Consider the following 72089-nt stretch of genomic DNA (forward strand, 5'->3'; position numbering starts at 1 on the left):
CTGTGAATTTGCCCAAGCTATTATATAAACATGGAAACTAGGACTGATGCTTGCAAATGGTTTCAGTACTTTAGGTAGCCTTATGTTTATGCTGTGGTAAAGCTTGAGCAAAAGGTAGCTTTTTTTTATTCCAGCCGTAGGAACCAGCATGAAGTAAACCACATTTTTCTGTTTTCTCATTGATGCTGTCTAAGATCAAATGTCGTGATATCGGTGGGAACACTTTTTGGATAAGTACCAATACCTGTTAGAAAACTCCTGATCAAAGCTTAGTAGGAATTTTAATTGGGCATGTATCTATGGATATAGATATATGCATTGGGTGAACTACCAAATGCAGTGAATACAAAAATTGACTCCAGAAGTTCCTGACACCTAATTAGAGGCAAACAATCAACGCGCCCCTCCTCCCCAAACAGATTTATGTTTCTGACTTTTATCCTGTACATTCCAATAATAAATCTTTTATTCACGTGCGAAACACAATTTTAACTTCAAAAGGGAGAGCATTTCCCTGGCCACATATCAGTGATCAATCCACTTTACTATATTGCACGCATCCACATTTTACTAGACAGAGTAATTACAGACTGAAATCTGCAGCTTTCCTAGAACTAGAAATGTAATTAAAACCTGTTAATTAAAAGAGAAAGTTAATAAAATTGCTAATTTAAAACTTATTAGTATGTTCTGTTATGTTGGTTGTGTGCTCAATATATGCTCTCCATAATGACAGTCAAAAGAGAGTACCAAATGTTCTGCTGATAAAAACTGGTCAAAACATTGAATCAATAGAAGTGTGCTCACTTGCATGACTTTTTCATTTCTTTGGTCTCACAAAAGGAAATTTCTCCCATTTGTATATGTATAGACAGAATGTTCAAAAAACCCTAGAGAAGATGGGCAACAGATTCAATTCAACACAGGAAGGAATGAGGGGCAATTTCTTAAAAAGAAATATTTACTCCAGTCCATAAAGCAAGGAGGATTCCAAATGGTCTTTGTGTTCCTGACTCTCCTGAGCTTGTTAGAAAATCCTGGTGTGTTTGTATGGTGATACAGTTCTGATGTTGCCAATGCTGTGGAGTCTAGTGAATGGACCTGTCATTTTACCTAGCAGTTTTTGGAGCCAAGTCTTGTAGGAATAACTTTAAAAGGATTAATTAGGGTTCAAGGTGACATTCTGCTCTGATGGTGTCTTTTCTCTGCTTTTAGTTAGTTTAACTGGTTGGGAGTGTTAGGGGCAAAGTGTAAAACTAATTCAGCCTACTGTCTGCCTCTTCTTCATCCAAGGAAGCAGTGGCTTTCTGGAGCTTTCTCTTTCACTTTTGCTTGGATTCACAACCTTGAGTGAACTTTAGGCATTTGGTTTCACTGTCCCCATCACAGTAGAGCCCAGGAACTTTGCATACTTGCACATCATATAGAAAGTGATAACATCCATGCATGTTTATGGGGTTTGTGCTGCAAATGAATCACACATTCTGGAAAACCATGATTAGATGTGGTTTTTTCAAAGTAGCTCTTTCATATTACTACTCAGTTTCTTTCTCTTCCATCTTCCTTCCTTAGAGGCTGTTTCTGCAGCAGTAAGAATGAAGTTGTTCGACCATGTGCAGGGAGCTCGAACAGTAGTATTGCCTTATTAGAGCCTATTTATTTTGCGTCAGAAGCTTCAAATTTGGCTATGGGCTCTAGCCAGACTGGTACAGAGTTAATGTACTCTTTCAAAGTCTGTTGGGGGTCTTGATGTAAACACAATTTTGTCAGTAACAAAACATGTTCTTCCAGGATCCAGGGCTTGCTGTGTGTATTGATTTTTTTCACTTTGAAAGTTGTCTAATCAAAAGATGGACCAGATTCAACTTTAGTGTTTATTTTTTTCTACCATCCTCCCAGTGCCACACATACAGTCTCCTTCCACATAATATCATTAACTTGAATAGTGCAGTTCAGTTTATAAAGATACTTTCTAGCAACCCAGAGATGCCTATTATCATACACAAACATAAAAGAAAAAAAGAAAGCCCTCTCCAGCACAATCAGGATTTCTGTATTAGCCATGTTGTGAGTTTTGTTGTGGATATTTGATCAATGGAGATCTCTGACAAACTGAAGAGCTTCTTTCCTTAGCTGGGCTATGTTAGAGAACCCAGGAAGCCTGGAACAGGGTGGAATGTGAACACAATAGATTGAAAGTTTGAGGGCTTAAAGAAACACTTGTTTCTTTCTCCAAAATGCTTAGACAATTTTTATTCTTTTCTTAATAAGCACTGTGGATTATTTCTGTGGAATCCAAATGGTTTCTTCAGTGTCTTGGAACACCTCAGCTCTCTTTTGTTGATCTGGACTGACTTGGCAAAATACAAGGTGGGGCTTGACATTTATTTTGTTCCTTTGGGGTTCATTCACCTCAGAGAACTGCAACTATTGAAAAGCTGTGTAGCTGGATAAAATGGTAGGTGGGTCAAATCATCTTCCTTGCAAATACCTCTAGGGTGGCTATGTGGTAGACCTCCCATCCTAATGCTTTCTAGAAAATTCCTGGTGTTTTCTAAGTAATTTTAAAGCACTTTCTTGGAGTTCCTCCACACTGAGTGAGAACCTGGTACCCTAGTGAAAGACATGTGCTCCTTTATGCTGTTTTTATTTGGGAAGTGATGCATTGTCCTGTTGTTAAGATGGACCTAAGACTTAGCTCTGCCTCTCTTGGAGCCTTACAAGTTTTTCATACTTCCTCAATGCTTCTCATTCAGAGTGATTGATAGCCAAAACCTGATTAATTCTTATGAATCACTTGTTTACATTGAAGGTTTCACCAACACATTTTTTATGAAGAACTTAATAAATGATTAAAAGGTTCTTTAAGAAGTGATTAGTCAGCCGTTATAGGTTTTCCAATGCATCAATACCATGATTCACAGCAGGAGTCTTGCTAAGGGTTTTGCATTGCTCCTGGAGGAATCAGTCTCTCTCTCCTGTTGGCTGTAGCACCATGCTAAGAGCAGCCTTCTAGTTCAGGTGACTGAGGCAGATGCTGAGAGCTTTGTAGCTGACCCAGGACTCAGCTAGGGCTTCCCCCTGTCCTGCCCCCTACTCCTGGCCCTTCAGAAGGAACTGCTTTGAAGCAAAACATTTCCGTGATCATCCTAAGTGAAAAATGAGGGGATTTTTCTCTTATGTTGCAATATAACATAAAAGCTGAATTTCTGGCACAGTGTTTTCATGTTATTGAAGCTGGACAGCTTAACAGATCCAAACAAAATAATTTGGAAATTGTATATAACAGTTTGTGATTTTTCATTCTATTTTGAAACCCAAATACTTTTTGAAATCTTGGAATTTTCTGAGGAACTGAAGGTCTGAATTTTGATGAGTTCTAATGCGAGACCAGAGAGCATCTGTGGCGAGGTATGTTCTGCGGGTGCTGCATGATTATTCCTAGAGACAGCTCTGTAGAAGAGTTGTAATGTTTATAGCTCTGGTCAGTGCTCAGGCAGCTTCTGTCTTGAGTTCCCAGGCAAATGCAGCGAGTCTATTTTCAGGTGGAGTAATCACATACAGCAGTTCATTATCATTTTAATAAAGGGAATGGAATTTTGACAAGCTAAAAAATGATTCATTTACAGTTTCCCTCGGGAAGCTTCCCAGTATTATTAGCAAAGGAAATAGTCTGGAAAATACTTATTTTTGATGGGATTACAGCTTCTCCTGAGCATCTGGGGTTAAATTCACAAAAAGAAACACCACAAGGAACTTAAATCATGAATTCTCCTTTTTTATTATTTCCAGAGAAAAATCCTCTTGCAATATTCTGTGCTCTGTACTCTAGTCTGTGTGTGAAAAATCAGCAAATTGTCAGTAAGCAATCAAAAAATGCAGTAAGATCTAGCTGATCTCTTGGCTCTCATGGTGTAGCATGCCTTTTGTCCCCTGGGGTGGGCAGGCTGCGTGATGTGAGCGGCTCACTGACAAACGGGTAGTGTGGGACATGGAGGAGGAGAGGTGCAGTGGTAATCTGTCCAAATGGAAACCAAACATCTTGGAAGCTGACATTTATCCCTGTCCTGACATGGCGGATTGCATACTGTTGCATTTCTCATATATGGTCCAGTGTTGAACTGCTGATGTAATCTGTTGCTTTTCTCAGAATCGCTTCTATTTAGGCTGGAAAACTGTGTAATTGGTCACCATGGAGGGTGCTGGCCTGCTACAACTGAACCTTTTTTTGCTGTGTCAGAAGGCATTAGTTAAAGAATTAATCATTTAGTACAAAAGATAGACTTACCCACCATGACCTCTCAAGGGCCCTGCTTGTGTTTACAGTGCTAAATGTTAACAGACCCAAAGATATCAGGCATTTACAGTGCCTTTGTAGGCATAAGAAGTCACTCTTCTAGGAGTGTGACAAAAGGAAATAACTTAGGACCGAGTTTTTCCACACTAGACAAAACAGCTGTAACTCTGATAATAAACAACCACTAAACATTGTTCTTAGAATCATAGAATCATACAGGTTGGAAAAGACCTCTAAGATCATCGTGTCCAACCGTCAACCCAACACCACCATGCCCACTACACCATGTCCCTAAGGGCCTCATCTACACGTCTTTTAAATACCTCCAGGGATGGTGACTCCACCACTTCCCTGGGCAGCCTGTTCCAAGGCCTGACCACTCTTTCAGTAAAGAAATTTTTCCTAATGTTCAATCTAAACCTCCCTTGGCACAACTTGAGGCCATTTCCTCTTGTCCTATCGCTTGTTACTTGGGAGAAGAGACCAACACCCACCTCGCTACACCCTCCTTTCAGGTAGTTGTAGAGTGCGATGAGGTCTCCCCTCAGCCTCCTCTTCTCCAGGCTAAACAACCCCAGTTCCCTCAGCCGCTCCTCATAAGACTTGTGCTCCAGGCCCTTCACCAGCTTCGTTGCCCTCCTCTGGACGCGCTCCAGCACCTCCATGTCCTTCTTGTAGTGAGGGGCCCAAAACTGAACACAGTATTCGAGGTGCGGCCTCACCAGTGCCGAGTACAGGGGCACGATCACCTCCCTATTCCTGCTGGCCACACTATTTCTGATACAGGCCAGGATGCCGTTGGCCTTCTTGGCCACCTGAGCACACTGCCGGCTCATGTTCAGCCGGCTGTCAACCAGTACCCCCAGGTCCTTTTCCTCTGGGCAGCTTTCCAGCCACTCTTCCCCAAGCCTGTAGCGTTGCCTGGGGTTGTTGTGGCCCAAGTGCAGGACCCGGCACTTGGCCTTGTTGAACCTCATACAGTTGGCCTCGGCCCATCGATCCAGCCTGTCCAGGTCCCTCTGCAGAGCATTCCTACCCTCCAGCAGATCAACACTCCCGCCCAACTTGGTGTCGTCTGCAAACTTACTGAGGGAGCACTCGATCCCCTCGTCCAGATCATTGATGAAGATATTGAACAGGACCGGCCCCAAAACTGAGCCCTGGGGAACACCGCTCGTGACCGGCCGCCAACTGGATTTAACTCCGTTCACCACAACTCTCTGGGCTCGGCCGTCCAGCCAGTTTTTTACCCAGCGAAGAGTGTACCTGTCTAGGCCGTGAGCCGCCAGCTTCTCTAGGAGAATGCTGTGGGAGACAGTGTCAAAGGCCTTACTGAAGTCCAAGTAGACCACATCCACTGCCTTTCCCTCATCCACTAGGCGGGTCACCTGGTCATAGAAGGAGATCAGGTTGGTCAAGCAGGACCTGCCTTCCATGAACCCGTGCTGGCTGGGCCTGATCCCCTGGTTGTCCCGGACATGGCTCGTGAGCACCCTCAAAACCAACCGCTCCATGATCTTCCCCGGCACCGAGGTCAGGCTGTTATTTGTTTCTTTGTATTGAGAGAAGGGAAGGTCAGTTGAGTCAGACCTGTTCAATGCACAGCAAAAAGGCCTGAGGTTTTAACTGTAAGAGTAAGGTGGTTGTATCTGCAGCCCATGTGCTTGCAGGTGCTCTCTGCAACGACAGTTTATTTCTGGTGTTTTGCCCAGGGTTTGACGTGGTATACCAAAGGGTTAAAAATGGGCAGCAGAAAACAACTCAAAAAACTCCAGACTTAAGAAATAATAAGAAATGAGATTCTATAGTAAATTCATTCTTGTACAAATAAGTTAATCAAACCCAGACTATAAACAACCCATTGAGTTTAAGAAAATAAGGAGATATTACCACTATCAGATGTTACAGGTCATAAGGAGAACAATCTTCCATCTTTACATCATGCTGACCCTCTTCCTGGAGGTTTTGAAAAATAACCAGGTTCTCAAACTCATGTTGTCTTATTCCCTGTATATTTCTGTATATAAAAACTAAGTTTTCTTACTACTTTTATGAACTTTTGAAAACTTACCAGTAATGCACCCTAGTCCAAAATGAGGAACAAAACTATTATGCTGGGTAAAAAGCTGGCCTTTGTGCAGAAATCATAGCTGTTTTCTTGGGCAATCATGAAGGGAAAAGGTGGTCCAGTCAGGATTTGCTTTGGTTTTTCCTAAGATGCCTATCCTCCGGCAACCTGAGGCCCTCTTGAGGGCAGGATGCAAACCCTCAAACAACGCTAGACCTGGCTTCCTTGAAGAGACTTTGCTTCACTCTAAAGAGAGCTGGCCAGCCAGTAGTGGCTTCTAATGTTGCCCTTTTTCTGCCCCTTGCTTTCTGATAGTGTGGACAGCCAAGTTTCCTTCTTTTCCGCCCTCCATGGTGGAGGAAATGAGGTGAAGAAAACGGGCCACACGTTTTCCTACAGTTCAACTGCAAAAAGGCAGCAACATAAATTAATTGTAAGGGATGTAAAGGCCACTGCTACTGAGCTGTTGCAGCAGTCCTTGTATTATTATTATTATTCCTGAGCATCCCAGAAATAAGTGACACGCTCCTTTTGGGAGGGGAGGAGGTCCAGAGTATTAAAATCATCAAAAAAAGATAGGGAAAAATAACAATGTGTTACCATTCTGTGCCTAAAATGTAAGCAGTAAGCAGACCCTGGTAACAGTGACCCACAAGACTGAATAAACCAGCCCATTAAGAATGGGCTATGTTTTGAACTGAAAACATGCTCAGCTGCCTGTTCTTTCTGGATCCTGACTGGCTTGCTTATAATACCAGAATCATAACCCTGTTTTGTTTGATTCTGCAGAGGGTGAAAAAGGAGAGATGATGGAAAGAGGCAGGAAGCTGTTTGTTATTTATGACCATGTGTCATTGTACTAGCTATGCAGAAACCAGAACAGTGACTTTAGAAGGAAACTCCCTGAAAAGATTTTAAATGGATTTAATTAATTCCTCCCTCCCTCTCTTTTATCTCCGTCTGGAAAGAGCTGGCCTGTGTGGCTTTTGCATGGTTCTCTGCAGGATCAGGTGCCAAACCATAGTAATTAAAATGGAGAGTGAGGAGGAGGCGGTAAGACAAAAAGCCATTTTTCTTGGCACGCACTTCTGGTACAGTATTACAAAAATAATTTGCTCACAATGTTTTCCAATTACTCAAAGCTTCAAAATCCTCTTAAAACCAGCTCCTCACAGGGGAAAAAAAAAAAGGTGACAAAATTTCACACATTAGTTACTTTCTTTGAACTTGCACATCACTTCAGAGACTATTCTTATCATAGCCAGTTTTAAGATGACCTGTCATCAAGAATACGTACATTTAGAGTTTCTGAATGGGGATTGTTGTAACTATGAGTTGTTCATATCTATAACTGGCACATACCTACTGTGCAGGGGTGTTCTAGAGATACAGAGAAAACTGTTACCGAAAAGGTAATATCAAGAAGAAGTATTTCAGGCAGATACTAATCAATATGAAATAAGTGAGGAGAATTTGTACCACTATGTCAAGTAATTTGGAAGACACCAAGATTTGTTTCTGGAAGAGAAATTCAGGCTGAACTGATAATGGAATAAATCAAAAAAGTGTAGGAGCACTTATCTGTACTCCACAATTTTTTTTAAAATGACTGTAATATGTTGTATTGTTGGTAGGATTTATAGACACTCTGAACAATGGTCACCATCGTTGATCTTGAAAGGAGAAGGAAGAAAAGCCTAGTTCTATAAAACATTAATGGTATACAAATATATCCTTTTCCACTCAGTCCCGGCATAGCCAGTTTTGATATGTTTTATCTGTGAGAACCACTCCAAACTGTTAGTGTCAGTCTGACTTAAATCCCTTTGCTACATGATACAGCTGAAGAAAGCCAGATCAAGCCATTCTATTAAGAATTTCTTATCCTAGTAAGTAACAGCCAGCTAAGTATGTGAAAGGGTAGAAACAGCAGTTCAGTCTCCCAGCCCACTATTTTACAGTCCTCCATGCAGGAATTGTAATGTAATGGCATTATATGTAGGCAGGGTATTTGTCCTCCACACATAGGGTGGTTGCTGTTTGCACAACCTATGCAAAAACTCAAATTTATTTAAGGAAGGAAGGAAGGACATTTCGGTTACAGAGTGAGGGTAAGACTAAACATAGCATCTTTGAGGTGAAACCATCATCTAGTAACTTAATCATCCCCAAATATTTTTTCCACACTCTATGCCCTTTCCTAAAAGATAGTTTGCAAGAACAGTTCTTCAGATGCTAAATATATTGTAATACTTAAATTCACATTCATATGAAATTTATCACAGCTAAGACACCATAATGAGCTATTCGGAAAGCACAATCAAGTCATGTTTAGTGTGCTTTTATTAGCACTCTGCTGTGAGTTACAAGATGCTTACAGACAGCTTTTCTTTCCTCCAAGTTGTGTACTTTTTTCTATTTAATAAACTCTGATTTGTGTCTCCAGCCGGCAGAGCTTAGTGTACTGTCGCAGCTACTGTGACAGCATCATTTTGCTTTATCTTGACGAGAAAGTGTCCTTTGCAACCAATACCAGCAATGTTCACAAAGACAGATGAGATGCAAAGAGAACAGAGGTGGAAGGCAGAACTCCAGAGCGCTGAATCCATTGCTGGTGCTGATTCACTCTAGGACTATGGGCATGCCTCATTGCTCATGAAGGGCAAGTGCTATCATTCAGTGTATTAAGTATATAAGTGGCTTTTCAGGCTTAAAGAAGTTATTTAGGCAAGTAGCAGGAGAGCCAGAATGTCACCTTGCCTTCCTCCTGGAGATGAAGGTGTATCTGTAGAAGCTGTTGTTGGAAGGATGTTGAGGTCTTCGCTGAGATGGTGTGGGTGAAGTTTATTCTAGTTAACTCTACAGAAACAGTAAATATGTCAGAGGCTACTGTAAATGACCCTTCTTGATGTCTGACAAAAAATTAGACGGGGTGATGAAAGCTCCAAGGAGATTTAGATGGGAGTAAGGTTTCACAAAGTTTCACAAAGATGTGAAAACATCCTTGGAGGCAAAAATACGCATATATATATTTCATAACTTTTGTCAGCTGAACTCACTGCATGTGCCAGCAGCTCCCCGCCATCCCATCATAACAGGCATCTCAGGATTTTGACCCATTCTGGTCACAAGGTCAAAGGCGACGGAAAAGTAGCAAAGGATCTGAAAAAAGGGTATTTTCAGAAGAAATCTTCAATGAAGTTGTCCCTATTTTTTCTTATTTATCATAGAACCATAGAATGACAATCTAGTTCCAACCCCCCTGCCATGGGCAGGAACACCTTCCACTAGACCAGGTTGCTCAAAGCCCCATCCAACCTGGCCTTGAACACTTCCAGGGATGGAGCATCCATAACTTCTCTGGGAAACCTGTCCCAGTGCCTTCTTCCTTCTTCCTTATATCTAATCTAAATCTACCCTCTTTCAGTTTAAAGCCGTTACCCCTTTTCCTATCGCTACCTGCCCTTATAAAAAATCCCTCTCCAGCTTTCTAGTAGGCCTCCTTTGGGTACTGGAAGGCTGCTATAAGGTCTCCTCACAGCCTTCTCTTCCCCAGGCTGAACAACCCCAACTCTCAGCCGGTCTTCATAGGAGAGGTGCTCCAGCCCTCTGATCATCTTCGTGGCCCTCCTCTGGACTCGCTCCAACAGGTCCACATCCTTCTTATGTTGGGGCCCCAGAGCTGAACACAGTATTCCAGTGGGGTCTCGTGAGAGCAGAGTAAAGGGGGAGAATCACCTCCCTTGTCCTGCTGGCCACGCTTCTTTTGATGCAGCCAAGGATACGGTTGGCTTTCTGGGCTGCAAGCACACATTGCTGGGTCACGTTGAGCTTCTCATCAACCAGCACCCCCAAGTCCTTCTCCTCAGGGCTGCTCTCAACCCATTCTCTGTCCAGCCTGTGTTTGTGCTTGGGATTGCCCCGACCCATATGCAGGACCTTGCGCTTGCACTTGGCCTTGTTGAACTTCATGAGGTTCGCATGGGCCCACGTCTCAAGCCTGTCAAGGTCCCTCTGGATGGCATCCCTTCCCTCCAGCGTATCAACCACACTACACAGCTTGCTGTCTTCCGCAAACTTGCTGAGGGTAGTACTCAATCCCACTGTCCATGCCGCTGACAAAGATGTTAAACAGCGCTGGTCCCAATACTGACCCCTGAGGAAAGCTGCTCGTCGCTGGTCTCCACTTGGATATTGAGCCGTTGACCACAACTCTTTGAGTGCAACCATCCAACCAATTCCTTATCCACCGAGTGGTCCATCTGTCAAATCCACATCTCTCCAATTTAGAGACAAGGATGTCATGCGGGACGGTGTCAAATGCTTTGCACAAGTCCAGATAGATGACGTCTGTAACCTCATCGTAGAAGGCCAAAATTTGTCAGGCACGATTTGCCCTTAGTAAAGCCATATTGGCTGTCACCAATCACCTCCTTATTTTCCATGTGCCTTAGCATAGTTTTCAGGAGGATCTGCTCCATGATCTTGCCAGGCGCAGAGGTGAGACTGACTGGTCTGTGGTTCCCCGGGTCTTCCTTTTTTCCCTTTTTAAAAATGGGTGTTATGTTTCTCCTTTTCCAATCAGTGGGAACTTCACCGGACTGCCACATCTTCTCAAATATGATGGATAGTGGCTTAGCAACTTCCCTCAGGACCACAAATGCATCTCATCAGGTCCATTGGACTTGTGCACCTTCAGGTTCCTTAGGTGGTCTCGAACCTGATCTTCTCCTACAGTGGGCGGTTCTTCATTCTCCCAGTCCCTGCCTTTGCTTTCTGCGACTTGGGCAGTGGCTTGAGTACTTGCCGGTGAAGACTGAGGCAAAAAAGTTGCTGAGTACCTCAGCCTTCTCCATATCCCGGGTAACCAGGTCTCCCATTTCCTTCTGGAGAGGATTTGTAGAACTCCTTGACTTCTTTAAACAGAAGGGTTTAGTTTTGTAACCAGGAATCTGTAAGTACTTTTTCATCTGATGTCTCACTCCATCTGACTGTCTTAAAGATGTAGACTCACTCAGGCTGCTGCCTAAAACGAATCACATGTAATACAACAAATTCACAGGATCAGTGGTCAGTATGTCGGTCACATGCAGGTATAAATCTCCTGGAAAGACAGATAACCTTTTCATAATGTAGGTTATTGCTGGAGTAGGCCTAAGGCTGCTATCAGTGTTCATCTATTTTTCACTGCTCAAGCAGACAGTAAGAGTGCTGGAGTAGCATAGAGCTTGATGAGTCAAAGAGCTTAGATATGTGCCTATGTAAGAAGAGTTCCCAAATCAAGGTCTAAAAAAAAAAGTAAAAATAAAAACACACTCAAAAACCTATAGGCCATTAAGCATAGTAGGAGAGCAGTTCACTGAGGAACAGTTTACCACGCAAACGCATGCACTGGGTGCGTTTGGCAGTAAATGAGAGAAAAATTGCTTCCTCTCATGCTACACCCCTCCACCTTACTTTTTGAAGCACAGCACCTATTAAGAATGCGATTGGTTTAGCAAGAAATAATTCTGATCCACAGCAAATAAAAAACTCGGCACATTCCCCATCATGTGTGGTAAAGATGGATGGAAGACTATGGATGATACACTCTTGCTTTCTCTGTCTCCTAATCTACCAAGCTGAGCATTCAATTTGAGATAAGGCAGTGATTTGTACAGAAACCTAAACACATGGCAATGCACTGTCCTGCTGAGTGACGGGCAGCCGATGAAATCCCCAGAATATGCCTTTGCAGAGAGTGGTTACTTGGTGCAATCTGACAACTTCATCAAATACCAATTTGAAATATCACTAGAGGAGATGTCATCCTTTGCCTCCTCTACATTAGCAAAAAAAATGCTTTACTTGCTTTCTACATAGTGACATCTTGCCAGTTGTAAATAGGAAATTTCCAATGTCTGTAATTCCCTGTCTTAAAAGCACTCTCTGCTTTGTGTTGTCGACTCTAGAGAGGTGTGACATGCTAGAAACAGCTGACTATCAAATGGTGCTCAAAAGACTCGCGAGTGTGAAATAGCTTTAAAGTGACTCAGATGAGGCTAGGAGTCTGATAGTTTCAGTCTTGAGTTGTCATTAGTTGATGTACCCTACACAATTATTGTCTCTTTCACCCGCAGTTACAAAACTCATAAAATTAAGAAAAAGGGTTTTTTGCAGGTTCACAAACCAGTGAGTTTCATGGGTCAAGAGATCTTTAGCCTCTTTGGGATTACCTAGTATTAATAATCCACTTTGTTTTTCAGTCCAGTGAAGCAGTGACCTTGTGAAGTAAAGAAATGTTTTGACAAAAAAACCCATTGGCCTCTTTAATACGTTAGTGATATTTTTTAGCATTTAAATCTATTAAGAATACAGTTCAGGAGTGCAAACAAGCATAGCAAGGTGTAATACTTGCTAGTAAATTGCCTGGCTTTTGACCCTTAAAATTCAGATTGTTAAATATAAGGATAGAGAGAGATTTAAAACAGGATCTCAGTTTAAAGGAACCTGTCAAGATACTTTCCCTCATCTGTAAGATATGTCCCCTCAGGCTGTTCTTTATATAACAACACCCTAAGGAGCTTGAAATTAAAATCTGTTTTGGCTTTGCTTGTCTTTTCTATTTTTTTAAATGGTTACTTTTCTCTGTTAAATGCAGACAATTTGGTTATTGTAGGGTATATAGAAAACATCACTCTTGTTTCAGTCTGAAGTATGATGAGGGAAATCTGAAGAATACTTTTGAAAGGAGAAACTGTAGAAATAAGGAATGTGAAAACCCATTTAAGAATGTCTGCTGGAAAACAGGAAAAATGGCATTTTATATAAAATATAAATTCTGATTTGAGTATGCAAACACATAAGCGAATTCATCAAAATATTTCTTTGTGCTAATGCTGAAATTAATTATACCAACACTGCCAGTATGCATTGTATGTGCCTGTACAGTTTGTGTGCTTGAGCTCACATAAAGTAGTCTAAATAATAGAACCTGAGAAAGCTGGAACAAAATGTCCTCTTCAGTCTTTGAAAATTCTCTATTAGCTTCACTGAAATTGGCAGGCTCCCCCCCAAACTCCTTCACTGCAGTCAGACCATGTTACCCGTTGGAGGGGGAAAAAAAAATCAAGCTGACCAATTTTGAATGAAGTTTTAAGGATGCTATCTGAAAAAGCTTATTTAAGTTAGACATCATCAACGTTGCTTAGAAGGGTGTGATATTATTTTCAGAATAACTTTTGGTCTGTGTTTTTGTGCATTCTTAGTTATCATAATTTCAGAAACAAAGATATTAATTTGAAATCTTGCCCAATGCATACAGATATTGATAGCTGAAATGGTTGAAGAGCTTTAATTTGGTTGGTGGCAAAGAAGAAAGTAAGTTCAGGCTGGATCATGGCAAGCTTACATGTCTGTGAGGCAAAGGATGTAGGAGCCTTAAGGGGCATTGTATTGACTTGTTTGACTGAAAGATAGAAAACAAAAGGAGTATTAGCTTTAAAATCACTTTTTAGGATCATTTGTAAGCATTGCAGGGCGGTATTTCCATCTTTCAGTGACTCCTGAAATGAATAGGGACAACTAAATTTTAATACATAAGAGACAGCAACTGCCTTTCACATGTGCAGTGATCTGTTCAGTTTCTCAAATCAGTTTTTCACTTCACTATTTAAAATATTGAATGCAAATCAGGTGTGGTGAACTCAATATTTAGCCTAAACATCAGCAAAAACAGTCAACAGTGGTTCATGTTAGACCTTACAATTTTGATCTTAAGAGAACAGAGGCAGCGAGAACCATCTCCTGCATGAATAGCGTGGGGGTAGTGGGAGCTCTGGCTTGCCTGATTTTGTCAAAGGGGAACCCCGGGAGGAAGTCAGTCTGCACAGCTCTCAGTAGTCTGTTGCACAACAACTCAAATACTGCCTTCATTTTAGTAAGTCTCCTGCAAAGCCCGCTGAATGTGAAATCTCCTACCAGTTGTAGCAGTCTTTGGATAGGCATTTTTTTTATGTGCAAATGGAAATGGGAGTTACGGTAACCACACTTTTTCAACACCCATGAAAAGGAACCATGTCCCTCATTACTTTACATTAGAAGTATCTTGCTAGCTTAAATATTTTATTTTAGCAACAAGGTGGGGGGTTGAGTTATTTTTGCATTTTTATTGGTGTCTATAATTATTTTTTCCTCGTTTTGCCCATTTTTTCACCAACGGCCACAGCATGCTCATTGTTGCCTGCAGGTCAGGTTCCAAATGAGACAGCTGTTCTGATTTGGACACAGGGTGGACGACATCTCCCTGGCAACTGGAGCTGCACAAAAGCTGCCTGCATGGCTCTGACAGATACTTTTGTTTCTTCCCTTGTTTTAGTAGCCATCACTCATGGGAGAATGGACACAGCAGGACTAGGTAGGATATAATGCACACATACACAGGTAATGGAACCTCAGCAATGGCGTATGTTTTCATTTCCTGCACAATGGGATCCTGATACTCTTTCAAAACTTGTTTTATATTTAAAATGTATTCTTGTGTGCTCAAACACATACACATATGGCTAGGTTTCATTGTGTGTGTGAAAGTATTCTCCAGGCTCATACCATCAGTATAGGGTTTGCTTTAGTTAACTACAGCATTGAAGCCAGCATAGAGAGCAGAAGGACATAAACGGCCTTGTTGAGCAAGAGACCTTTATGCACATTGACTATCACTTTGTTTTTATATTTCTCTGTTAGAGAAAATTAACGGTTGTTTTTGTTGGCAAAAAACACTTCTGAATTATTTGAGACATCACTCTGTTCCTGACATCAGCATCTCACCTGATGCCAGCTCCCTCACCCACCAGAAACAGAAATCTAGAGGGGTTTGGGAAGTCCCTTGATACAAAGCATCAAGGCTGTTGAATCAATGGCACCTTGATACTTTTAAACATTCTTGTCCTTACTGTATGGACACTGTCCAGACTATATAAAACAGAAAGTTTGATGTCAAGTGTGAGCTTAGTGTATAGTCTAGAGGTACCAACAAGCCCTTGTATTTGGGAAAATGTCCTAGAGAGCCGGCTCTCCACTTGCTGCCAGTGAAGGTACACACATAGATTACAGGTATTGGTGAATGTGCGCCGCTCTGCCTCTATATTTGGCCCTGGGAATTCCCAGCCTTACCTCGCTCTTGCTTTTTGACTTCAGTGGGAGCTCTTGGCTTCTCCTGTTTTGAGGGGTCCCTCACTGTACTGTAAAATTCTGTTTTATGCTTCTTGGAAATGCAGGGAAAGCCCCATCTCCATGGATTTCATATCCTCTCCCTCCCCCTTGTGAGAAAAGGGGGAGGGGGAAATGGTGTAACTCAGAAAACGTAACTTGAGAGCCCTTTAACAAGGTGAAGCGTTGCGTTAGCAGAGTGTCCTGGTTTCGGCTGGGATAGGGTTAAATTTCTTCCTAGTGCTGTGTTTTGGATTTAGTACGAAGAGAATGTTGATAACACACTGATGTTTTCAGTTGTTGCTAAGTGCCCTCCTAGTCCAAGGACAGCTCCCGTGCCTACTGACTGAGCTAGGTACACAAGATGGGAAGGAACATAATCAGGACAGCCAGCCCAGCTGGCTAATGGGGTATTCCATACCATGTGATGTCATGCTCAGTATATGAAGGGTAGGCGTGATCCAGGAAGTACCGATCGCTACTTGGTTATCGGTCAGCGCGGGTGGTGAGCAATTGCATTGTGCATCACTAATTTTGTATATTTTATCATTATCATTATTATTTTCCTTTTTTTTCCCTGTTCTATTAAACTGTCTTTATCTCAACCCACGAGTTTTTTCTCACTCTTACCCTTCCGATTCTCTCCCCGTCCCGCTGGGGGTGGGGGGAGTGAGTGAGTGGCTGCGTGGTATTTGGCTGCCTGCCAGGTTAAACCACGACACAGAGCTGAGCCGTCTCCCTTTACGACTGTGTAGACAGCCATACTTCATGGACTTTCAACTATCACTGCTACTTCAGTCACCTTGCTGCCTGTGGCACGGAGGATCACACACCTTAGCTCAGAGTGGCAGCTCTCCCTCTTGCTTGTGACCCAAAACCTCCAGAGGGGAATGACAGAAGCTTTACCAATGCACCCACCTGCATGGGGGCTGCTCCCCTTGCCGACATGCACCAGTGCCCACTTGACTATGAGTGCAGAGCAGAGAGATGCCTGCAGATGGAAGGTGCAACTGCTGGATGGGAAGGACAAATGAGGATGCAAGACTTTGAAACAAAAAAAGATGTAAAACTAGAGAGAAAATATGTAAAAATAAGTTACCATGGCTGTTATCAAAAACCTATCGTGGCTGTTCCCACAATTAACACCTTTCATCCTGTCAGTTCAATTCTCTCTCCTCATGGAGATTTGCCTCTTATACACTCTTGAAGGCATTTTAGTATTAGCCTGTATACACTAGATGGGTTGCCTGGCTTTGGGTGTAATTGCTGCTGGATGCCTAGTTATCTTAGGAGTGAAACATATACTCTGAAAAACAATCTGCCAAGAATAGTTACCTAATGACCCAGCCTCTGCTAATTACTTGCTTGTGCAAACAAGACTTCCATTTGCCAGATACAGTGCTGAGTGGTGCAAAACCTGAAACAAAACCACATACATGCTAAACGATCTTTTGTGGGGGACATGGAGTACAGCAAATGGCATGTCTGAGGGCACTGCCAAGGGCCTTCACCCTTCTTGCTTGAGGGTGTGATTACTTCCCACTAGTGCATGTGGGTGCTAATTGCAGCTTTATGGTAGCTCAGCAGCAGCTAGGGTGGCCGGGGAAAGCACGGTCTTGTAGCTTTGCTGCTTGAGAGGGGATCTTTGCTCAGGACAAAGGGGTTTTCTGGCAGGAAGAAGGAAGAATATAGATTTCCCTAAAGTCATGAGGTCTCTGGCGAGCCACAAGGCATTGTACTGCTTTATTAGAGAAGGGGAATAGAAAAGCAGCATGAGATGGATATGACTAATAAAAACAGGAGGCCTCAAGCCTGGGGTTTGGTTTGGTTTGGGTTTTTTTTTTGGTAGTTGACACTCTCTGTGAAGGTTGACTAGGGAAAAACCTCCTCTCCACCAGAAAGCTTTCCAGACTAAAATATTGCAGCCGTGCCTTCTGGCTCCTTGGTCTCTGAAGGCTGCAGGGTTGATTGTTCAGTTGAACAGCTTTGTGGAAAACAGCGGCAATTCTGCTTCTCTTCCTAGAATTTAGGACTTAAATAGTTTTAGAGTCACTTTCATGTAGGAAAGTAGTACACGTATGGGCTATTCACTTCTTTTATTTCAATTTAAAGATAAGACTTATTTTTCTGTCTCTCCTGTAATTCCTTGCTGTGTTGAAGCCTTAAACGAAAAGTCTGGGAAGACAGCGATCTAGTATAGGATCTTGGAAACACAGTTAACAGAATTACAGTGTTTGGGACAGAAAGTTTGGTGGGAGACTTGGAAAATCTAGCTGGGAGCACATAACTGCCCTCTGTCTATAGAAGCTTTGCAAAGCATCAGCACAAGAGTAGCAAAATAAGTTGATGTCTGTGGCAGCTGGGCTACCTCTGCCTGTCTATACAAGCATGTAACAGGCTGGTTGGTGTATTTAGGACTTTTGGGGGAGAGGTGAATTAACTTCTGTGGACGCTGCTAGCTTCCCAGCTGTGCAGGAGAATGGGTCAGGTGTTTGCTGGTTGGCACTTACCTATAAAAAAGGCTCTTTATTTCCAAGGGCAAAGGAAACATAAGCTTCCTCAAACTGGCTTCCTAACATGCTCCTTTCTGCTCACTGTGTGCTGAAAATGAAAGACTAATTCTCTCTGCATGCCTACTTAGTATTTCATCTCTCTTGCAGAAGTTTTAGCGACATTTTTGTGAGCTGGTGTCAATATTTTTGTGCCAGTCACTGTTCAGAGCGAGAGCTCCTGGGAGCAGGGCTTGTTAAAGTGCAGTCCTGGCTTTTGCAGATAGGCTGCTTGATAGAGTGCTATTTCTTGGTGATTTCTCATTCCTCTGAGGTAGCAAAACAAACAATGGAAATAATTTATGCTTGACTCTGATCCACAGCTTTTCTCAGGCTTTGGCATAGATCCATGAGAAAGCAAGTTGTCCTGGCCGAATTCCCTAGTGAAAAGGAGCTGAGTACTTCATTTTATTTCCCATCAGCGTATATCACAAAACTAGCCTAGCATTAATTGCACAGCAATCGTTGTTGCAGCAAAGCACCTCGGACTGCAGTGCTGGGGGGAGAGGGTGGTGTCAGCAAGCAAGCCTGAAGTGCCTGGAGTTTCATTCAAAGCCTTATTAGGTTTAGAGGACCTTTCCATTTGGATCAGGCTTTGGATCTGACCCAAGAAGAGCAGCCTGAGGCAAGGATGGACAGAAAAGATAGATTCAGAGAGCTGGAGGAAAACAGTCCAGCTCTTGACTGTGCTACTCTTGACTGAGATCATTGTTAGAAATCCCAGCTTGCATGAACATTAAAGACTTTCTCAAACTCTACACTGAGTTTAATATGTAATCTCTAGTGAAACCTTTTTCCACTGCTACCTTTAGGAGGAGAAACAAGCAAGAAAAAGTTATTCATGAGAATGCATGAACACTATAATATCCCAGGGGAAAGCCTCTCTCTATTTCTGCCTGCCTGCTTCTTTTCTAAGGAACTTTTTCCCTCTCTCTCTACAGATGGGAGAAGCAGGGAGAAGGACTTTAAAAAAGGATCACAGTTCTCAAACGTTAATAGTTCTTAAAACAGAAGTTTCAGAAGGCTCTAAGCGGATTATTTTAATAGGGAAAATTTGTTCTCTGTATATCCAAAATGGTTTATTAAGATCCTAGCAGTTCCCTTCTCCATTGAAATCTCCTCTCAGTCAATCTCCAAAAATCTGATTCAACAGCAGCACTCTCATTTTTGCAATTTCCCATTGATTTGCTTCTTGGTGCCTGTCATAAATCACATAATCCTAGTTACGTGCTCCATCTTTCCACTTCCCAGGGCTCTCGGTATTTCCCTTGAGTCTTTTTTTCTTCCTTTTCAACCTTGTGTACGTGTTCTGATCAGTGAAACCAAAATTCATCTACTTTTCCTCTAGCTTCCCTGTTTCAGACATTAGTATCCTTGTCTTCCATGTTTTTTCTTCCCTTAGAAGTCCAGAGGAACATAAAAGTTTTGCTTTACAATGTGCATACTTTCCCCTGCTTATTTATATTTTCCTGAAATCCATGTGATTTCTTTTGCTAAGAAGTTAAAATATCCACAAAGAAAGCAGCAATCCTACAACTTGATCTTTTGAAAATTAGGAAAAAGCAGAATGAAAGCAGTCAACCGATGCTTTACAGTTTCTTTAATAGCCTCTGGTCTTTTGGGTTTTTTGTAAGCTTTCTTTATGGATACATATCCAGCCATGACAATTCCTCACTAAGTCTTAGGAGGAGAGCTAATCAAGACAAATGATGTAACACAGCATTCAGTCTCATTTCTGAAGAGTAAAAACTTCACAGTCCCAGGATCTGAAACTCCAAATTCTAGGTCTTTTTTACTGATCAGAGCAAATAGCTACTTAGTTTTTAATGAATTCACCAGGTAATAAGTGTGTTGTGATCACTGAATGGAAGGCACCTGACTGTCTCCAGGTCAGTAATATGTAAGAGCATAAACAAAGACAAAAGGGCTAAAATCAAATCATTAAGGTTACTATAATAAGGTATCTGCAACAGCTGCAAAATTACCTTGAAATGTTGTTCTGTCTGTATGGTTGTGGAAAAACCTACTTGTTTAAAAAGAAACAAACAAATAAAAAATAGTGGGGGATTCTGGAAAAAAACACAGCACACAACATTAGTCATAAAGAATTATAATCCTTTCTATTTGCTTTTAAATCGTCTTCTAGAATTCTTTACCAGAAATACAAGCTTACATAAAAGTAATGATTCTCCATTGAATTTTAGAAAGGTATTTCCCCCCATAAACCTAGCTGAAAACAAATCTATTCTGCAGCATCTGTTAGTGAGGACAAGAAATTGTACTCAACTCCCAGGTTTCTCTCAGTTACTCTGTCATACTTGTAGTATATATGGCTGTTGTATCGTACATGACCTTATTCAATGTTCTTTCTGAATATTTAATTCCGTGGAGATTATAGCCTCTTGGAAAACTCTTGAATAGCTCCCAAGTCATTTTTCCCTCCCTTTGCTTTGCCTGTTTCAGTGTACTGTTGCACATGATATTCCTCAGCTTGTGAGGGCAGGAAAAAAGGCTCTGGCCCCTTTTGCAGAAAAACCTCATTCAGCCCATGGCCTGTTCCACAGAGCAGGTAGTATGATTTGTAGGACCACGCTGTAAGCCAGTTCAGTGAACTGATGCAAGCTGATTGCTTTCCCCAGAGATCGGGGTTAGGCTGTGGCCATACAAACCCATTGACAGAGCTGCAGAGGTGGAGGAAGATTATGGTAGCGTCTGGGGCTGCCCAGGGAAGGGCGGAAAACCTTAAACTACATTTTGCTGTGAGAAAGGCCCTGACTTGCAACCATCTTGGAAGCTCACAGATTACTAGCTCTGATTTCCTCCTATTTTCTGTCAGAATTGTTTTGCATAGCTCATATAGTTATCTTTAGGCAAATGAAGAGCTTGGGAAGTTTCTCTAAGAGGGGCATTTACAGTTCTGTTTTAAAAATGCAGCAAGGAAGCAATCTTTAAGGAGATGCAAATGGCACCTCAAATTCTCTGGAGATATTTTGACCCAAGGAGCAAACCTATTTTCCCCTCAATTGACTCTGTAATGAAAGGATGGAATCCTGGAAACATTTATTAGCTGCTAGGTGAACTGGAGAGAGACAAGTACTTTGGTGTGGTCTCAAGTCTTTACCGATTAGTAAATGCAGGTGTCAGAGAGACACCAAACAATATGAATCCTGTACCAGAGCAGTGCAGTTCACGTTGCCTGCCTGACTTTCTGCACCTTAAACAAATTCTCTGCATGTTAGCTTGGCAAGAGGTAATATTTTAAAAAGCTATTACTGTTAAATCGATACTATTGAAAGAAGATTGGTCTTCTCAAAAGTGTTAATAACCCATCAAAGCGCATTACAACGTGACTAGTTTAAGAGGTATTTGAATGTGAAATTAAAGTTTGATTCCACTGGTATACAATATACAATATATACCAATACAATGTTTGTGTTTGTCATAGGTGAATTGCAAACAACGTTTTGCTTGCTTACAGTGTTGCTTACAGCAGTTTCAACTTGGCATGCTCAGGCAGGCAAGGTGAATGAGAAGACAAATTTGCAAAGCTTAGAGCTTGGTCAAGTGGTGTGGCTCTGCCTTTTCTCCTTTTTCCTGTTTTGTGAAGTGTCAGTCAGAAAGCATAACAGTTTTCCACACTCTTAATCTTCTTAGGGTGTTGGGCCATCCCAGAAGCTGAATGCTGGCACCAGCACAAATCATGTCAGTGCTGACAGGATCTGTCAGAAAGTATATATGAATAATGGTAAAAGACAGCATGTCTCCAAATCCAAGCTGAAATAATGAGTAGGACCTTGTCGCTATTTTGTTAAATATTTTCCTTCCGCTTGAATTTGAGGTATTCGCTGCCCTTCTGTGACCTTACAGGATATGTGTCTTGGAAGATTTCCAGCAAAATTTTCACAGCTGAATGTTGTTGCTGCAGTTGGGAAGTCTGACTTTTAGAGTAAGCTTGATATAAAGAACTATTGATTACTCAACTATTTCATACACACATCTTGCTTTACATGTTTACATCACTGTATGCCTTTCCATAGGCTCATTATGTGGCTGTTGGGGTAGCATGCCTATATAGGAGCCTGCAGGACTGCAGGCTCCCCTTGCAGAAATGCTTGTATTTCACCAATTGCACAGTCCCTTTCAGCAATTCTGTGTCAGCCTGAGCAGGTTTCTGGCCACCACACACCCAGTGGGCATGCTATTCACCTTCATTTGTTTATGTATCTCTCTACCAGGGTAATCCTGAGATTAGGGTACATGAGAACACGTGTGTAGTGCTACTGTATAGAAACTGCATGTACTGATGGGACGCTGTTATCTCGGAGAAATACCAAAGCAAGACCATTAATCTTTCATTTAGGATGCAAACCTTGGATCTAGGCGTTCTTTTCTTTTGCCTGGAAGAGAAAGATGCAAACCATTGATGCCAGAGATTAGTGTACACTATGTCCTATGTTCCTGTTTTCTTCCCTGTGGTTTCGCAGCTCTGGTATTCACCGCAGAGTAAGTGAATATAGAGTTAAATGCACAATCATTCGCAGCCTATTGAACATCACATCTGTAGTCATTAGCATCCAAATGCCTTTAAGCTGATTGTCTCCTTGGTCACACTACTCCAGAGTTTACAGGATGAAAGTACCAAGAGTTCAGAAATAATGGGTTGCATTGTTGCTGAAGGGAATCTGTGATTAGTGGGGGTTTGCACATGTACAGGATTGAGGAAATAAAAAATGCAAAGGATTTTGCTCTTTATTATTCAAGTGTTTTCACATTTAAAAATAATAATAATTAGACAAACCTTGCTGGAGAACATGAGGCAGTTTATTCATAGTCTTCATATGTTTTGCAGAGCTTTGTTTATAAGTAGGTAATTAAGAAAGGGGTTATGAACTCTAATAATTGCCAGGCTGGTCTCTTTTAAGGAGTTAGTTTGGAGTGAGGTAAGAGAAAGGATTCTTGCTAACTTTTCTCTCTCAGATTCTCAGCTATGCCAGGCTGGGGTTGAAATGGAGATGGACTCACAAAGAAGAAAACAGAATGGCATGACTCTGTTTTGGTTAGCAGATGTATCAATCTGTGTTGATTGAGGCACAACTGAAGCATAACATTTTTTATTGGGAGAGGTGCTCTACTTTTTCAGTAATGGACTGAAAGGAGATACTGCAGTGTGAGAGTGAAGTGCCTAATGTGAATGCCCGAGCCTAGGATGGCTGGGGTGCTGTGCCTCAGCAAGGAAGTGCCTTAGCAGATCCACACGAGAGAATTTCTTATGCCTGTTCTCCCCCGGTAGCGGCATCACTAGAGGTTCACTCAGTGATAAAAAAACATATGATAACCAAAAGGTGCAAAGAGATAAAAGCTGCTATCTGCTCAAAATAAAAAGGTCACTAGGGTCACGAAAAAAACTTTTGCTGGAGCCATTTGCATTGTCGGCTCTTTTTGAGAAAATCCCTGACTGCAAATTTTGGAGGCAACCCAGCCCGGGACCTCTGGGATTTACCTTCACAAGGGAGGGTAAGCCTGGCAAAAATCAAGCTATTAAAGTGTCTGGATCTCTTGCCCCATGGAAAATGAGATTCTCAGTTTCCTGCGGCAGAAAAATGGAGGAAACATCTGACCTGTCTGAAGCGGTGGGTGGGAAGCAACACCCACCAGTGCTGGGGGGGGCCACAACCTGCCAGGTTCTCTGTGGCAACTGCGTGCACACAGGTGTGGTTGAAAGCTCTCTGTTTCACCTCCTGGTTTGCTGACTCAGGCGCTGGCAGCTCACACAGCCAGCTTAATCTGCAACAGGAATATAACGAGGACCTGCCGGCTTAGCCTGTAAGGGGAGCGCGGCATGGACTCTCCATCTTGCTCAGCTGAATGGTTTATGCTTTGCCTGGTTGCACTGCTGGGGCACTCTGTCATTTTTCAGCTTGCTGAATGCAGATATAAGTAATGTATACATTTCAGGCCTGCCACCGCCCAAGGTTATTTATGAATTAACATTTTCCTTTATCATTAGGTAAAAGTAGTTTAAGTGAATACATATTGAATGCATAAATCTGCCAACCCCACTCAAATAGGGGACAGCAGTTGGAAAATAGCATGCCAATTTAGGCAAATTTCAGAGAAAATGTTTTTTCTATCCCCATAGCCCAGGGTGAACATGATTTGAAGGCTCATTTCTGATGCAGTGGTACAGTGGCAGAGCCTCTTCTTTAAACAAAATAACCTTTGGATATCAAAGCCTGCTGAAGGTATCAGAGAGTCAGCGGTGCAGGAGAGTTATGTACTGCCTGTGGAGGCCTGGGTTGCAGTCTAGCCATTTGCTCTGAGGTAACGGAGGGAAACGTTAGCCACCTCATTTTCGGATACACTCAGCATCCTCAGTTCATCTGAAATCAAAGGACACTGTGGGTTTTTAGCACCTTGTGATGAATCTCTCTTGTTGCAAGAAGACATTTGTCAGTTTTAGAGCAACAAACAGTTTAATTAGTGTCCTAGCCTGCAAGGCCTCAAGCTTCAAAACTAGAAGAGTCAAGATGCTGAAAATCAAGACTGTGGGACATCACAGCAGTGAGACGCCTGGAGAAAAGAGGGATGCTGGGCTGAAGTTCCTAACGAGGCTTTTATGGAACTGCAGTCTCCTTGGGTCTGCTGTCAGATCATGTTTGTAGTCCTGTGGCCTGTGCAGTGCATGGCAGCAAGCCCCACCTCCCAAAGGATAAACCTTCATCTAGCAGTTCAGGTTGTGAATATGGTTGTTATCAAAGCTCAGCTGCATTTTAAAGCTAAATCACCTTGAGGGTTGTTGGCAGGGAGTCTGCTGCTGCCTAGACTTATGGGTTAATGTGCAGAGGGGGGGCCGTCCCACAGACTCCACTTCTGCTTGAAGGAATGTCGGGATTACACAAAACCTGCCATCCTCGTAAGGAGGCTTGAGACCTGGCTGGCAACACCCTCTCTGGAAACTGCTTGGGCTATGTCCAGGCTTGGGCTTTCTCCTGCCCCGTGTGACTCATAACTCCCTCAGGCTAGCCCCATCCTGGCCAGCTGGCTGCTGGCTCTAGGGCCTCTCTCATGGCTCCTGGCTCATTCTGCTTCACTTCATCTGCGCAGTGGAGGCTGGAGGGGCATATCTGTCTTGGCAGCTATTGCACTTATCAGCCTGGACATTTCTGCTTGTCACACCATGGTAGAAAGCTTGTCCTCGCCTTTCCAGCCTGCAGGAAGAGATGGCTCTGTGACAGAAGACAGAGCTTTTCATGATGACTTCGTAACATGCTTGGGAAAGGACTCCAGCGAACTCTGGTCCGGAGAGTGATGCTCGTGCTGATAGAAAGCTTTCTATATTTACTTTTTTTTTTTTTAAAAAAAAAATTTATAACCAGTATAGACACTGGTCTCTTCAGGGAGAGGCTGAAATATTCTGAATAAGAAATTGCATTTCTAAAGGCTCTCTGTAGCTTTAAAAAAAAAAAAAATCAAATTTTAATTTGATAGAAGGCACTCACTCTCCTGCCTGCTCTATTGCCTCAAGATGCTTTGTGCCAACCCAAGCCATATCCAACTGACACACTGATTTCTGCTTCTAGATGAAGGAATCTGAAGGGCCTGGAGTCCAGCTGGCCATTTACAACAAACACCCGTTTTGATGAGATGGTTCTTTTTCTTCCTAAAGCACTTACAAATTTAGTAGGCAAGAGAGAGAGAAAGGCAAAGATAGTGTTGTAGTTTATTATCCCCATTCTACAGATAGGCAACAGAAACCCAGGCTGTATTTATGCCATCTTTTGAGAGGCAGACCTACTGCAACCTGCAAATCCAGATTTACTGTCTGTCTAGACAACTGGAAATGAGTCTCGTATGCTGACTAAAGGCTTCTCTCCAGTGAATGCAGTATATGTACCCAAAAGTGCCTAGCAGCCTGGCTCGGTATGCCAGAAGCACACGACAAATATGCCATTTGCAGAACTTTGGATATAACAAGACTTCTGCAGCCTGCATGAAAGAGTTTCTACGATGTGCTGGCTGCCTCCGTAGTATCTCCAGGAAGAGAAGGTGGCTGGATCTGGTGGTACACTGTCTCCAGGCCGAGCTGTCTGTAGCGCAAACCTTGTCACAGAGATTACGTCGTTTGTTCAAAATGGATTTAACATCCTCTGTCCTCAGAATGTAAATTCATTGCTTTAGCAAAAGGCTTTTATTTCATCTCCATAATCTCAGCTACATCCCTTTAGCAGCTGCCTTTTACATAGATGTACCTTAACACCTCGACAGACCAGACGTTTGGATGCTATTAAGGCAGGCAGGTAAATTGAGTGCATCTCCTTCACGGCACAGTTACCTCCCCAGCATGTGGCAGTGAGGTATACTGTTACTCTGAGCCATAACGCTGTAAAGACTTTTAGACCATCTGTTTGAAAAGTGCCTGTTTTACCTTGCTGGGCATGTCTGATGGAAGCCATCACAACAGAGCAAGGCACTTTCAAACCATTTATCTCATCGAACGCTGCCACTGTTCCCTCTTTTTCTTTTTCTCTTTCATTCTCTCTCACTCTTTCTTTTGTGAAATATCAAGAAACAATATCAACAGATTGCACTAATCAAACAAGCATCTGTAGCACCTGCTTTAGCTTTTGCACCCGGCATGAATGGATACAAAATGCGACAGGTTTGATAGATGTAACTGTCTTGGAATGAAAGCAGGACTTGCACTCTGGGGCAAGCACAGGGAGGAAAAACGGGAAGAAAAGAGTGAGAGAAGGGGACATTTATATCACACTGGCAATTTACATCCAGTGCTTTCTGCTTTCCCTATTCTTAGCATGTGGCAAAGAGGAGGGTTTAATTCAGGCAATGAGTTGGGGAAAGCTAGGGAGAAGTCAGAAGGATGCACTACATCTCTTCCAGCCCAGAGTATTTAAGGAAATGGACCTGTGGTCAGCTCTCTGTTTACAGTACTTGATCTGTAGCATTGGCCAGGAGGTCGCTGGTCTTATAGCCAATGTTTTATACAACTGGTGGAGGTACTGCCCAGAGCCCTGATCAGATTTGACAAGGCACCCCCATGGGCAGAGTTGCTACTCTGCACTTCTCAGCCTGTGGAGAGTGGCAGAGCTAAATATGTGGCAGCTCTGCAGTCTGTCCCTGCTCCCTCCCCGCAGCACGGCTGCAGCTAGCACAGGGTGCCTCAGAGACAGGTCTGTGTTTGGGAGGAAGGCAGGAAGGCTCGGCTCTCTTCTTCTCAGCGTGGCGGTGCCTCTGCCTTGTCCTGCAGTGAAGCCATAAACAGAAAAGCAGGGTTTTGCTGAGTCTGTTTTGTGCCACAGAAGTGACAGCAATGTCGTAAACAGCAGTGAAGCTCCACTGAACAAGGAGACTAGAAGTGCAAAAAAGAGAAAGTTTTTTATATATATATATTTTTTTTTTTTACTAACAACCCCAAATCAATCAGTTATATTGGGTAATTACGAGGGGTGGCCATTGAAATGATGGAAATAAGTGAGCAGATGCATTTTCCTGATAGGCACGTGGTCTCACTCAATATGAAAGCAGTGAAGGAGATATTCTGACATGTTCATAGCCCAGAATGGGCTATACTTAGCCAAATTATCTATAATCCTGTGAAAATATGCCTTCATTCTGTAAATATCTAAGTATGATTATGAATTATGAGGGTTATATTAGGGCACTGTTGTTAGAAACATTTTAACTACTCTCAACTGTCTGAAAGCAAATCTGTATGCATAGACTGGATTATGTTCATATTTAAAGGCAAGAACAAACACAATACTGGTATAACCAAGTAACATCAAACTGCACGTTAACGGGAGGACTTACTATTATCAACGGTGCTTTATTTGATCAATTAAGGCATTTTTGAAAGTAGGCTTTTGTCTCTAAAGTTTACAGGTCTCAGCCTTTCTTTTCTCAGCTTTAATTCATTTTATTGAAGTGGAAAAATCCCAAATACTAAGGTACAGTGGACCCAGTTCAACTAGGCACTTTAAACATGTTTTTACCTTTATGCACTAAGGAAATCAATAGATGTGTCGAATCTCTGTCTACAAAGCAGGTTGGAACTAGGAGTACAAAGTGACCGGGAAAGAATGAATTAGAGAAATGACAATTCTGGTTCCCATCGATTTGCTCCAGAAGTGACATATTTATCATGGAAGTCAATCCAGAAAGCAGTTGCATACACAGTGTGTGTCATATACCTGAGATGATGCAATCTCTCTTTCTCTAATGTATACACGAGCTGTAAAATGGCCTTCGGAGCCCAGCAAGTTTGGTCTTTTTTGAGCTGACATCAACGCATTATTCATGTGTTAGACGCTGTCTAGATGGCTGTGATTGCTGTCAGACTCGGCAATCTTTTTCAAATCTTTTTGTAGGCAAACATGAGCAATAGCAAGAGGGTCCAGACTTTTCTTACCCTCTTCTTTCTGTTGTTTCCTCTATTCTTCAAGCTGTGTAACTTTTTAAGCATGACAACTTGATGAGTGAAATACAGAACAGAGTATGTGAGGAATCCCAAAAAGCAGGCAGAGCATGGTACTTGACTTTCATCTTCTGTTCACCTTAAGCAATAATTTTGATGCCTTAAAAATGGTTTCCATTCTGTAAATTTGATGATGCATGATATGGAAGGGGGAGATGGTGTGAGGGGGGAGGTAAAAAGGAAGGATGAGTAATACAGCAGCTCAAAAATGTGATAATTACCAGAAAGCCCCCTTGAGGTGGTTGTGATTTTTGAAGGAAATTGTTTACAAGGAGTAAAAAAAATTTTCAAACTGAAAAAAAAAAATTCCTGCTTTTAGGTTATATGTTTTATAGGATTTGCAGGTAGTTTTATTATTAGTTGCTGCAGCATTTATGTTGCATATGAATTCAGTGCTGCAGGGTCCCAGCCACTGAGTTGAAAGAAAATTGAGGGTGCTGTGAACTTTGAAAGCTCACAGTTTTTCTAGCATTAGTGGAGATGCAACATGGGGGGTATCATGGCACGACAGTCCAGTTTCTGTGCCAGCACAATCTTGTATGCGACCTTCACCGAATCACTTAACCAACCCACTTTGTTAGTTTCTATTCTGTAAACTAGGGATATACTTCAATGGTTAAAGATAAAACCTGTTATAGACTATAAGTTGCCATACCTGCTCATCATGCAGTCTATTTATACAAGAGATAACATTATCTTTAGTATGAGCAAAATGTGTGGGAGTAAGCAAGCATATTTGTTGCAGGGTATAGATACCTGATGAATGAAGTCCTGAAAGAAAGCAATAACTATGCCGGTTGGGAGAAGTGTTTTATAAGTAACTAATAAACATTAATGGCCTTTAAATGTGTAACTCTTCCATTTACATACGGAGTTCTGTTTCTGGAGACCTGAGACACTTTTAAAATATGTGCCTTGCAAAGACTTTGGAATTTATGTAGTTAGGGTTTTGTTGTTTGGTTGTTTTTACTCCCTCAAGACTGTGGAGTAGTTGGGGCAGTATGAAAAGAACAGTTAATTCTGCTGGTAGGTAAAATGCCTACTATGGATGTATGATGGCTTTCACTTCAAACCTGCAAAAGTAGTTGCTTAGATTGATGCAAGCAGAGCAGTTATCCCTGCTTCAGTTTCGTGGGTGCCTGACTGTTACACTTCCCTGCCCTTTGCGTATCTCGTCTCTACCCAGTAGATAGCTCATTTAAGCCTTCCTCCTTGCTTTGTTTTCAGTTTTCTTGTTTGTTTTGCTCTCTGAACAGGAATTTGTTGGTTGCTGCAACTCACGTTCCAAAGGACGGCACAACTCTGGTCTGTCCTGTCCGTATATTGCAGAACATGGACTCACACCTGATTTATGGTTGCAGAAGCAAATCCTGTGCTGTCCTGCTAATGTTCTTCCTATCAGACTTGGAAGAAATGGGTACCGTAGGTTCTTTCTGATTATTTGAACAGGATCAATCACAAATACCTGGAAGGGTGTGGGGCCTGGCAGGACTACCAAACACTGTTAATTCAGGACCTGTTTTTGGTCACAGTTAGGCAAGGGAGGAATTGCTTGCTATTTATCTAGCTGTTGACTTTTGGCATTATTGCACCATGTACTTCTAGAACCAGTTTGAATCTCTAGGTGGGCAAAGCTTGTGCTTTTGTTTGGTTTGGTTTAGTTTTGAGTAACATGTTTGAGGATATTCAGATTTGATTATGGGTACTGCTTCTCTCAGGGAGTGTTGGGTTTGGAGAGGGTGGGCTGAACAGGGGATCCCAGTGGATGACACCACTACCAGATTGGCTGCTCTGAACATAAGGAAATGATGATAAGCTGCTCTGTCAACTATGCAATCAGAAAGTTAACATTTTAGAACTTAAATGCATCAGTTTCTCTCTTAATGTTATGATCCAGTGTTTTACAACTTGAGAGAGAGATCAGGGTAGCTGCATGGTTCTGATGCCTAAAACCAAAAATGCGATAAAGCTTTCACTGCAGCAGGCAACAACATGCAGCATATTTTATACAACAGTTTATGCCACAGGTCACATTTACCATCGTTTCTTTTGCTCATTTAGCTTTTAAAAGGTTGGGAAGAAAGCAATTTTAATGGAGTACCTAGGATATGTTGCCTGTCATATATGCAAATAATCACAAGCAATACAAACTACTTCATATTATCATGCCAAGAAGTAGGGGTCTCTGTATGTTAAGGATTAGCCTCATGTAACAGACTGTGCTAGTTTTGGCTGGGATAGAGTTAATTTTCTTCATAGAGGCTGGCATGGGGCTATGTTTTGGATTTGTGCTGAAAACAGTGTTGATAACACAGGGATGTTTTAATTACTGCTGAGCAGTGCTTACACAGGGTCAAGGCCTTTTCTGCTCCTCACCCCACTCCACCAGCGAGGAGGCTGGTGGTGCACAAGGAGTTGGGAGGGGACACAGCTGACCCCTCCCAAGGGATATTCCATACCATATGACGTCATGCCCAGCATATAAAGCTGGAGGAAGGGGGGCACGTTCAGAGTGATGGTGTTTTGTCTTCCCAAGTAATGGTTACGCGTGATGGAGCCCTGCTTTCCTGGGGATGGCTGAACACCTGCCTGCCGATGGAAGTAGTGAATGAATTCCTTGTCTTGCTTTGCTTGCATGTGTGGCTTTTACTTTACCTATTAAGCTGTTTTTATCTCAACCCACGAGTTTTTCACTTTTACTCTTCTGGATTCTCTCCCCCATCCCACCGGTGGGGAGTGAGCGAGCGGCTGTGTGGTGCTTAGTTGCCGGCTGGGTTAAACCACGACACAGACTGTATCAAGACATAGCTTGAACATTGAGAAGCATTGACCTTTTTCCCTCCCCAAAATAAAGTGAAAGTGTTATGAATTTTCATAAACCAAAGCTCTGAAAAGATTTTAAAAAAAAAAGTTATTTGGAGACGGCAGGTTGAGTGGAAGATTTAAGTGGTCAATCAGATAGTGTATTTGATTTCAGCTTTCAATACAGGAGCAGTGATCAATAATTTAAGCTTCATATCAAAATAAAGGTCACAATGAGCACCTTTCTGACTGCATCAGGCATTGCCAGATTAAAGATTTTTCAGAAATCTCCGTTTCATTGCTTTGCCTGATCCAGTGGTGCTACTAGCCACATAGTGGAGACCCATTTTGCTGTGAGCAAGGTGTGCAAGGCTCAGGTCTTGCAGAGCATATACTGCCAAAGCCAAGGAGAAACATTCAGGTAGTGCAAGAAGCATTTCATACTGCAAAAGAATTGTTAAGGTAAATTTTCATCATTCGATTTAAACAGATTTTACATGAAAGTAAACATGTTTACCTAAAGAAGCTTAATCAGTCAGAGGATTGGGTTACAAGTAGGAAATCTCAGAGCTAGTTAAGAATTCATCCTGAAAAATCCTTGGAACACTTAATTCAATTGTTTTTTCTTACTTGCCTCTTTCAGTACTGCTCTATGGAAGGAAAATAATTTACTACAGGGAAACATTTAAAGTAGTTTAAAATTTATCCAGGGCATGTAAATCCTTTTAGTTCCATTTTTATGCTACCAAAGGTTTCTGTGAGCTGTCTTCAGACTGGAATGCACTTAAGATGTATATTTGTAGAAATAAACAAACAAACGGCCTTCTTTTTGCACATCATCAATTATTCTTGTTTTCCCCAATTAAGGGGTATTGAAGAAACATTATATAGAAGATAGACACAGACAGATGAACCTGAAAGGGAACAGAATTTGCTATGAGTATTTGCTGGACATAGGAAACATCATTGAAAATATATATTTATTTTTCTTCATCATCTTAAATGTTTTCCTTTCTGAAATTGCTGATAAATTGGTATATGACCTCTTTTATAAAACACAAGTACATCCTCATTTCAAGATCTTCTTAGGAAACAGTCTAAATTGTGTGGTAGAGTTTCCAGGGCAGCTCAGTCAAAGCAGGACTTAAAGAGACTGTCAGTTCAGACAGTTGAGAAGAATGGTGGTGAGCAGACAGACTTGTTGTTGTTGAGGATTATTAAAAAAAGTAGGAAAAAAATCCATGGCAGCTTTTTTTGTTAAGGAACTGGCATGAAGCAGAAAAGGATGCTTCAAATCTTAGCCGAGAAAAAAGCTTGGAAAACGTAAAATGAGTAAACCAAAGTCAGAAGTGACAGAAGCTTCAGGCTATTTTGGAAGCTCTGCAGTTTACAATTGTATTCCTATTTCTGAGCTTATACTCTAAGCCCCTTCTCTTCTAGGGAACTGCATTGACATCAGAGATCGGAACGTACCGGTGGTTGCAATGATGCTTTGGCAGGAGGTAGAAAGTAGTTTGATTTAACTTTCAGACATGGCCACTGAGGTCTCTCAAAGTATTGTTGGTTTATGCCCTTCTTTAAAGTGATTCTGCTTTGAATCTTGTCTCAGTGAATCCAGAAATGGGGCTTACTAATGAGGAGACCAGGATCCTTTTAGCAGGTCCCTGGGGGGGAGTGCAGGGAGTTTCAGACCCTTTCCACCTCGACTATTCCAATTTGTATGAATCCCATAACCCACATGAGTGTTTTAACCTTTTTAGCTAGGGTTTACAGCAAGGGTTTAAGCCTGAACATATTAAATCACATCTTGCCAAGACAAAAAAATTCAATATCAACAAGGAACATTTGTTGACGCGGTGCATGTACCCTGGCAGGATTCTGCCTCAGGCATGGTGGCAGACCTTGTTCTGGTGTGGCTGGAACAGCTGTGCCCCTCCGAAGAGAGAACTTGGTCCAATATCTCTGTGCCGTTTTGTGCAGTTTCCAGATACTAGATTAGTTTCAAGGCCTCTCCTGCTATCCTGACTCACAGTGATGCAGGAAGACCATTCAGGTGGCTGCAGCGAGCATGAGGAATGGTAGAAGAGTTTCCTCTGAGCAACGCCATTTACCCATCTGCTGCACAGTGTGGTCTTAGCATCTGGAGTTACAGAAGATTGAAACAAATAGCAGGAAAATAGTAGATTCTCAAAAACCTAGAGGAGACGCCCAGCACAGCTAACACGATTTCCATTTTCACATTTCCATTTTCAATTAAGAAACTGAAGTAGCTTGGTGAAAATGCAAGTGTTTGCATACGTGGAAATTATTTTTAAGTGGTTTTGGAGCTAATATGTAGGTAGGAAAATTACAAACTCTGTCTTGTCTTTTGCTCAGCATGTCATTGCAGGAAAAATCCTTTTTTTCCTCTCCTCTCCCGACCTCATTTGAAATCTTTCTGAACTGCCACCTGTAAAAAACATCAGATAGGAAACGAGGAACCAAGTTGCAGAGTCAGGGGAGCGCCTGAGCATTTCATGTGGTGTTACCTACACTTGGCTTGGGATATCTTACAGCTGATACATGATAATGTCCACTAAATGTCATGAAAATATTTTTAAAAATTGAGATATTTTTATTGGTAGAATTATGTTAACTTTGGAAATGAGATGCCATTTTGAACCTGAAAGACATTATCTTCCACTTCAAAAGTTTGGAAATGAAACAGAATTTGGAATTCTTTTCAAAACATTATTTCCATTTAGAAATGCATTTTGGCTAAAAGTTTAACAAGTTTGGCATTTTTAAATAAAAATATTTATATATATATAATATAATATTTATATATTATATATTATATATATAAAAATATTTATAAAATTATTTTGTCAGCCACCTTACATAGCAGGTTTTCTTGCTAAAAAAAAAAAGAAAAAGAAACAAGAAAACCCCTTCTCCACAGAGATTTCTGCTTGTCTAGCCCTAAGCCTTGTCAAGCGCTGTCAGCTAAGGATAATTGCAGAGCAGCAGGTCAGACAGGAGAGCTCAACATCCATATTGCATACTAGCCTCTTTTCCAGATCTGCTGTATGATACCTGGGGTATCAGGACAATGACTAAATCTTGCTTCAGAATTACAATACAGTATTTTTCATTAAGATCAGAGCACTGCTGTGATAAGGACTGATATAAAAGCAAATCAAAACAAAACAAGAAACCTGAGCAAACAAAACCCCCACACAACAAAACAAAGAGCTTGTTAACTGAGAAAAATGGAATTTTGTTTTGGGATATTTTCCAAAGGATGGTGACTGATTTAAGTTTTCATAAGGCAAGTAAATGTTTAAGGTAAAAATTCTTGTCACACCCGTGCCACCTGCTTTACCTGTATTTATACACATGTGCCATATTTATATATTTTTTTAGACAGTTCTCATTATTACCACCGACCAAGGATAGGAGAAGGAAAGTGCAGAGGATGAAATAAATTGGAGTGGAGGATGGAAATTCTGCCTTTTCATAGGAAAGCTGTCAGATGGATTAATGGCTGGGCTGAGCCAAATAGCTCCATTATCAGATCAGATAGAGACCTCTCCCCTCTCTTGCTAAAATAAATGAGAAAGGGGGCTCTGATATGGATTTTGTGAAAGATGAACCCCTCAAGAGTAAATTAAAGACAGGATAATAGAGTTCCTTACTACGCATGTGTAACTACTACTCTGATAAATTGGGATGAATGTAATCTTATATATGTCAGTGACATCCAAGTCTTTCAAAAATCTAGATATATCTGTATGTATCGATGCAGATGTGTTTTATTTTCTTGCAGGACTAGGAAGGAACCCACAGAGCATATGAATGAAATGGAAAATCACTGCAGCAGTGGGTATGGCATACCCACACAGACAGAAAACTCCATTATCTTCCACTCAACCAAAAATAATGCCTTTGTTCAGAAAAAGTGGGGGGAAAAAAGTGCAATACCCTCTCCCAACCTAGCAAAAGGAACATAGGAAAGAAAGCAAAACAATGAAGAGAATGAGTTTAGTGTCCCATCCTGGGCCAATGTCCACACACCAGCGGAGCAGCTGGGAGCGTGCTTGCCCTGAATCTACATTGGAGAGCAGTGTTTTGGGAGGAAATCCAACCCTCCATGCTCATGATGGTCCCTCAGGCTCTGAAGTGACACAAAGAGTTACCTGAATGTGACCACAGGTGTCCTGTGTAAAGGGCTGCTGAATGCCATAATGCATGATTTAGATTCTCTTTGAAGCAGCTGCATTGCACAGGCTGTGTTCCTGCAGTTTGCATGTGACCAAGTGAATCAACTCCTCACTGGTCCCATGTTGATTGCACAATGTGGAGGGAGGGAGGCTGCTAATCTGTACTTACCTCACAGGGGTGTGTTGGAAAATTAATAAAACAAAGTGAAAGGAGAGGTCAGAGAAACTGATTGACAAGATGAACGAGACAAATGATAAGGGGGTTGGAAGAACTGACTTGCTGCATGCAGAAAGGCTGCAAATGAGATAGGGATGTTCCAAGCAATGATTGCAAGGTGACTTGACAATGTTCTGCAAATATTTGAGGGAATAAACAGCACAGGGGAAGAGAAATTAGTACAAGATTTATCATAGAGAGCAGGAAGATGATCTACCAGAAAAACTTTTTGAAAGATATAATAGACGGTGAAATAAGCCTTCCAGTGGCAAGAGGAGATGTAACATTGGGTGAGATTTTTACAATGAAATTGGAAATCAGCAACAGAGAGCAGTCCTGCTTTGGGTGAAAGAATGAATGTGTGACGTACTTCTGTAGGCATCTTCTGGGTTTTGATTCTCCTATACACCATTACTTCACACATGGATTTGTACCTGAGGGATGTGGTGTTCTAGGGAAATTGTAATAAGTTTGAAAAGCAAGTTGGACATAAAGCAGCAAACCTTTGACAGCATGAGAATGGAGTGTATAATCATGCTCAGCTGTGCTCAGAAGCCCAGAATACCAACTTGCGGTTTTCTTTGCAGGGGCTTTGTCCCTTATTTGCAGCAAGCAGAGCACTGTGTCTCAGGGGTTTGCCCCATGGTACTGGGCCCACTGCTGTCCTTCCTAGGACCTTGGCTGAAGGGTGCTGTGGTTCCCTTCACCCGGTGTGTCTTGCTTTTCTTCCCAGGGAATCAGAGGTGTGGGAGCGGGAGAGAGAGGCCACTGTGTGCCTGAGGCTCAGCCCCCTCCAAGGTGGGTTTCAGCCGGGGTACTCTCATGATGCAGGAGTTCAGAATCATCTTTAGGTTTGAATGGACACTCCAGCCCATATCAGGCAGCTCCCAGCCCCAATGTTTTATTTTGTGGCAGCTTAGTTTCTTGTAAAATCTTTGGTGAGCAACCTTGTTAAAGACTTTAGAAATTGTAGGTGTATAAAATCACTGGAATTTCTTCATGCACACTGACTCTCCAAAAATGAACTGCGACACATCTGTGTGACACCTCTTGCCCTTAGAAAAGCTGTACTGATTTCCCTTCACTACATCATATTTATTTGTATCTGCTGATTTTGTTATACATTACAGTTTCTAACAATTTATACTATACTATAGTATACCACAAATACAGTTGTCTTTACCCCTCCTTATCTCAGTGTACCTGTGGGATATTGTTCTCAGCAGAGTTGGGTTTAAACCAGAATCTCTGTCAGACTAATGGGTGATGAGCAATGCACAGAGGCAGAAGTTTGGTCTCTGAAGTTCCGTGATTTCTGCTTTCTCTGGCCAGCGGTGCTCCTGGCTGGTGGGGGAACTGGTTTTTTGTTTCTGCTCACCAAGTGGAATAAGCAGGTGAATGTGTATTTGAGCATCTCTGCTGGGTGGACTTAAGCCGCTTCTTTTTCAAAAGTACATGACTTGTCACAGGAGTATTATTTGTATTGAGATCTGAACACTGATTTTTTTTTTTTTCCCTTCATCCGCGCTTGTGGTTTTTCCCTGATGTTTATCTTCCCTGGATATGTTGTATGTCACCACTTTCAACATGATATGTCTTCCTTTTTCTTCTATTGGAACTCTCTTTATGTGTTTGATTTGTCTCCAGAAACCTGTGGTGCAAAAATGATTTTTCAGGGAGTGCTGTTAAGGAGGGATCTGATTACCTTTAATGAAGTCCCTCTTGTATAGTCCACACTTTTCATCACTGCTTTGGTTTGCCTTCTCAACCATTGTTCCTGAGTCATAGTAACAATTCAGAGATCTCGCTGAAGACATAAGAACCTGGTGCTTGTCTTTACCGTACCATCTCTTTCCAAGCAAATATTTGATACTCTAAAGTGTCTTCTCTCTATTTTACCCCGCTATCTATACTTCAACATAAATTAGTTACGTGGCCTGGGTAAGAAATGCAGAATTCTGCTCTCTCTTTTCAAATACAGAAGGGTTTTCTCATCGTCCTACCCTATCTTTATTCTATTCCCATTTGAAGGTGAGAATTATTGACAGATGGATATGAGTCTGTCACAGCATGTTACAAACATCCATCAGAATGCTCTAGCAATCAGTTTATATAGTAGGGGTATTCCCCCTCTTCAGCCTACCTGTATTTGAACCTCCTGCCCCCTGTTAACTGCAGTGTTGCCCTCCTCTTACTTGTTTGCAGAAGAATGCTTGAAACAAGGTGAAATGCTATAATCTGTTCTAAAAAACCTCTCAGAGAGGGCTGAAATTGTGGATGCTAATTTGCCTTTATACGTTGAGAAGCCAAGCAGAATAGCTTAACATACTTCCTGGTTACATGGTTTTGAATCTCAACGGGTTCAACTTGTTTTTACTCCTTCAGAGGAATTAAATATAAATTTGATTCTGTGTTTTAAGATCTTTTCATGGTGATGCTGAGGTTCTTTATAAAACACTAAATTATTTACAGGACCAGACTACCCAAGATGTTTTTTCATATATCCCAGTGTGAGTAATGAAAATATAACACCTGAAATATGTCTAAGTGATCTCCAAAATTATAATATCCATGCTACTTAAAACTTTTAAAAATTATTTAAAAAGTTATCTGATCCATCCTTCTGTCTGAGAAAGTGACCTGCGTAAAAATCAGATGCATATTACCTCTTCTTTATTACATGGTTTTGGACATTGGACATCTGGGTATTTTCTACTTCCCATCCAGGGGTTTGCTCTGAATATTAGAGTCTGTCAGTGTTTTGTTAACTTGCTTTTCAAGTTCACACTTTCAAAATATTAAAAAAAAATATTATTTTCTCCTCTGCAATATCTACAAGGAAATGGAAGGAGGGAGAAATGATGGGAAAAGCCTGTGGGAAAGCAAAGCAGTGATCTTGCACCCCTTGCTTCATCTCATATTTCTCTTTGCTCTGGCTACATGACCATTTTTTTCTGAACATCTTTCAGTTGTGTTCCCTCTAGGCCATCTTAGATACATGTGTCTATTCTGCCCGCTTCCTACAGGAAAGGCACTGACTCTTCCCTACGGATTGTATGCCAGTGTCACAAAACATGTCCTCTTTGTTTGTTATCAAGATGGCCAGCACTAGCAGGCTGCTCAGAAATGCCAACTTTAGTCACAAATTTTATTTTCAAGAAAAGTACACAGATTATGCCTGGCTATCTTAAAAGCGCCTCTTGCCTTTTGAACTCTGACTGTTGTGCTATGAAAAATGGTAAGGCTTCTGCTCTCATGATTACCAGTCCGTGCTTTCACCCTGTCCTGGGAGGGACCCAAACAGAAACATACGACAACAGACAATCTTGCACACCATGAGCTGGCTGACAGTAGGAAATAATGCAATTTCCCATTAAAAAAGAAATAAAAAAGCACTGGGAGTACATTGCTGTCTTTGTTTTCTCCAAAGAAAACCGACCCTTTGGTTCTTGAAATTACCTATTACAGAGGGTGTCTCAGAAGCACTCCTGCTCCAGTTGCAACACAGATATTACGAAGTGCCTCAGCTTGCCTTAGTTTTAAACTTGCATGACCCACAGCTAAGGACTCATCACTATGTACAGTAATGTGAAAGCAACTGGCTACTAATTTCTTTCTGGATGATGAACTGCCTTGTATGTAATCTTGTTTAATAAATGAGTATATAATAGAGATATATATATTCGTCACCATTTTGGCAGAGTAAAGTGGATGAAAATATAATGATGTTTACTCTGTAGACCCATTATACTGTTATAGCAATATAAAGCAAATCTGAGAACTGGGTCACAGAAAAATATATTGCCCAAGGTGTGCACCTATTGTAGCATATTAAAGCAGTTCATATATATTTAGTATAACACGGGTCCAGGTATCAGGTGATGATGTACTTTAGATTCAACAAGCTCACCAGCAATATTGACTTCAAACTCTTATTGTTTTGGGCCAATTTTACTGCAATATTTAACTCGGATTGTTGAATCTTTGTATGCAATACTTGAGAAAGATGGCTGGAAATTGATCTGCTTACTCAAAGTTTATTCTTTAGAGACTTATACAAAGAGGTTTTCTACATGGTGAGCTGACCAAAGAGTTCAAGGTCAGTCCAAGAGCTTGGCAGGGCTGTGTTCTGTCACCCATATTATTCAGTTATCTTGCTGACTGGATGTGGAGATGAGCCCTTGGTGATTGTAAAGGAGAAGGCAAAGTTAGGGGGGTTTATTAGTATGTTGACAGTTTTTAGACTTTGCTTCTGACCTTGGGTGTAATCAAACACACAGAATTTTTACAGAAAACACTGCTTTAAAGGGGAACTGTAAGTTATCCTGAAATATGGCACTAAGGGTTTTGTGGTCAGTGACCAGGAGAATTTTTTTCATGCCTTCAAAACTGTAGGAGTAAGGAATGCTAGAGATCAAGTGACTTTCGTTCAAACTAACTATACTTAATCCATTGCAATTTTTGTGGGTTCTTATCACATCACTGCTGGTATAATTCCACTAATTTTCTGTAATATCACAGAAGAATGAATTGTTCCTCACTTAGGAGATATTAAATAAAGCTGAAGAAGAAAGGTGGTTTGCATGTACCTGAGCTGCCTACAGACATTATTTTTAGCCTTGGAAGGTGATGGCTGCACTCCAACTCTGAGAAAAACAGAGATAAGTGCATTGATTCATTCAAACATTTATGCACACACTTAAATTTTTCCCTGGCTCTCAAGCTGGTCACTCGAAAGCAAGTTGTTTGTTTGTTTTTCTATAAAGAAGCATAAGGGTAATGTGCTACAGGCTGTGTAGATTCTAGAAAACAAAGCACAGGTCACATGCTCAGGACTGAAGAGCCACAGCCCTAAATTTAATATGCATCAGTTCATTGACTCAACGTTGCAAGAAGAAGAGACAGATGTCAAGAGTGTAAGTTTATTGCACTTTTAATTGGTCAGTATACAGTCAGGTAAGGTGCAATTCTTACTTGAACCATTAATTTTTGTGTCATAACTGTCATTAAATTAATGAGATCAAAAGAAAAAAAATTAAATGGATTGTTACACATTGATTTTCTTTATAGGTCTTCTAGGAACATGTCTAAGTTAAAATCTGTAAAGTTCTTGAATGACCTTATATAACTTTTAAAATAAGGTTTCTTCCCCCCCTGCTTTTTCTGGAAACAATTTAGTTCTCTGGTTAAGACTTTCTGAGCCAAAGAAACTACTTCTAGAAGAAGAAAGCTGCCCACTTTATACATATTCCATTGCAGAATACTGACATCATGTGAAAATGGTGGTGATTAATCCTACAGCCACTGAATAGGTAATGCCAGGGAAATTAATTTTAGCTTTGAAACACTATACTTACCCTGGACTGGAAAACAGGGGGAAGAACTATGTGAGATTCAGGCAATATTGAAGCTTCTGTTGAAGCTAAATATTATCTTCTCATCCATGACAGTCATTTTGAAACTAGGAGTTGTCTTTTAGTCTTAAGATCCCCTCCGGCATTCCCTGAGCCCTCTTCCGCAGTCCATGCTTTTGATTAGTGCCATAGGGGCAGGATTTAGGTGACCAAACACAAACATCAATGTCTGACTTAAGAGTCACCAGAAAGAAATAAGCACTTCCAGGGCATGAGTTCTCTCTCCTAAAGTATTTGTACAAAAGTCAGATGAATCCTGTTCTAAAACATCTCTTTCCTTCTATCAACTCCCAGGGAGTTTCTGGTCAGTAGCACAGATTTAGGTATCTGTACAACAGCTGTCTGAGCCTCGTGAGCTGACTCCTTGTCACTGTGTCTGAGCCAACATCTAGCATGATCATTAGGTGGTTTCTTAAGCTGAAGGGAGTCTGACTATGTGAAAAAGAAATATATGGAAAACATTTAAAGAACAAAATGGAAACATTTGTGTGTTAATGAAAAAATGGTAAAGTTTTCTGTTTTGATTTGAATTTCCTCCATAAACAAGCCGCTTGGTACTTTTGTCTGAAACGCTTTAAGCATATTGATGCTAAATCTGGTTTTTGAAATATAAGAGTCAGTGGATCAGGGCAGTGGTCACCCTTTTCCAGAAAAACAAAATTAACTGCCCTTACTATAGATTAAGGAATATTCTCCAAAAAATGGGAGAGCGTAATGTAGGGTAGGCAGCATATCGCCTAGCTTATTTCCTGATTAAAAAATGACTGTAGCAGAAATCGGTATTGCTTGATCTAATAAATCCTTCACTACCTCTGTGATGACATATACTGTCTACCAAGTTTTCTCCTCCTGGTTAAACTTCTCCTAGAATGAAGGTTAAAAATTAACACAGTATGTGTCATTCTGGAGCCCTCTCTTTGCTTAGTTCCAGGCAGAATGGCTGAAGTAATCATTTTCAGTAGTAGAGTTACCACAGTGAGGTGGAATTAAGAAAAAAAAAAAAAAAAAAGAAGAGAAGCCAATGCAGTATTCTCAATGCCCTAAAGGTAGATTGTGAACATGAGAATTAGACACATCTGCAGAAAGTTTAATCAGGTGAATGATGGACTGAGTGAAAAGTTATATAGTCTTATTTTAGCTAGTCCTAGTTTATTCAGGAGTGCCAGAAGCTGCTAGACTGCCAGCTACAGGGGTGGTAGTTGAATATACACGGCAGAGACAGCATACACAGTGGTAGGGCCTGTCTCATCTGTGCTACCCTGCCCACAAGCCTGCAGCCTGCCCAGAGGCAGACCCAGCTGTAGCGATAAGTGGAGAAGTATTTTCTCTTCCAGCTCAGTCAGTCTCTAGATCTTTATGGGAGCTGGGGCGCAATTAGAACCAGTAGGAAAAGTGGTAGGAATATTAGTAGGAAAAATAATAATTAATCTATATTAAATGAGATTTTTAGACATTTTATAGCTTTGTGACAGTAAAGAATAGTGGTTTGTCTGGGTATGCCCAGCATGTGACTGTTTTGAATTCAAGAGGATAAAAGAGCAGCAGCCAAAAGGCATGGAGTTAGCCTTGTTCCAGCATGCATTGGAAATAAACAGAAGAAAAAGAAATGGCGCGATCATCTTGACCAGGTGTATTCAAAGGTTTCTTTGTGCTGCTTAGTAGGAAAGGGGAGCACGCTGGTGTGCATGGTGCCTGTACAACACACCTTGTGGCTGGAGCAGAGCATTTCAGAAGAAACCTCTCAAGGCTTTCTCCGTGTAAAATAAAATGCGTACAAGTTCTTCTCTAAAGGAATATAGCTGTGGTCTCTTGAACGCCATTCAGCCTGCTGCTTTACCGCGTATTTCCCAGAGCACAGTGCATGTTGTAACACTGGCTGGGAGTTGCCCAGGATACAGTGCTGGCAGACAGCATTCATCTTCGTTATGTCATCTTATAAATAGTAACTTGTTGTGGCTACTGCTGCTGCTGTTGTTGTTGTGACTGTACCAGCCTAAATATCACTTAAAATTTCTGAAAGTTGGAAATGTTACTAGTTACCAGTCTAGAATCAGCTTTCTCATATCCTGATACTTCAAAGTAGAAAGAGAAGATGGCTATTCCCTTTCAGTCCAAGCCTCCATATTATCTCAGAACTTAGATTTCTGGTATTTAAAATGACTGTGTTGCTATAGAGCTATAATAGTGTAAATAAGATTAGACTAGAAGATGGTTTGCATCCTGCAAGGATATAGTTATATGTTGCAAAACAACACGCAGTAGGAATGATACAGATGTATTACCAAAAATTTTTGTGGAAGTTTGTGTCCATTAAATTAAAAAAGCAACACAAATACAAAAAAACTCTGTAAGGGAAAATTTTAAAAGAAAAGGTTTTTAAAGTAGACCACTGAAGAGATTGTATTTTAGATTCTAGTTATATTGTTAAGACATAGCATAAGAGTTCATATGGCCTGATTCAGGGACTGTACTACAGAATGTCATGCTGAGCATCATAAAAGAGTTTACGGGCTATATCTTTTTTTCTAGGAAATGTTAAGGCTTTTTTTTGGGAGGGGAAGCCATGCAGATGGCTTCTCCAAAGCATCCTACTCCAATCACAAGAGCAATTTGGAATAATTTGTTTCTCCCTGTGTTGCATTGATTCTGAACAGGCACAGTGCTCACCAATATATTTTTATTTCCCTCTAAATAATAGAGAGATACATTTAAACCTATGTAACAAATGAGATCATTCCATGATGTTTTTGTTCATTATTCATAACAGGCCACTGCGGGTAAGTTCACAAGCTGTAGCACTTCTGATAGTGCTAGCATCCCTGTGACTTGAAATATTCACATGCTGTGACTCTTCTTCTAGTCTGACTTTTTTTGGCAATCACAAAGCTGCAAAGCATCCAAGCCCCAGAATCCGATTTCACCTCATCTACTTCTGACTGTGGCCCATGCTGGGAGTTAGTCCCTCCTAATGAAGTGCTTGTCTTCGCCTGTGCAATTCTAATGGCTGCAGCTCCACTGTGTTTTTCCTTGGGAGCCTGGGATTTGCTATTTGACCTTTTTTTTGTGTCTCTCTTTTTACATTTTCCTTTCACACAATGAGGACAGATGAGATGACGTTTTGTCTTTGCCAGTATCTGGGCTCAGGGACAAGCATTCACATTTTCACAAGGCCTCCCGTCGCTGCTGGCTGCCCAGGAGGCATCTCGGGGGGAGGCCAAGGGCTGGCTGAGCAGGAAGCAGAGCCCTCTGCTTTTTGCATCGCTAACCTCCACTGGGTCAGGCTGTGGCGGGAGGGCAGGGTGGAGTAAATGGAGCCAGCTTTGCTGCTGATTATGCTGTGTTGACTCAGTGGGTGTCAGATAACAGCATCTCTAGATATGTTAGTCCAGCAGCTTTTCAAAGAACAGAATTACTGTTAAATCCCTATACAGATAACATAAGATTTGAAGATCAAGCCAAATCATGTTCTTTCTGTAACATTTGCCACCAATCCTTTTGTTACCTGTCACAACGTCTCTAATTAGTCTAGTACTGGGGCCATTTGCTGGTCTGGTTTTTTTCTGGAGTGCAAAAGAGAAGTGGACGGCTCTGATAGGGTGAGATCTGTTTCTCAGATTCTTTGTTTTCTTTATAGCTCCCATCCAACAAGAACAAGGCTTGTTCTAACTCCACTGATCACAGCTTTTCAAGGGCTTCCAGCCTGAGATAAGTAGTGGGCTTATACCCTCCTAGTGCACCCCCTATGGTTGAGTGTCATCGGAGAGGGCAGCTTCAGATTGCCGTGAACCTGCTTGAAACTTCTTTCTGTGTTAAGGTTATATCCAGCAGAACCGTTTGCCAGAGTTTGCTCAGTAGTATAAAAGGAGAGAGCGTGACAGCAAATTTGTCAGTGTATCTGAACTCTTATTCTGGTTGCCAGGTTCATCACATGCTCAGTTGCTTAGTAAATTCATTTGTATTTTAGCTCCCCAAAAGACTGCTGACCTCATGGAACAAGTGAGGGAAAAGGCGCAAGACAAAGTCATCTTTCCAGTGCTGCCAGTGCTGAAGTGCTTCCAATTCCACCTGTGAAGTGCTCTAATCTACTAACATTTATTTTCTTTCCCTTATTTCTGGCTGCTGATCGTAGACATCAAAGTTGGAAAATCTATGCTGGATCAAACACTGACTTCATATGCCTGCCAATGAAAGATTTCTCCCACAAATTACCTTTTAATTATACTTAATCTTCACCTGAATTTAAAAAAAAAATCAAATTAAGCCCTTGCCATTTCTGCTACAAAACTAATATACAACTATGAATGTCTTTGTGCAGGAAGTCCTTGATACTCCTCCTTCTAATTTGATGTATGGTAATTTATCACTACCTGTATTTCTGATCTCTTAACCAGTTTTCAATCCAGAAGGTAGCATTAGTACATCATCTTTTTCTGTTTTATACTTTCTGGGATATTTGACTCAAACTCAAACACTTCCACTGTTTAGCATGTTCTCACTAATTTTGTCATTGCAATATCCCAGTCACTGGGCACAATGTGCTCTTTTCTCCTCAGTTGCTTTTGCTGGTGATGGCACTGCTCGTAAGGAAGAAGCCATGCCCTAGCACGTGCAGCATCTCCAGCAACAGGAAGTCTTTCCTGACTGCTGGGGTGAGAGGCGTTTGTATCACTTACTGTGGCAAAGAGGGGGTCTGCTGTAATAGGCTGTTGTATCTGTAAAAGGGAAAGAGCTGTCCACGATAACTATAGAACATGCTGAATAAACTGATTTAGAAGGCACTTCTACATGCTGAATTATCTTGGGGTCTGGAATGATAGGATCAGGATGAAACAGAGCAGTAAAAACATGCAACAGTCGGTTTAAAGAAAAGGAGGCCCTCTGGGCTGCCCTTAAAAAAGGTGAGTGATGCCTTAGCCTGTGTTGGGACAAGTGTTGACAGTGGAGATAGCGAGGTGTTAGTCACTGTATAAAGCAGTCATGAGAGATCATCTGGGATCCTGTTTGCAACTCTGGTCGCCCATGTGCAAAAAAGAAGAGTTTGAGCTACTGCAGATGCAGTCACTGCCACTGCATTGATAACACTGATGAGAAGAGATTAGAAGGGCTTTGTCTGTTCACTGGAGCATAACGAAGGGTGAAAGGCAATATGGAAACTGTCTATAAATACATCAGGAAAGACAGGAGCTGTGTGGGTGAAAGGAGTGTGTTGGCACAAAAGCCAAGAGCAGGTATAGTGGCTATGAATAAATGTAGGTTGTAACAGAGAAGCAAGTTCTGATCCTTAAAGGATGGAAGTCTGGCATGGTAGAGACAGAACATAACAACTTTTAAGGAGGATCATGACAGGTTTATGGGAGAGTTTATTTGGTAGGTTGTCTACAATAGCAAGGAGACTAGGCTAGACAATCTAATCTTCTGTCGCTATTCTGGACTTGCTCTGAATTTGAGCCCACCAGTCAAGCCAATCCTCTCTCTCTTTAGCTTCTCCTCCTCCTTTCCCACTCTCAGGCATCTCTGCTGTACCTGTGCAGGGATGCGTATCCTCCTACAGCCAGTGACATCTGTGGGAGGAGGAGATGTCCCCTTGCAATGTCCCCTTTGCTGGTGATAGCAGCAGACCCAATGCTGAATGTTCAAAATATTTTGGTTTCTTCCAGTATTTTTCTAAGAAAAGAGGTTGGATCCCTTAGGCTGGGTTTTCCAGTGAGATCTTCCTTTACTTTCCATAGAGAGAAGCCCTTTTAGCACCTATGATTCTTAGCATGTCTCCCACATTGCTTCTGTGATGATCTAGGTGTCTAGTGGTATACACTGATAATTTACTAGATAAGAAAAGGAACTTTAACTGGCATAGTAATAGGAATATGAAATTAAATTGATTGAATTGGATTTAGCTATTTGACTATGCATGTAAATCTCTCTTCTCTCCCTTCGCCTCACTTCAGTATCCCATTTATTTTAGCTGTGATACTTTGCTTATAATTAAGACATGGGGCCTTAATTCTAGATGCTTCTCTGAAACATTTTAGCTTGTAGCCTTTAATCTAACTAGTTAGAGAATGCAGTAATTGCTGAAGAGAAAGATCCATGCCTCCAAAGCTTAATGCATCCAAGGAAAAATTTCAGTCATCCTGCAAAGGAATCTGTTTCTGCTCTGACCTATACAGCAAGCTTCAGAGATCTTATTTTAGCTGAGGTGGCTAAGTGCTTAGAGGAGTGAATCTGGAAGTGTGGTCTCTCATGTTTTCTAACACTAAATTCCTTTTTATTTCCTATAGCATCCATACTCTTTTCATCTCCAGGCCTTCTCATACTTCAGTTTGTAACTGTATTAAAACTTATTTAGGGTTAAGAAGTTATGCCCATCACTGTGGTGTCTGGTTTTTCTTCTCCACTCTTCATTAGGATGAAGGTGCCAGGGAAAATCTCTTTCATTTGTGTATATTATGCCAGTGTGACAGACCTGTCTCTTCATGGGCATGTGATTTCATCTCGTATAGCTGTAACTTATGGTTACCACTACTGGCATTGTTGCCAAATAGGTTTTCTTGCTTCTGTTCTTATTAGTAGTCATTAATTATGGTGGTTAAATAGTACCCTGTTATCCACATGTTTTTGCTCTTCTTGGGAATATTCTTGGCTAACAGCTGAAGTAATGGGTAGATACTGTCACAGCAATTTAAAACCTCAACTTTATAAAATCAAGTGCAGAGCCTGCTAATAAAATATGAAATCAATGGGTGTCTGTAATCTCTGCTTTATCCTTAGGCTGAGGCTTATATCTGCACAAGGAGTTCACCTGCTGCAATTCTGGTTTATCTTCACAATCTGTTTGTTACTACTTTTGACTTGATTATTGTTTAATTGTAGATATTTGACATGGAAGTTTGTTACCAAAATGGGGCACATGAAGCATTGGAACATGAATTCAAACAGATAGGAAGTAAGAGGAAAATCAGTGCTGCTTTCCCAAACTTAATTTTACTGCATCCTTGCTTAAACATTTGGAAATCTGTTGGCCTCGTTTACCGTCTCACCAGGGTTAAGGGCCACAAGATGTCAGTGTAGCACCGAACATGAAGAAACGGCAACCACTTAAATTGTCACACTGGTAAAAGCCTGTTGACTCCAACAACAAAACGAAGTTGCAGTGGTCATGAAATGGTCCGTGTGATGAGTAGTCACTTCTGAGTCTGGAGTGTGGGGAAGCAGCAGCGGAAGGCAGGCAGGAGCAGGCACTTAGTATGGACTATGTATGGAGGTAAAAGGCTGAGTGTGCCTGGAGAGAAACGGGCAGTGCAGCTCCCATTTTCCATTAAAGCACACGCATCTGGGCTTGCCCAGCCCCATTAGTTCCCACTCAACATGTTGATTGTTACTAACTGGCAGTTAAGAGGAGGAGCACGTTTTATTTTGCAATCCTGCTCTATTATCATGTAAGATAGCAGTAATTCTTGATACTGTGGGAGAAAATTGTTGAACAGTGGTGAGAAAAAGCAAGTGATAGAAATACAGTTCCTTGCATTGTCTTCTGGGTGACTGCTAAAGAAAATCTGATTCATGAGCTCTGAGGCTGATAATAGCTAAAGAGCTCGGGTTTGTTGTTAATTTTTTTGCAGTTTTCTGTTTCTTTGAGAAACTATAGTATGAAGAGTCTGATACTGAACAACAAAACTGTATTTGGAAAATGTGTCTTAGCAGACTGGAACTGTGCTTTTGGAGGAGTGACTGTTTCTGCATGGCAAAGGAAACGCTCTTTGACTGCGTGTATCTTTCCCCCAAGTGTGATAACAAAGGAACCCAGAGAAAATGGCAATGGAATAGTCCAGAGATGTCTGGGCCTGATTCTATAAATTAAGCCAGCAGGTACAAATTAGTCCATTTCCTCACTCATGTATTTGTCCTCTTCTGTTTGCACTTGCCTTAGAGGTGATGTCGTGGTTTAACCTGGCAGGCAGCCAAATACCACGCAGCCGCTCACTCACTCCCCCCGCCCCCCCCAATGGGACGGGGAGAGAATCGGAAGGGTAAGAGTGAGAAAAACTCGTGGGTTGAGATAAAGACAGTTTAATAGAACAGAAAAGGGAGAATAATGATAATAAATAATGATAGAATATACAAAATGAGTGATGCACAATGCAATTGCTCACCACCCGCGCTGACCGATAACCAAGTAGCGATCGGTACTTCCTGGATCACGCCTACCCTTCATATACTGAGCATGACGTCACATGGTATGGAATACCCCATTGGCCAGCTGGGCTGGCTGTCCTGATTATGTTCCCTCCCATCTTGTGTACCTAGCTCAGTCAGTAGGCACGGGAGCTGTCCTTGGATTAGGAGGGCACTTAGCAACAACTGAAAACATCAGTGTGTTATCAACATTTCTTCTCATACTAAATCCAAAACACAGCACTAGGAAGAAATTTAACCCTATCCCAGCCGAAACCAGGACAGTATCCACCCCTTATTCCATACCATTTACGTTATGCTTAGGTCTCACCTTTTTCAATACCTTTCAATTAATCATCACTATCTTTTTTATATATATACATATATAATACATATACATACATATATACATATAATACATATACATACATATATACACATAAATATATATATAAATGTCCACGGCAAATGGTAGGGCTATGTTTCCACCCCTGGGGCAGTCGGTTCCAGGTGTACTGGATGCCCCTCCAAGTGAAAGCAAACTGTGGCCTGCACTCTGCTGCCAAAGGGATGGAGAAGAAGGCATTAGCAATGTCAATGGTGGCGTACCACTTGGCTGCCTTCGACTCCAGTTCGTATTGAAGTTCTAGCATGTCCGGCACGGCAGCACTCAGTGGCGGCGTGACTTCGTTCAGGCCACGGTAGTCTACTGTTAGTCTCCACTCTCCATTAGACTTTCGCACTGGCCATATGGGACTGTTGAAGGGTGAGCGAGTCTTGCTGATCACTCCTTGGCTCTCCAGTCGACGAATCAGCTCATGGATAGGGATCAGGGAATCTCGGTTGGTGCGGTATTGTCGCCGATGCACTGTTGTGGTAGCGATTGGTACTTGTTGTTCTTCAACCCTCAACAACCCCACAACAGAAGGGTCCTCTGAGAGACCGGGCAAGGTGGACAGCTGCTTAATTTCCTCCGTCTCCAGGGCAGCTATACCAAAAGCCCACCGATACCCTTTTGGGTCCTTAAAATACCCTCTCCTGAGGTAGTCTATGCCAAGGATGCACGGAGCCTCTGGGCCAGTCACAATGGGGTGCTTCTGCCACTCGTTCCCGGTCAGGCTCACTTCGGCCTCCAATACAGTTAACTCTTGGGATCCCCCTGTCACTCCAGAAATACAAATGGGTTCTGCCCCTTTATAGCCTGATGGCATCAGGGTACACTGCGCACCGGTGTCTACGAGAGCCTTATACTCCTGTGGCTCTGATGTGCCAGGCCATCGAATCCACACAGTCCAGTAAACCCGGTTGTCCCTTTCCTCCACCTGGCCGGAGGCAGGGCCCCTCTAGTTCTGGTCATAGTATCCGCTTCTCACTTCTTGCAAACGTGAGTCAAGAATTCCTTCATTACAGTCCAAAGTAAGATCAGCCCTTCTACTCTGTCTGGGGAACTGTTCACTGGAAACTGGACCGTCGTGAGACAGGGTTTTCCTGAAAACTGGAGCAGCATTTTTCCTGGGAGAACCCCCTTGTGTGATTGTTTTTCCTTGCAACTCACGTACACGTGCCTCTAGGATGAAGGTAGGTTTTCCATCCCACTGCCTCATGTCCTCTCCGTGGTCACGCAGGTAAAACCACAGGGTGCCCCGTGGTGTGTACTTTCGATATCCTCTCTCTTGAGGAGTAAAACGCTGACTCCTAACGGCTGAGATACTGGTCCGTACAGGTGGAGAATAGGACCTATTGTCTTTGAGTTGCTGGACCTCTCGGGACAGTTTCTCTACAGCCGAGACAAGGGAGGAGGAGATAGTTTCTTCAAAATCCCGAAGTCTGCTAACCACCTCATCCACCGTTGGTGCTTCTTCCTCTTTCCAGCACAGTACTGCCAACGAACTGGCATACGATGCTGGTGCGCTCCGTACCAACTTCCGCCACATGGGTCGCGTGCACTGGACGTCATCTGGATCTTTGGGCGTTTGGTCGTCGTTCAGGTCACTATAAACCACCTCCAGCACGCCTAATTCTCTCAGGTACTGGATACCTCTCTCCATAGTGGTCCATTTGCCTAGGCGATATATAACATCTTCCTTGAAGGGATACCTTTCCTTCACGCCTGACAGCAGTCGCCTCCAGAGGCTGAGGACCTGTGTCCCTTTTCCAATTGCTTTGTCAATGCCTCCTTCCCTAGCAAGGGATCCCAGCTGTTTGGCTTCCTTCCCCTCCAATTCCAGGCTACTGGCCCCATTATCCCAGCATCGGAGCAGCCAGGTAACAATATGCTCGCCTGGACGACGGCCGAAATCTTTCCGCATATCTCGCAGCTCACTCAGGGATAGGGATCGGGTGGTTTCCGTCTCGTTTATGAGTTCTTCCTCTTCCTCCTCCCCTCCTCGTGATGGCCCTGGTCTTTCATCATCCCTTTCTAAACGACCTGATCTCCGCTTCCAAGATTTCCTCTTCTGTACAGGGGCAACGGATACCAGCAAGGGTTGGTCCTCTGGTTCAGCTGTAGTGCCTGTTGCTGGGGTTTGGGTAGCTGCAGTGCTTGTCATGGGGGTTGGAGTAACTGTAGTGCCTGTTGCCGGAGCTTGAGTGGCTGCAGTGCTTGTCGCAGGGGTTGGAGAAGCTACGGTGACTGTTGCCGGGGTTTGAGTAGCCACAGGGGTTGTCGTGGGGGTTGGAGTAGCAGCAGTGCCTGTCGCGGGGTTTTGAGTAGCCACCGTGTCTGTAGCCGCCCCCGAGACTCGCCGCTCCGCCCGCCCTGATGAGGCACTGCTGCTTGCCCTCCCTCTTTTCTTGTTCCTGAGGGTTGATCTCTGGACAGTATTCCTGAATAGTTGTTTAACCCTAAACAAGGCCTGAACCACATTCAGGAGACATAGCAATATGAACATGCTTGTTTGAGCATCCCAAGGATATTCAAAATTCTCAGGGAATATTGTGGACATCTTTGTAAAGAGGATAGAAGAAAAAGGAGTTTCTGACGATATGGAAGGGAAGATGAACAAGTGGGAGAGAGTGTCCCATCCCGTCTCCCCCTTAAATTCATTCTCCGAGGAGAAACAAGTGCAATTACTAATAATTTCTAAGAGGTGGTTCCCGAGGTACAGAAATGACGGCAGCGCTGAGTACAGATACCAGATTAGACTTACGACCAATGATTTTATCACCTCATAAAACAGCAACAAAATGATAATCTTGGCCCAGTTCCGAATAATGATAAACAGCACAAAAGGGAACATATACTGCAAGCAAGGTATTACATGACCCAACATTGAGAGCCAGCCCCATAACTTTGACAGCCAATACATCAACATTGTGACCAATCAATATAATGGATGCTTATAACAATTTTGCCTTAACACACTTTGGTCAGATCTATCGTTATCTCAACCCTTCGAGCCCCACGTTGGGCGCCAAAAAGGACTGTCGTGGTTTAACCTGGCAGGCAGCCAAATACCACGCAGCCGCTCACTCACTCCCCCCGCCCCCCCCAATGGGACGGGGAGAGAATCGGAAGGGTAAGAGTGAGAAAAACTCGTGGGTTGAGATAAAGACAGTTTAATAGAACAGAAAAGGGAGAATAATGATAATAAATAATGATAGAATATACAAAATGAGTGATGCACAATGCAATTGCTCACCACCCGCGCTGACCGATAACCAAGTAGCGATCGGTACTTCCTGGATCACGCCTACCCTTCATATACTGAGCATGACGTCACATGGTATGGAATACCCCATTGGCCAGCTGGGCTGGCTGTCCTGATTATGTTCCCTCCCATCTTGTGTACCTAGCTCAGTCAGTAGGCACGGGAGCTGTCCTTGGATTAGGAGGGCACTTAGCAACAACTGAAAACATCAGTGTGTTATCAACATTTCTTCTCATACTAAATCCAAAACACAGCACTAGGAAGAAATTTAACCCTATCCCAGCCGAAACCAGGACAGGTGACTATCTCTTTTGGATTTGGTTTAGTTTTCCTTATGCACTGTGTGTAACTAGGTAACTTTGGCAGCTACATAGTGAGGACTCAATTCATGCTTTCCCCTTCCAGTTCAGATTTATTCAGACATGGTATGGGTGATTACAGAAAAGAGAGAGAATTTGCAAATCATGAACTCATCGTCAGGTATCAGATTTCTAAAAATAATTAGAAGAAACCAGGTATTTTATTATCTGCCAGATTAATTATTTTACAACATATTTTATTAAGGAAGATGAAGTGTGGTGCTAATCTCTTTGGGAAAGTCTCCCTTCATTAATACAAAGCTCTTGGCACAATGTCACGAATGGGTGGTTTTAAGGCTGCGTAAAGAATCACTGGCAAAGGTATTGGCAAAGGGTGATTTTAATAGAAATTTATAGAAACGTGACTTAACAGAATTTGATGGCAAGCTTCACTCTACTGCTTATTCCATGGATTAAGTCTACACAGGGGAAAATCATGTTAGAATTTTGTTGGAATGATTTGTACAGAGATTGAGGATAAAAGGGTAAAACGGTGACCCTCCCGTTGAGTCATGAGATTCAGAAAAGATCTGACTGGACCCAATCTTAGTTTCAGACTTTGACAACGGTTTATGTCTAAAGGGTTAAGGGTGTTTAGCAGCAACTTAGATTACAACAATACTTAAGCATTAATCAATTTGGCAGCTATACAAAGAATTAGTCAAGTTACTACAAATACTACAAAGACTAAAACAACTTAACTACAGATTATACTTGTTAGTGACTGTACAGATAAGCGTGCAAAAAGATCTAGATCAATCAATACATATATATATATGCATATGAATATGGTACCAAAGCTAATGAAAGGCCTAGAGTTAGCTAATTTATAAAGGTATACCTGTTAAAAATTCTCCTTGAGTCCCGTGAAATACTCACGTTAAAAGCTTTGGCATTTCTCAACGGGCGAAGGGTTGAGCCCCGAGGAGTGTTTCAGCCCAAATCCCGGTGATCCTCCAAGTATTGCAAGTTCGAGTTTGCGGACTCTGAGAGACATCCCACTCAGCGGGAGGTTCTGGATGCAGCCCGCTGCGGTCCAGGAGAGCTCAAAGGGTCTCACTTGGTACCGCTGTTTATAGGTTTGCAAGATGATTGGCTTTAGTCATCAGTAAATTTCCATTTTGGCTACTATCCGAGGTGGTCCAGTGTAGTGATTATGGTATTGTTTCACGATAACAATGGTATTGTTCCCCTTGAGCTATGATCCAGGTAGGGAATGCTTCAGAGTCGTCAGAGATGACGAATTATCTCTTGTTTCTGTTCCCTACTTTGATCACGTAGCTAGTGTCCCTGGTGCAATCAGTGTCATTCCCCACCTTAGCCATGCAAGAGCGCTTGGTACGGCCAAGGGACGCTTAACCGCCCCACTCATACACAATGGTTAAAGCCTAACAGAAGGTTCTGAGATCGTATCGTAGCCCAGAGGAAAAGAGAGGGAGGAATGCACCACCACACACAATTGTGGCCTGGAGCTAAAACTGGGACTCAGCACCACTCTGAGAGTCAGACGTCTGCGTTTGGGATCTACTTGGCACACATGCTTCCAAAATGCACCCTGTCTCTCTTATGCACTGAAGCTAAATCCAGTGCCACAGATTTGAAAAACTAAGCAGTGCTTAAAATCCAGAGCTTGGCCACCATTTTCAGTTTGCACCTCTTTAAATCAGGTTTTTTTTTTAGTTACCAGGCTGTTGTTCATGAACACAGGATATGGCATGTCACTGGGAATTGGGAAACAGGAACCATGGTTGGGAAATGAAGTGGGAACTGCTAGCTCATAGTGCCAGGACAGAGACGGAGCTCATCTGTCGTGACTGGACATAATGATATGCATTTCTTTAATTCACATTTTCTCCCAAAATTTGAATTCTCTTTAAACAAGTCTCTCAGTGTTGTGGTTTTTGAAACTGCCTGGAAAATGTGAACTGAGGGTAACAGAAACCACTGTGTTTCTGTGCCTTTAAGTGAAGTTTGAAGCAGTACTTCACACAGAGCTACCAATCTCATCCAAGGCAAAATAAACCCAAGAAACTGAAAGGACATAAATGATTTCTGAACATCACTAAAATTTTATTTTGGTGGAATCTCGCATAAGTGGAGTTTCATTTCATTGATGAAAATTGGAAAAAAGGTCAAAACGGATAATAGTGACATATTTATTAGCCTAAGACCAGACTTGTTCAAGCACTTTTTTCTATGGGACCATGCAAGCCAGCAGTTACTGAATGTTGCAGGATAAGTGCCTAGCTCTCTGCTTTGATATTTTTGTAATAATCACTGGTTCAGTGACAAAATGATGGCATGATAAAACTTGTTTTATTGCTATGTTACTCGCTCCTTTTTCTATTAGATCTGTGCTATGATAGGTTATAGCCATCAGCATAACCAGGTAATTTTGTTTTGAACACTTAAACCTAATCAGGCATTAACTAAAAACTTTCTTACCATTGCAAGTGACAGCAATGTTTGATCCTATTTCTGCCAAAATCGATACATAAATAATACATTAAATGAACTAGGGCACTCATCGTTTCTCCTCTTCTCTTTCTGTCATTTTATGAACATAAAATGTTCCTCTTTATATTGTGGGCTTTTAGAGCACTTAGATATATTTGGATTTTTTTGTAGTGAGAATACAAAGTGCTAAGCCTTCATAACATAGGAGCCCTTATAAGAGATGCATATGGACAGATACTGTGATTTTTATTACAGCTTGGTAAAGTATTACCAGCCTACTCAACCAAAGTATCATGCTTTAGGTAAAGGAATTAAGTATCATTAGTTTGGTTCGTTATCTTCATTGTGATAGTGGAGATGGATGAATACATTTTGTGCCTGAGCTGACATATATTCTTGACAATATTTTAAGACTGTTTCTATTTATATGCTGGTTAAGGACAACCTAGTGTTGGAGAAGCATCATGGCAATGTGAGATAGGAGAAAGGAAAAACAAAAAGAAAAACCAAACAGCATGACTTGAGGTAATGTTGTTCCTTTCGGTCTTGCTATGTATATGTACGCTATACTCAGTTTAAAAACTGTTCTTTGACTTCACTTAAATGCAATAATTACATATTACTGTCACCCCAAAGAAAAATTCAAGGAATCTTCTAATCGTATGGAAGATAAGAAAAAATAGATTACCTTAGAAGGCCTCATCTGAGAATGCTAAACTGAAGTATGCATCCTGTGCTTAGTCATTAGTATCTATCTATAAACCCAGGCATGAAAAACAGAAAAGTGCTAATGCACCCATGAGAACACATCCAAATTATATAAAGATAGCTTTATGCAATGCATTTATCTGATGGAGAGAATGGATCTCTGTTTCTCTTACTTCTGTGTTAATGTTCTTTGGTCCACTACACTATCCAGCCACCTTTTGGTGTGAATGGATGTAATTACTTCATCGATGTTCTAATTACCATCAGATTGTATTGTTGTTCAAGGACAGATGATCACAGAAGACTATATATTTGACGACAGACTTAAAAAACTCGTTCTACTTCATGTTGGTGTCATATACATTATACCTAGCAGGAGATGCACAAAATCTGCTGTCATCTTTTGTGCTTTTGGGAAGGTGCAGTTTGCAGGAAGGCTGGGTTTCAGAGTAAATCTTTGTCACGTTGCTTTATCCCTTCAGTTTTCCTGTTCCTCTTCACCCCCGTTTTCCCAGACACTCCAGAAACAGAATAAAACAAATATCTGCTTTGATCAATTTTTTTTTTCCCCGATGGCTCGGTCCTGAATGGGAGCAATCTCCCTTTGCTCAGTGGAACCTGGTTATAAAAATACACACATGCTCCTTTCAGAGCTAGCTTTGCGATTCTGGACTATATATGATGTCAGCAACTGTTTGTCCTTCCATATCTAAGTCTGGTTCTAAAGCTGTGAGTTTCTGCCTGATTGGCACCACATTCGTCCTGCCAGGTGATACATTAGTTCTGAGATCAGTATTAATGAGTGTGGGAAAAGGGCCATAGCTACATGATGCTATCAGCAGGTTGTGCTTCCCTTGACAATGGATGACAAATTATCCACGTTATGTATCCTCACTGATTTACATGCATGCATGCATATGTTTGTTTCCACTAAAGATATATTTCAGGTTTGCAGTATTCTAACACAACAAATAATGCAGGCATAATGCCATGAAGCCAAAGAGAACAACCACTTCTCTTTTTTTGGCAAAGGAATTTTGCAGTATTAACGTACCTATAACTATGATGTTTAAAATGGGACACTGAAAACTAATTCCTGTTAAAATATAAAGGTTAATAATGCCCAAAGAGAGATGATGAAAAAATGAAAGTACTGCTTTCAAGAGCTCTCCACTGTAATTGCCCAGATAACCTAGGGCCAGATGATATCAACAATATCAACATCGCTCATGCCAGTGAACACCTACCTCATTGCATAGTCCCACTGAAACCAACAGCACTGCTGGGAGTGGTCAGCCTAAGGCTGTCAGAATTGCTTCTTTATAAAGATGTTAAGAAACTTTTAAATGTCATTAAAGCTCTGTTAATCTCAGAGTCACCTTACCAGCAATGCCTATGGAAGATTTGTCTAAATACAGCCATTATAAACCTGAATTCAGGTACAGTTTATAAGTAAAATTGGATTAATAAAAGTATTTCTGCTATGTAAATTGCTGGTGACCATGCACCTGTAATTTTTATTTCTTATTCTGCTAAGGCTAGGCCAAAACCATACAGGTTTTTCAGGTTCTGTGGCAGATTTCAAATCACTCAAATTTGCCCAAGGATAAAGACAATTGTTGGTAAATCAGTTTAGGTCAATATTCAGGTCAATAGCATGAAGAAGTGACTACAGTGATTGAGTTAAATTTCAGTAAGGGTTCAGGCTTGGGTGGATCTGAAACATATTGAAACTGGGAGAAAGAACTATGAATTCTCGGGTAGAATTGCAATAGCCTGTATGAACATCTGTAGCCCGATCTTCTACCTACAACTGGTGTTCTGAGCAGAGGTGTGTTGGAGTATATCTGTAGTTTAATTGACACAGAGAGAAAGGCTGAGAAGTCAACTTAAAGTAAGCTCATATGAGGCTTGTTCCACCTAGAAGTTTGCAGGAAACCGACAGCACATTTTTTAATAACCCACCTCATCACTGATTTGCACTTAGCTTCAAATAGAAGTACTGTATTTACTTCAGCATTATATGAAATGCTTTCCTCCTCCTCTTTTTAAAGGAAAGCTTCAAAGTTGTCAGACCTAAAATGATAATAATGCTGTTTAGAAAAATTCTCTGTGGCATGAAGTTTCACACCAAACGCTACAAAGTGAATAAAATCATCCTGAAAAATAGCACTTGCAGCATGAAAGGCCACCTCAGCATGTTTGAGTGATTCATGCAAGATATAGTCAAGATTTATTTGATCCAAGTTTTTCCTGTAAGCATAAAAATTCCTAATATCTACAACAAAAATTATTCCAGTAACATTTTTGGGATACCATCTTCCTGTTGGGAAACTTCCTGGAGATCATTTAGGTTTTATTTTACCAGTGGTAACCTGGCTGGATACATTGCTACTTCATTCCTTGTCTTTCTCAGGAACCAGGAGGAAGGCAGTCTGCCTTGTTATTTACCCCAGAAGAGAGGCTGTGTGGAAAGAAAAATGATGCTGTGATGTGCATGTAGGTACTGATGAACCATAACCAGATGTATGTTTAGTTTCAGGCTCAACAGCCTCAGCAATCCCTTTCAATGAACTTCCCCCAAATATGAACAGAAATAAGCTAATTAACTTTAGACTGCATTTTTACCATGGAGAGTTTTCTCTCTTTCTGGCCCTTCCTTTCTTGGAGTTTCACTTTCTTTTCAGCAGATAAGCAATACCAAAAGAACCTGTTCCCTGCTTTTTACTTTCTTTTCCTTACATTTTCTTGTATAAAGTGAATTAGATCTCTGAATTAGGAGCTAGCTTTTTGGGTTTGTGGCTGGAGGAAGAGGTTGGACACCTGCGGTCCCTTGACGGAGTGTCAAAATTTGACTTTGCGAAGTCCTGACATTCTTTTCCTTTTCTCTCTCCTCTTTTCGTGTCAGGCTAATATTTGTACCTTTTGATACACAGACCTCCAAAGGGACTTCTGGACCTTAACCCCAGCATTCTCAGACCCTGTTAGTTTTGATAAAACCAGACAGTTTTGCAATTGCTAAATGATTTGAAGAAAAATTAAGTCATTTTTTCTTCCCCTTTTCCCTTTTTGGGGATTTTGGGCCCCTTAACACTTCTGCAGAAGAAGGAAGAAATTAAAAAAAAAAAAAACAAAGGGAACAAACTGCTGCTCCCTTGGAGCCCTGAATGAAGCAGAGCAGGGAGCACGGAATACTTATGTGCCTGATAAATGTCTGTGTTGCTGAAAGCTAAAATTCTGAAATGGCAAGACAAGGCAGGGAGGTCTTATCTTGTATAAAGGATGATGGTGTACACTTGTTTTAGTGAAATCAGGTTGTTAGGCTGACTTCAGACTTTAACTTACCCGGGACTTGATTAATACAACAGATTACATATAAAATAGTTCACGTGATGAAAAACAGGAATAGTTCTCTGCGAAAAAACAAAAGCAATTGATAGTCCCCTAACCAGCCTACGAGGAAGGTTTACTGAGATGAATACCTTCCACGTGAATCCAGTGATGTGGGACTACTTAGGGAAACCCTTTTACCAGCCTGTAAAGAGGCCAGAACCCCATTGGAGCAATGAAGCTTCCCTGGGGATTATAATTCTGGGAAATTTTTTGTCAGCTCCTCCTCAACTTACATTTAGATAACACTGCCTAGCCAGAAAAACTGGTTGATGGGAATCTGGGAAGAGGTTTTACAAATTCTGCGCCTTGATGTATGCCATGTTGAGCTACTGCCTTGCTTGACTATGGAATAGTACATGCTATTTTTCCCTCCGTAACTTTAAGTATTGCTTTTAATTTGAGAAAATGAAGAGTAGGGGTGCAGCAGAACATGCATGAAATAGCATCGAGACTGGAAAAGCGAGGTGTGAGAGAGGGAGCGAGGCCATATTTTGAATCAAATAATGGAAACATGAGTTGCACTGGAACAGAACAAGAAAGTGCAAGAAATTGGGAGACGTACAAATCCTGGTTGTCAGCAGGGACCCAGAAAACTCCTGGAAATAGTCTGTCAGAAGCAAAAGGAACATAAAAAATGAGAAACCAGCAAGAAAATAAAAAGCTTGGAAAAGAAGAGGTTAGGTTTTCGTGGTGTCTCCTCCACAGGATGGGGATTACGAGTAATGGGGCAGAAAAAGCATGGAATGAGCAGTTCATTTTGAAGTGGATCAAAGCTACTGATTTTGGACAGAATAGGATTTGTCAGGGTTGTGACAGGGTTAGAATATGGGCCCTGAACTACTTTAAGGCATGCTCAAAGCTCTGTAAAGTGTGAGAAACTAACCTACCACTACAGCTCGCCCAAGAAAAACTGCTGTGTGACAACTCTTCAGGAATTTAGGCCAAATTGAGCAGGAAAAAGCAAAAGTATCTTTAAAATTTAGTTTGCCATTTTCAAAGCATAACATTGTATTCCAGAAATACTGGAACTTCTTATTTTTACATTGTTACACAGAACTTATTGGCTCCTGATTACAATAAGGCATTTTAATTTTGCGTAAAAGCTGGTCTAATTAAAAAAAAAAAATATTCAGAAAATTGAATAACATTAAAATCATAGTATAGTAAGAGGTTTCTATCTTTTTTAATTAAAACACCCAAGAAACTAAAATAAATAAGGTGGTTTGGATTTGATCTAACCTTTTTTTATTTAGGTTCATCCACCAAAGTAAAAAAAAAAAAAAAAAAAATCCATTATTCCCCCAGATCTAATTAGTTCTGGATACAGGCACAGACTTTCTGCCCTTTTCCATTTTGGTTTCACCAATCACCCACACAGTATCTCTTGATCTGTCAATTTTTCTGAGCCTTAACTTAAGGAAGATATAGTTACTGTTGAAAAGTCTATTGTAAAGAAAAAGATTGATCTAATACCAACAGAGGTATTAAATCTCAAGGAAACGAAAGACACCCGTTGATATAAAATAGAGGAAACATTTTCTGTACCGATAAACTGTAAAAAGAAGAGTTCTATTTACTGCATCTGGCCAGCGGTCTCCTAACATCAAGGCATACGCTTCAATGCTGCTTTCCAGGCAGGCTTCAATGCTACTGAGAAAAGCTTGGAGCTTCAGACCTTAGCCAAGCAATCAGTATGTCATTAAAGCAACATCTCTGCGACTTGAGACAGTCATCTGTATAGGTGACATGAATTTTCTCCCAGAAGAGCTAGTAAAACTACCCAGGGCGATACCTAAGAGTTTTCCCTGCCCAATGCCATAGAGTTGGACTGGCTTTCTGCTTTACAGAACATCACAGTTTTCTCTTTAGCTGCGCTCTCCCATCTGAGCCCTAGCTACTCCCTGCAGAGATGCTCTCATTTGCTTTCTGCTGTGGTGAATGCATAAGCAGAACCAGCTCCAGCAGAGAGAGTAGGGAACTGTGTACTGGGTCAGGATGTAATTTGCTGTTCTTAGTGGAGAATGAGGATTTGTCTACATGCAAAAGTTGCCTTTATGTAGTGGTGCTTATACAGTAGGAAGATACTCTGCATCTATATGCACTTACTTCCTCCTGTCAGTGGCAATATACCACTGCAAGGGTATTTAGTGTGAAAGAAAGGGACTCCAGTCATACGCTAGGATTCTAGCTGTTCATAGCAAATAACAATTAGAGATTGGTGCACTTCAGAAAGTTAAATGACTGCCAAGCTCAGCAAATCTGTGAAAAGCAAAAGGCAAAAGTGTTCTGCAAAATTTCCCCCTCCTCCCCCAAATGAAAACCCTGTCTTTCCTCTTTCTCTTGATGTTATAATCTGTCATACACACATGGCTAAGACTAGGACTTGAGTGCTCTGCTAAATCTGGCTAAAGCAGCTTAATACACTACCAACCCCTGTGTTCTCCCTGCCCTTTGGCCAGAAGTTGCCACGTCTGTAGCCGGATTAGTAGAAAGGAGCATATGCAGCATCTCAGCTAGGACTTCAGCAGCTCCTGTATAATTGCAAGCATGTTGTCATTGACTGTTCAGGCTAATTAGGCCAGAGAGGTGAGACCACACTGGTAAAAGAGCCTGTGAGTGGGAATTGCTGAGATGTTTGCACACATTTGCTTCTGCTGCTTTTCTTCAGGTGTGTGGGAGGTCAGCAAAGGAGCAGGGAGGTCAGCAGGGTACAGGAACATCTTTAAACACTTCAGCTAGTTTCACCAGAGCTCAAGAGTCAAGCCCTAGGCTTTATCCTTGTGGGCTTGATCCAAATTGCCTATGGTTTCAGGTCTTTCGTGAAGATATTTTTTACTGAAGTGCTACTTTTTAAAGAGAAGGGGGAACGGTAAAAATTAGAATAAAAAAATACAATCACACCACAGGAAATTTGCAGGTCACTGTAAACCCCTCTCTGCCAAACCTCACATAAAGCAAACAGCAAACACAATCAGTGAAAAAGTCATTGTCTTCCCCCCCCCCCAGAAAACAATGCTTTTCACTGACTTTTTTTCCTTTTTTTTTTTCCTTTTAACAGAATAAGTCTTCTTCACTCATTTTGCTTTGTTTTAAAAAGAATGTTAGTGAAAAACACCAGTGCAAAATTTTCAGCTCCCTGCAACAGTTCTCTATACCCAATATCACCTTGGGGAATGTTCCATCTCCTCGTGCCTCCTCCATTGGCTGATCTGATAATGTTAGGACAACAGGAATCTCTGTCCAGGGATTTATAGTTTGGACTACAGCGAAGGATGGGTGTCTATGTTCAACCTTTTAGACTTGGTTCTCTCCTTCAGAGAGAAAAAATAACCAGAGAAAAGAGGCTATCATTTTCCCTCTAGTTCTCTGTCCCTAAGAATGCTTGGGTAGAGTTCATGTATTTGTCATTGCCACGATGTTTCAAAGACACATCATGCCAGGCAGAATTATGAAGGAAAAAAAAAAGAGCTGGCTTCTTCCTTTTCAGTAGTTACCTGGCTGTGGGGAGGGAACATCCTGTTAGAGCATCCCCTGATAACCTCGAGGTTGCATGTCCCAGAGCAGATGTGATTTTTTTGAGAGACTGGGCTGAGTGGGATGCAGGACGAGCTGCTACCGTGGTGTGAAAGTCTGGTTATGGGCTGTAGGAATGTTCAGCTTTTGATGTTCAGAAAATTTACAGGGAAACTGCTGCAACTTTCTGTACTGCCAGTAGCTGCACAAAGCAGCGCAGTGGGGAAACTCTTACCGCGAGGATGAACTGTAGATCGCAAGAATAGCTCCTCTCCTGTCTTGGCCAAGAGCAGCAAAACCAGGATCTGAGCTGGCAGAGTTGTGGGCTCAAATATCTGTGCAATTCAGATATTTCACTGAGATTTCTGTCCTGGTAAAATAAACCTACAGCTTTTGGAACTGTGGACATAACCCTTCCCTCCTACATTCATCATGGAGTGATGAGACAGCTTTGCTTTTTTCTTTCTGATGCCATTTCTCTGATCCAACAAAAAAGGAAAGGAGTCAGTAAGGGTAATTCTTTGGGAGCACAGTATTCAGCGTCATTTGGCAGGTGATATTTACCCTGTTTTAAGAGGATTAGACACAGTCACAGTCCAGAGTACCCGACAGGGTATCTCCAACATCAGCAATCGATGCCTTCTTGTACAGCCTTTGCCCTTTTAACCATCTCTTTTGTAACACTGGAGGCCACTCCTAGTTTATCTTATGTGCTAGGCCTCAGCTTTTTCAAAAAGCAGGAGTGGGAGAGAGAAACTCTGAAAACAAGCCACATCAGTGCAGTTGTATTGAAGTTGTTATCAAGGCATTTATTGGTATGCCAATTGCGCTTCAGCTTTCTAACTGTATAGCTCTCTTGTTTTTCAAACCTGCTCTTGTTTGTAACATTTAAAAACACACCGTTTAAAGGTAACAGTGCAAAATGCCAGCAGAAAAATAAATGGGGAAGTAGGAGAAATGAAGCGGTTTGTCAATTATGGGTTGGTTTGTTTTCCTTTTTTTTATTTATTTTTAATTTAATTTGTATTTGGAGTGGAAAGTGTGTGTAACCATGTGAAAAGTAAAGTAAGACGGCTCACTTGTAGGTGTTAAAGAGAGAAACACCTCATTTTCCTGAAAGAGGTATCTGTTGAGAGATGATAAGGTAAAGCACATTTCCCAGCCGAACTCCACTCCAGAACCTCTCTGCAGCCTTTTGTAGGGGATTAAGGGCAGAGCCCCCTCCAGCCTCAGCAGTAGCGGTGGGGGCAGAAGAAGAGCCTGGCTCTGCTTCATCTGGGGAGGTAGGTCTGCCATGAAGCACAGGGCAAGGGGGAGCCTTCTTCCCTTTCTGATTTCTTTCTTTACTTCTCTCTAAATCTTCTGCACTTACTCCTCCTTCCCCCTCCAGCTCAGCTGCTGCTGTGCTTAACTGTGCCCAAGTAATGATCAGCTGGCAGCTGTGCCAGGCAAAAACCTGAGCAGAAGCAGTGTCTGAGACCATGTCTGTAGCCATGGCCCTTGTGGCTTTTATCTACTTTATAGAAAGGGAAACTAGTATTATTTAACCAGTTATCTGAACTCATGAATGGGTAATGAGTGTAACGGTGCAGGTCTTGCTTAATGTTCATTTCAGAAGTCAGACCTGCTACCATAAATGCACCAAAGGACCGAGTGTTTAACACTTGCGTAGCAGATTCTTTTAAAGCCTTTGCACAAAGGAAAAGGAAAACCTTTTCTCACTATGTTTTTTCTCAAAAGTATGAAAAAGGAAGCTGATTAAAAAAGACGACTTGAGTTTAGCACAAACAGATGAGGGATTGAGCTGAGGGCAAGAGAAGAAACAATTTGCACTGAATGTATTTCTTGGTCTAGGTCAATGCTTTTAAGCAAACGGGTCAGATGTTTGAGGCAGCGCACACTTCCTATATCATATATGGAAACTGGGATTTGAAACCAACTTTGATTTGAAAGCTTATACGTTAGTCCATGTTCGAGACTGTGCCAGTGTGAAATGATGGCTACAATAAACGGCAATACTGCCTTTCATGCATGTGTTTGCTATTCCAGCTGCTTGAATAAACATTGTGTTCCATCAAATTTCAGCCTGGGGATTGAACCTGAACTCTGATTATATTTTGTTTTGCCTTCCTTATCCCTTAGCTTCATACTAACGACGGAACTGATGCCTTGAGGCCAGGTCCACTCAGTTATTTATTGTGGCGCATGGTAATTAGGCATCTGACTTAGCAACCTCAAGTCTGTGCAGGTACCTCCATTTGATATATGGAGCACAAGAAGTTAGTTGTCTCAGAATGGGAAAAAAGGCAGAGGATATACCGAGCAGGGAATTTCAGCCAGATTTCATCAGTCATCAGCCAGAGCCATAAAGATCCTGGAAAGGTTTTAGTACCTATCAGGGAAGTTATGCGTATTTTCTCAAAACTAAAAAGATACAATGGGAAAGACTAGGAACTTAACGTCTAATTCAGCCTTGGCTTTTTTCTGGCTTTCATTAGGTCACCTCATCCATCCTGGGGAATATTTCCCACCCACGTAACCTGCCCACCTATTCTCAAGTCCATTTTTGGTTTAAATTTCATGTGCTGAGTTCTGCAGATACATCTGCTTTAATTATTTTCTTGAATTGTCCAAATATGAAACAATGGAATGAAAATGTCTTGCATCAGCTAAAATATACATTTTCTATTATATTTAAATATTTTCAACTTTTCTTGATATAATAAATATATTTCTGTTGAAAAATCACTCTGAAGGAAATGCTTCATTCAAAAAAAGATATCTGGCTCTTAAAATAAAATGCTAAGAAAGCCAACATTTTGAAATGCTGTAATTGTAGCAAATAGATTTTTTTTTTTTTTTTTTTTGATCAGGCAACTGCTTTGGTAAAAAATTCCAGATTCCAGGTACTCATAACTTCATTATGAATTCATAATAATAAAGTAATTTTTTTCTCATAATTCCTTTAAATTACATGAAACATTTTTTGAAAAAGCTATTGAAATAATAATGGTGATTGAGTTGAGTGGGTAGAATTTAAACTGTGCTAAGCATGTTGTAGGTTTCCGAAGGAAATCTTTTAGCTCTGATACTAGCCAAACTCATAGGATGAATTAACTGCAGGGATGTTGGAGGGAGTTGGGGGGGGCTCTTTAGGGGAATGTAAACCTTTATCTCATTTGCCAAATAGGAAATGAATTGACTAGGTAATTTTGGCTCCCTAAGTCAGTGAAAATACCACATGTACTCATTTCTCAAAGGGTACTTTTGTGCCTGAACTTGAAACACTGCTGAGTTCAATGGGAGAACTAATGTATATAAATGTACATTTCATGTTCCCTCAGTGACTCCAGAGTGGGGCTGTTGTGAGTCGAAACCAGGGGCCCCTGTGCAGAACAGCATGTGTGCTCAGGCTGTCATTTATCATTAGCTATCAGCATGAGCATGGGGATTGAGTGAGGAACACCAGTGTTGTGGTCTTGCCTTTGACACTGACTTGCTACGTGGCCTGTCTAATCAATCTTTTTGGATCTTGTGTTCTTGGGCTCTAAAATGAGGGTAATAATCATTGTTTACCTGAAATGGGAGCTGTGCAGCTTAATGAGGCAGTGTTTGTAAGGTTTTCAACTACAGAAGATGCTGTAAAACTCAGAATAGTCATTGAAAAGAGGATTTGCGGTGCCAAGTTAGTGATACAAAGTACACGATGCATAGCCTTTACAACACTGGGTGATGATCTGTCAGTGCCGCAGAAGAAAAGGTGCTATCGTTAGCCAAAGTCTCACATCATCATTAATTTTATATGGGGTCTTATATCTTCTAAACCGGGGTTGCATCTCTGCAGACACCCTCCCCTGGACATCGATGGGAATTAGATGTGCACCTTGTGGTTACCCCGGCCTGAGCAAGCTGCTCCTGTGGTGCTGAGCTCTGCTCGGGGCACCTGAGGAGGTGCAGCTTGGCAAAGTTACTCCCATGCTTTAAACGAGAGCTGCGTTTAAGTACTTTGCTGGATCTCAGCTTTCAGAATAAGCCTGTTCGGTGCTATGCCTCACTGATCCACAGCCAGTGATGCTGGAGCTTGGCTGGCAGCATCCTTTCACTGCCAAAATGCAGGAAGGAGCACCAGCAGGGCCCCCGCTCTGCCTTATGTGTTTCCTTTCTGGCTAATAACAACATCACAGTAACATTAACCAGAGCACAGAATTGAAATGAGCCCTGAAAATGTTAGTGGTATACAAACTTTGCTTTACTGATATGAAATTTTCCTCGATTTAAATAGAATTTTTAGTGTAAAAGCTATGTAGACCAAAAGAATTTACCCAGCTGTTCTATCATGCCAGGCAGCTGACTTGTATTCGGGATATGTTTCTTGCTGTTTTGCAGTCAAATAGAAAAGCCAATATTCCTTGTCATTTTTTACGTGTCTGCCTTGGGAAAACCAAAAGGATCCTGTACCAACAGTGCCTTTACATCAAGAGCATCTGGCTCTGCGGTTTCGTGTGAGTTTTAATATGCCAGTGCTGTGCTCGCTGCTACCGTTCTTTTTCTTTACCTGCTTTCTACCTGGTGTATAAAAAGGAAAATTTTTTTTTTCCCCCTGTTTAATACAGTGCCGAGCTGATATATGTTTTGAACACGGCAGCTTCAGTTCAAATCGGAAGTAGTGCTAGGGCAAACTGTGCAAACTGTGATGAATTTTAAATGCTGTTTTGTAAAGATGTGTCCAATGCACTGCAGGTCATTTGAAGACTTGGAGACCGCTGCAGCTTCTCACAAAAAGAGGAGGAGGAGAGATGGAGGAGGCATCTGCAGCAAAAATATATGACAGTGCTTGCGTTGCACAACATAATTGCCATAGCCAGAATGAGGTGTCTGATGTTAAGGTAGGGACTGGGGTAGGAATCACCTCACCTAGTGTTAGAAAACTGATCATCTGCTTCCGTGCAGGTAGCCCAAATTTTCCTTCAGAGGCAATTCATTTGCCCTACTTCAGTGTCAGCCATAAAATGAGATTAATTAAGACCTATGTAGAATCTTTGGACAATACAGACAAGCAGGACTTGACTAAGGAGAGCCTGGCCGTGCCCTGGGCATGTCAGGTGATTTTCACCTGGGTCCTGCACTGGGGTCACAACGAAGCAGGGGATTTTTGCACCGTTTTAGAAACACGTTAGCTGTTACAAGGAGTGATAGTCCTCCGGGCAAGGGACACGGACTTCCTCAGAAAACCCCGGGTCGGGAGGGTAACAGCCATATGGGGAATATATGTGGATGCCATGTACAGCACAAGCTGGAAAGAGTTGCTATACAACTGTGTAGTAAACCTGCTGTCTTTGGGTGAGTGTCAGGCGCTGGCACGCGTGCTGGCGGTGTGACAGGAAGGGGCCGCACAGAGCCACCCATCCTGCCACTGGAAGAAGCTGTGTAGCCCACCTTGCTGAAGAGGGAGAAGCCAGGGAATTTCACCCGTCCTGCACTACTTCTCCTTACGTACACCAAGCATGGTTCTTCTCTTCTTTACAGTGCATAGCATTGTATTTTCCAGTTTAAGACCCTGATCTTAAGGCAACTCAAATAAATAGGAACATTTTAGGTAGGAGTATAATTTGAATGAATTCTTTAGTGCATTTTCTTCTCAAATTGTTCCAAAATTCTCTCCATAATAAATTCTTAAAGCTGGACCCTGATTTCTTGTTAAAAGCCCATAGGAAAAAAAGGGTGTTTCCTAATCCAAAGTCAAGAAACATGTAATTTCTTTCTCGTTAGGAACCTCGTTCATTTTTTCCCTTCTTTAGTATCTTCATGGATTAAGATACACTTAACCGAAACCAGCCTTTTTGTTTTTATTGTGAATTTAGAATGGCCATTCATTCATAGGATAAATTTATCTAATTTGATGTAAAAGCAATCTCTCTTTCATTATACAAATAACTATGGAGGCTTTTCCTGCAAGTAAGTGCATAAATACTATCTAAAAATTCTGTTGTCATTCCCGATTAGGAAATACAGCTACAGTCAGGCCAAAAGCTAACAAAATGTCCAGCTTCAAAGAAGCTGAGGCTTTCTGCTTTGGGCTTTTTTTTTTCTCTTGATCAAAACCTAGTAGAGAATCAGTGGTCTTTCTGCTCTGTGTGTGTGCCACAAGCTTTCTTGCATCCCCCTTGTAATCATTATAATCTAACAGAACTTTTTCATGCTTTTATATGCTGAATATCCAGGACATGTCATTAAGCACCAAGCAGGGAGAATTTTAAGCTTGAATAGCAGAGTGCCAAATTCTGGCTTAATTTATATTACTTGGCATAGCATCTGGCAGAGGATGGACATAATTATATCCCTCCTTTTCTTGTTTAATCCCCTTTTTCCTTCCCTGTGTTCCCCTCTCAGCTCTCACCAGAGCACCAGCCGTGTGGTTAGGAACTGGAATGTGTCTCCCAAATGGAGACCTGGGTTTGTAAAGACAAAACTAACTAAGATTTTTTTCTTTTCTTTGGCTGCATGCTAATGAATACAACATGTGTTTGAAAGTGTGATTCTCTTCCTGCTGATAGACTGCAGGTCTCATCTGGAAACAAAAAAGAATTTATGGAGGTGGGTGTTAGCTGCTTTTCATAACTGCCTTGATACCTTGAGGTATCAAGGAACTGTGGGACTATCTATTTTAGGGTTTTGTTTTGCCACCCATCACTCCAGTATCTGTACGTGTACCATACAAAACAGACTAGGAGAACAAAGACCATAGCAGACCTCATGAGTGTTTGACTCATCGGCTTTTTTTCTGTTTACAGAAAGTTTGGCCTGGATGATAAATATTCTCTGTAAGTACCAGGAAAAGCTTTCAATTCTGCTGGTTTAGTTTGAGATTTTAAAACTATTAGAGAGTAAGGAATTAAGAAGCATCTTTTTTAAATACACATTTAGACATCCAGCTTTTAGTTTATTTAGAAAGGTGTCAGGAAAGAAACCTTTCATGAGTCGGCAATCAGATTTATTTCCTGAGCAGCTTTCACTGCAGTGTTAACAGAGTGTCTGAGATGTCGAGATCAACATTCAAACAATGGTCCAAACCACAAGAAACAACAACAGGGAGAAATACATTGTTTCTTTCCCAGAATTTATTTTTGTGAAGTCTTCGTGTTATCCATGATTTATTGTCTAGTTCTGTGCTCAGAAAATGATTCGTCTCACGATTTTTCATATCAGATGTCCATACTGTATGACTACTGGATTTTATTTATTATAATTTCCAGCCTAGAATCTTTAAAACAAGCTTAGGTTATTTCCTCTCATTGGTTACCAGCAGCGATAAAGATTATGCAGGCCAAATTAGAAATACAAGTATCAAATTTAACGTAGAAGGAAAAAAAAATATTTGAACTTTAGAAATCCTCTCATAATTTTTTCTTTAATTGTGCCTACTAGCTTCACTTCCAGCAGAAGTCAGTGCACTCTGGGACTTCCCAAAACATGTCAAGTAAATAGGAGGGGAGACACGGAAAGAAGAGAACGTTTTGATCAAGTCAGGTTTACCTGCAAACTGGTAGGCTCAGTTGGGCTCAACTCAGACTGCTGAAGGACAAAGGAAAGGATCAGAGAGAGCGATTTTTGTATCACAGGTCCTCTTTGAGCTATGAGCTGCCCAATATTGCATCCCAAAGGAGGACTAACTCTGCCAGCTGACTTGTTTTGGCTGGATAAGTCAAGTTTGCAGAAACAATAGGGTTTTGTAAACATGGCTCATTTTCATTGAAATTACTGAGGGGATGATTACACTGGCGGCTTAGCAGCCAGATACAAGGGGGCAGTGACTTTTTAACAGCATTTTTCCAAGCTCTTTTGTGTACAGAGCTACTTAACTGAGTGAGTTTGTTTTTTGTTTTGTTTTTTTTTTTTTTGGTTTGGTTTTTTTTTTGGTATAAGTAATACCCTAAATTGGATGTACCCATTTTGTATGGCTTTTCTGGCTGTTTGTGTGACTGACCTATTAAAAAGAGCAATCATTCTAATTGGAGGCCCAGCTGGAAAAGAGAAAATGCCCACGTGATTTAAGGATCCCATTGGGGAGGACAGCATGATGCTATCAGGTCTCTGAGAGAAGAAGCTACAAACATGAGACTGGAGGAGGAAGGCAGAATGATGTAAGTGCAGATAACCTGTCCAACCTATGAAAAAGATAGTGCTTAATAGTACCAAATCCTGTGCTGTGATTAGCCAGCAAGTGAAGAGAGGACAATGAATCTGCACAAGATGATGATATTGAAAGCAAAGATTTTGAGGGAGAAAGAGGGAAAGGAGGTTTTGCTGAGAATAATGGCCAGATGCTGAAATACAGACTTTTTTTTTTTTTTAATTCAGAGGCTAGTGCTTGTTCTTTTCTTTAATACTGAAAATTTTGCTCGTCTCCTCAGCTAATCAAAATAGCAGCACCTCAGGGGTGCAATAAAGACAATTGTATGAAACTGTTTTTTTCCTGTGGAAGCTGTTTTGTTGAAGCTGGGATGTCCTTGCCCATTATTACTAAGTAAATAAATGAATAAACCTGAGATGAGCAAAAGCCAAAGGCTGGCTGTGTGCAGCATGTTGTTCACCTGCTGGCCAGGGTCCATG

The sequence above is a fragment of the Calonectris borealis genome, chromosome 7 (genome assembly GCF_964195595.1).
Source record: "Calonectris borealis chromosome 7, bCalBor7.hap1.2, whole genome shotgun sequence".
Classification (NCBI taxonomy): domain Eukaryota; kingdom Metazoa; phylum Chordata; class Aves; order Procellariiformes; family Procellariidae; genus Calonectris; species Calonectris borealis.